This window comes from Heterocephalus glaber, unplaced genomic scaffold, assembly GCF_053883595.1.
Source record: "Heterocephalus glaber isolate CG9 unplaced genomic scaffold, H.glaber_assembly_v1.0 deba00000474, whole genome shotgun sequence".
Classification (NCBI taxonomy): Eukaryota; Metazoa; Chordata; class Mammalia; order Rodentia; family Bathyergidae; genus Heterocephalus; species Heterocephalus glaber.
The window spans coordinates 1,503,051-1,575,139 of record NW_028258146.1 but is presented as its reverse complement, the minus strand read 5'-3'; positions in this window follow the sequence as shown (position 1 = coordinate 1,575,139).

Sequence of the window (72,089 nt, the reverse complement as noted above, 5' to 3'; positions counted from 1 at the left end):
TTTCAGCTCTTTCTTGTAAGTGCCTTTGCTATTGAGAAACAGTACTTAAACTCAACCAGTCAGAAACAGCCAGCAAATTTAGAGGACAGACCAAGGAAAGCCACTGAATAACTGTACCCAATCAAGCATGCCTTGGCTTTGCCTCTGGGGTGCCCTATAAGTTCCAACTTCCTCCCCAGTTTCCCTTGGTGGTACTCCTCTACTATTTCCAGTTTGAAACTGCCCCATTTATGAATTGTAATCTTCTCAAATAAAATCTTCAATATTTTTGTGCCTCACTTTACTCTCAATAACAGTTCTGCTCTCCTGGCTGTTTTCTTTGTGAAATATCTTCCCTGCCAGTGAGAAAGATGAGTTTCACGTCGAGTCTTAGTGTGAGGTGACCTTGCTTATTAGGCTATTTTTCACCAAGGGGCTTTGGCCCGAACAAGATCTTTCTGGAAATGTGAGATTTCCATGAGTCTCCTCTGGAATGTTCTTCTGCATATAACATAACCTCATCTTCCTCAATTTCTGGTTCTCTGTAGTTAGCAAGGGAATTCGTAGTTGTGCCAAGCATTAAGCTTCCTAGTTGAAATTACTGAACCCATTTTTTTTCAGATCAAATGTCTCTTTGAAAGTGAAAGTTACCTGGAGGGCTCAGGGTGTTTCTCCAGCATTATGACCATACTGCAAAAGTTTGTGACAGTAAAAACAGCTGGGAAGCTCCTACCCTCCTGCACCACCTGCCTTTCCAGCTTGGTTTCCTGGTTACTTCATGTGTGACTCCTGGTGTTTGACTTTGCTTGGCCTTGTTTGGCAGCAGCAGGCTGGCCTCTCGAGGCACACTTCAGGGTGGAGCTGATTGGAGTGGTGGTGGGAAAGCAGTGGCTTGCACATTCCCAGGGACCAGTACTCAGAAGGAGTTGGGCAGTGCTGGAGTTGTGCTCTACACAGACACAAGGATGCCATCAACACAGTTCTCTGCCCAAGAGAGGTGGTCAGGGCCTGGCGCTCCACATCCTCTCCCCATGAAAGGTGGGAGGCATCTTAGTTATTTTATCACGGGAACACAATATCCCACACTCACAACTTAAAGCACCAGAGGTTTATTTTGGCTCATAGTTTAGAAGTTTTAGTCCTTGCATGGTCAGCCAGGTCCAAGGTAGGACAGTACAGCAGAGGGCCATGGTGGAGGAGAGCAGGCAGGGGAGAGCTGCTCAGGATTGGTGGACAGGAAGCAGAGAGAGAAGGGAGGAGCCCTGGAGGGAGATAATCGCTACCAGGCTACGTGCCCAGTGACCCACCCCTTTCCACCAATCTCCATAATTCAGCTGTCAGCTCCCATAATTCAATCACCTTCCAGTTGCCCCACCTATGAGTGCAAGAGGCTCTAACAGTAACAGGAGGTGCACATTTATTCGCAATCGAATTTCTGTTAAAATTTAAAACATAAGATCTATAGGCTTATACAAGAAAACAGTCTACCTAAACTGTTGGGAATCCCCTCATAGCTGTTTTAAAATCTATATTTCATCATTAACTATAGTCTTTGTATACACAATAGAACACCAGAACTTATTCCCTCGGTCTAACTATAACTTGTACCCACTGACCAATCTCTCCATACTCTTTCCATTGTCTCCTCTGCAGTCTTTGGGAACTTCAGTTCTATTATGCTAATTACCCAGGTTGGATCATTGTGTAATATGTGGGATGTGTTTTCTCATGTATGGTGCTGCAGATAAACAGAAGTACAAAGTTCCTCAAGAAATAAGTCAGCAGGTATGCATGTACTTCTATTCTATGTGGTTAAATCTGCTTAATATAATTTTGTAAATCTTGGTGTTAGGTGGCTGTGGTAGAGCTGTTAGGATGTCTCTGGCAAGATGTTATTCAGGGTCATATGTAAGGTGATAGCGTTTGACTTTGAACACATCTTTTACTCTCTTGACTGATGTTGACTTTGTGAAGATGGCTATATTGGTTTTGGTGTAGGGAGGTCTGGGTGAATATCCCTACAGAAGAAAAAAAGTAGCTATAGGAAGAAGCCAACAGATGCAGCTCTTAATACGTTCCCAGAACATCATATACAAAAGCTTGTTCTTCTTCCCTGACGTGAGCCCAAAATTGATTCCTCTACAGGTTTGTGTGAACTGGACTACTGAACTATGGTTCAGAAAAGAAGTTCATTTATTTATAGGTTACTTTATTAGTATATATTCACTTGAGGATACTGTGTTTGGAAGATACTGTGCTTCAGGAAAGCAAAAGCATAAATTACTCCCTACATGTTAAGCAGCAGGTGTCATAAACAATACCAAAACCTTTAACTGGGTGTCTGGAGACTTGACTTTTAGCCCTGGCTCTGAAAATAACAAATGACCTTAATATCACCTGCTAGAGGATGGGTTTATGTATTGTTTTAGATTCTTTCCAGTTAAGTTGTTTTGATATTATTAATTTGTACTTATTTTCTCTTGCTTATGTGTCAGGCATGATGCTGAGTATTTTGCATAAATTATTTATTATTTTCTTGTTAACCCTAGTAGAAAGATCCTTTTGTAAGGTTTATTGAGGTATAGTTGACAAATAGAAAGTTTATACACTGAAGGTGTACAATGTTTTGATGTATGTATATACTGTGAAATGATGACCACAATCAAGCTAGTTAACACACCTATCATTTTATATAGCTACTCTTGTTTTCTGGTGTGTGATGAAAATACTTAAAACCTACTCTCTTAGCAAATTTCAAATATATAATGCAGTATTATTAACTATAGTCACCATGCTATTCCTCAGATCTCCAGAACTAATTCATTATGGAAAAGTGAAACTTTGCAGGCTTTTACCAACAACTCTCATTTGCCCCACTTCCAAGCCTCTGGAAGCCACCTTTCTCTCTACTACTTTCTACTCTGTATGTTTGCTACCTTCTACTCTGTAAGTTTGACTTTTTTAGATACCACATACAAGTGCAATCATGTGGTATTTTTCTGTCTGTGTCTGATTTATTTCACTTAGCATAATATATTCCAGGTTCCTCCATGTGGCACCACCAAACAGCAGTCTTATTTCTACCTAAGTAATATGGAAATCCTGGGTAAAAAAAATAAAGAATATTGAAGTCATGAATATTACCCCCTCCCTAGACTCAACTTCAGGTCTTCCTGATACCAGATCTCATGAGCTAGACCCTTCACAGCTGCCATTCAAATGGCAGTTGGAGGTAGGATGTCACCCTAAAGTCTGGGTGGTGGAGGAAGGCAGGCTTGATACAGGAGGTGCAGTTAAGAGATGGGTCCTTAAAAATGGAGAGATTTAGATTAACAAATAGGAGGAGAGCCCTTGAGGTAGGGCATTGCATAAGTAAAAAGAGTGACTTCTTAGTTTGATGATCAAAGTAGCTTATATACATAAGTGAAATGCATTCCGCACACTCTCTTTACTCCTTGAACACTTGATAAATAAAGAAGCACATAAAGTAGTAGGTGGAAAGACATATAAAGGGAGGGGTACCTTAACCTTGAGCCTAGGCAGAAGCAGCCAGCACATTTGCACCACTAGATTAGACAAGTGCATCAATATATAGAAAGGAAACAGATTTTTCATGTCCAAAAATGCTTGGAGACTGTTTCCGTCATGCTACTGATTCCAACTTGTCCATCTCAGATAATGCATCAGTTCCAGTAGAGTTTAAACCTGATTCTCTCTTACATAAATGAAGCTGTCATCCTATAACATCAAATCTTTCTTCATGACAATTAAAATTCATGACAGTGTGGGCAATGGGCACAACTCCACTATGAGACAGTCCTGTCTTCCTTTCCAAGTAGCCAATTGGGATCCATCCAAGTGACTAGCCAAGTCTATGTGGTTGGTCACTAGATACCTCCCAGGGGTGCAGGTGTTTCCAAGACACTGGTGTGTGACTTTGGGGTTGGAAAGAGGGAGTTGCAAAAACATCTTTGAAATGAGCAGAATTGGAGGGAGTCCTCCTGAAAGATCACAGGCCTCAGATACGAAGGACAAGGATGTTAGCAAAACCTGTCATAGTGCCAAGTCTCTTCAGCACTAGTTCTCTCTCAGGATCTCTCATTACCTACAGGTCACATTAGCCAGCTGAATTCCAAGGGAGGGGAACATGAGCAGTGTCTTAGCCTTCCAGGTGAGTGAGTGGAGAGGTGCCCATTATATAGAACTCAAAATGTTATTGGCATGGGTTGAGAGGTTTTGAGCCATCCAGATAAGCCTGCAGAGTGATCGTGTAGCTGAAGCCGAAGCAGGTGTGTGCCATGTTGATTGTGAGTGCCAATCACACTTGGCCTGGTCAGTTGTGGTTGGTTCTTCTCCAATTTTTTAATTTAGGTTTTTACTGAAGGAAGAACAGGAGAGGGCATGAGCAGAGTTTTTGAGAGGGGCTTGACCTGTAAGTCAAGACCTATTGTTTTCAGTGCTGCATGCTAAGAGAAGAAAATATGATCCTTGACATAGCAGGCTTTTTATATCTTTTATAAATTTTTAAATCTGATGATAAAATGATAATGATAAAATTATAAAAAAATTCACTGACAAAAATTAGGAAATACATAGGTAAGTAAATAAAAGTTATCTACAATCCCACTACCAAGACCTAATAACAGTTAACATTTTAAGAGCATTTTTTCATATTCATGTATAAAAATGTACACATACTTGCACAGATTCATATGCATAAATACATTTATTCCATATTTTACAGAAGTAGGATTATATTGTTTATTTATATGGCTTTTTCCATTTATTATTGTTCTGTGATCATTTTCCCTTGTCATTAAACATTTCTTAGAATCAAGAATTTTAAAGGACTGTGATATAAATATACAATGATTTATTTAACCATTTCCATACACCTGGATATTCAGGATGTCCAGCTGATTCTGTTGTCAGTGCCAAGGCCACACTGTTCTTGCTCATTCATCTTCACATGCATATTTGGTTTCCTGAAATATTCTTGGTTCCAAGAATCTTGTATAGTGGGAAATAGTTTCAATACAGTCAAGCACAACTTGGGTCCTGGTTTTAATTAGAGGGCTTTGTGCATATGGAGATGACAGTGACATTCTGAATGAAAATATAAACCTTAGCAATGTTGGGGGTAAAGTCTGTGTTTAGACAAAGTCTTGAGCTAATCCTTCAGGCCAACGTGTCTTGTAGAAAGGGAAAGAGTCCTGCCAACTCCTGTCCTTTGGCTTTGGTCTGTCTTGCTGGAGGTCAGCAGGAGTCTACAGGGATAAGCTTGCTCAGCAGTCAACAGAAACACATTCCCACTTGTATCTTTCCTTCCTCCAACTGTACCTGCAACACCACTCCAAACTCTGGAACTTCGCCTTCTTGCAGCATTTGCATGTGTGGATAAGAATAAAGAGATTGTCATAATTAAACCTAGATGGACTGTGGTTTAGCTCATGAAAGACAACAAGCAGTTCTGTTTTCTCTCTTTGCTGACCAGTGCAAGGTCAAACATTGGGAACTTTGACTTGTTCTTCTGAAACAAAACCTCTTGGATCAGAAGACGGAAAAAAAGTGGCTGGGTACTTTCTGTCCACAACACAAAATCTCACTCATCTAATCACAATGTCAAATGATATCCCTGAGGATAGGACATTTTAGCCAGTGTCCCAACTGTGGGAACTCTTCCTATAGGAAGACCCAGTTCTCTTTTTGACTCTCTGTGATTTTCTTCTAATAGTTCTTTGGTAACACCTGCATTCAATTTTGTGCCTTCTTTTGGGTGCTAGGCCTCTTTAATTAATCCTCCTTACCTTCCCCCTCCTCTTCTTCCTTCTTTTCTTCTTTTTTCTCCTCCTCCTCCTTCCTCTCTTTCTTCTCTTTTTTCTCTATATTTTCTGTAGCTTCCTCACTTATGTGCATATACCCCTTATTGAATTTTAAATTTTACTTGTACTTCATGGAAGTTCTTTCTTGTTCTCCAGTTCTTTCATTCTTATAACAATCTACTCCTGTTTTAAGAATACAATGCTGCCTCAATATGTCTAAGCAAACTCATTAAGGATATTTTTTTAAAAAGTCTCTTCTGTTTTGAAAAGTTAGAGATGGTTTTCTGTCTGCGTATCTACCACACTCTGTCATACTGTGTGGGTCCTGTAATTGCCTGGGAGAGCTATATCTGTTTATACTTGAGAATCAAGGAAGGAAGATTTTCTGGGAGTTTCATGACTGTTGCAGGCTTACCTCATGGCCAGGCTTTTCTTTCTTGTAAGTAGGCAGAGGTTCTGTAGAGGTCAGAAAATGTTGTGCTCTGGAAGCCCAATACTCAGTTTAATTGTCCCTATTTTCACCAGGGGCTAGCTTAATGTTTAGAGAAAAATCATGAAATATTTAGCCTGGGAGTTAATGATTGAGTATTTGCTATTCTTCAGGAAAATGAAGAAGGAGGTGTATGTATGGTTGGTGTGGACCCTCATGGTAGCTCCTCGCTTAGGTCATTTATGTCTTCTTGAGCCCCGTTCCCCAAACCAGGCTGGTAGAAGGTCTCAGGTGCAGCCCCTCTGTCTGTATTGTCTGTGAAACCATCTTCTTTCATTCATCCATTGGTACACCTCCATCTGCTCTTGATTTAATTTTAATATTTTATAATTATGAATGTTTTAAATATCCAAAAATTATGAGGACATCTGGATACCCACCACACAGATTTAACATGGTAACATTTTGCCACATGTTCTTCAGATTCTGTCTACTTTCCATTATTTAGAAATTGGTTCAAATCTTTCACCTACTGATGTCCCTTATTCTGTTTCCTTCTGTTATATGGTTGTGATTGAAAGCAACAAACAATACAAAGAAAAAAATCCTTCATTTCTACTATGTTTCAAAAGGGAAGAGAAGCAAATACATGTTCTTAGTGTGCCGTCTTGAACTGGCAGTCCAGCCACATTTTTATGGTAAGAATTTAAGACCTTGCTCTAGGCTGGTATTAACAATGCACTTTCAACATGAACTTGGTGAAAGAGGAAGTCCAGTCAACCTCCCTTGTCCATAGTTTCACTTTCCACGATTTTAGTTATTCACAACCAACTTAGGTGGGAGAACATGAAATGGAAAATTCCAGAAATAAACAACTCATAAGTTTTAAATTGCATGCTATTGAGAGAAGAAAAAAAGTCTACAAAATGGGAGAATATATTTGCTGCCTATTCATCTGACAGATGCTTAATATGTAGTATATATATGAACCTAAAAAAACCCTTCAAAATCAAAAAGCAGATAATCTAATTTAAAAATGGGCAAATCATCTGAATAGACATGCTTGAAAAAAGAAATACAAATCATCAACCAATATATGAAAGAGGCCATCAGGAAAATGCAAATCAAACTACTATACAATGAGAGTCTGTCTCATTCCTGTTAGAATAGCCACCATGAAAAAAAAAAAAGAAGTGCTGGCAAGGATGTGGAGAAGAAAGGAATCCTATACACTTTTGATGGGAATGTAAATTAGTATAACCATTATGGAAAACAGTATGGAGGTACCTCAAAAAACTAAAAAAAGATCTATCATATTATCCAGCAATTCCTCATCCTCATATACCCAAAGGAAATGAAATTAGCATACAAAAGAGTTAGCTGCATGTCCATGCTTACTGCAAAGCTATTCACAATAGCTAAGATGTGGATCAGCCTATGTGCCTATCAACAGAAGAATGATATATATATATATATATATATATATATATATATATATATATGAACACAGACACACACACACACATACTTCAACCATAAAGAAGAACAAAATCCTGTCATTCACAGTAAGGTAGACAGAATTAGAGGTCATGAGATAAGCCTGACACAGAAAGAAAAGATATATATTTTCTTTCATATGTGGATCTAAAAAACATCAACCTGAAAGTAGATAATAACCCCAAGGACCTGGGAAGAGGGTGGTGGGGGAGAGACAGAGAAAGGGAGGGAGGGAGAGAGAGAGAGGGAGAGACAGAGAGATGGAGAGAGGCAGAGAGAGAAGGAAGGAGGGAGGCATGGGGAAGGAAGGAAGAGAGGTAGGGAAGGGGGGCAAGGAGGGAGGGAGAGAGAAGGAGGTATGGAAGGAGAGAGAGAGACAGAGAGGGAGGGAGAGAGAGAGGGAGGATGGTTGGGTTTTATCAGTGCATATATGGAAATATTACACTGAGCCTGATTAACATGCATCATTAGTGTATTACATAATTTTTAAAAATGAATATTCTTTCTTGCCTAGAATCACCAATGCCTCCACCAGGAAGTAGCTCCACACTGCAACCTCACATCTGGATTTCTGCCTTCCCTTTGGATCCTGGCCAGTAAGGCTTTCCAACCTTTTCTCCAGTGGCTTCCAGAGGATCTTCTCACCTGTGTCTTCCTTTTGTAGGTGTCCCCAGGTAGAGAACTGTTGCAGATGACCTTATGCACTCTTACTGGAGTCGATGTCCTTAGTGGAGATGATGCTTACTTTCTTCTTTATTGTGCTGTATATCATCTGTATCTTTCACAATGGGAATGCATTGCTTTTTAAATTTCTTTATAATCTGAAAAGAGGCCTTGCCTTATTTTTGCAAATATTTTAGAAAAAGAGAATCCACAAAATATCCCTGAATTCTAGGACTCTATTCCATACTTACTATTCCGTGTTTTTGGTTCATAAATATTTGGGCAGTTTTCAGTGGAATTAGTTGGTGCATGTGTGGTGGAAGGGCCCTTGTGGTGCAATGTATATTTCTTATCAGTACTGGAGATTGAACCCAATTTTGGTGGCAGGAGGAACTGGAAACATCTCCAGTCCATGTTTTAAAAATTTTGAGATGAGGTCCCTGTTGGGACTAGATGCCTTTCATGATGTTAGCTGGCTGTCATCCTGAGGTCTTTCTTCTCTGTTACCCTAAATATTGCCATCTTCCCTCTTCTGAGTTTAATACTCTACTTCCTACACTCATACCTCCTTCTTTCTTATTTTGATACCTTGTTTGGATGGCATATATCCTCCAGTAGTTTCCTGAGAAACAGTACATGGGAGATATTTTTTTGGAGAACTAAAATCTATGAAAGAGCTTTATTTTAGCCTCAAACTTTATTGAGAATTTGGAAAAATAGAAGCCTATAGCTTTTATAACAATTTCTCAGACCCGCATTTCTCACCCATGTGTTATTGTTTTTTGGAGATGTTAATATGTGTCATCAATAAAAATATTTTGAATATAGGACAGTTTGATACACATTGCATCTAAGAGTTAAAATGGTATTTCTTCTAAGAGCTTCTCAAAGCTTTTGGTGACTTAAAGAATATTGCAACTCTGTGAGGGACGATGTCCTGTATGATGTTTTCAAGTTCTATTTGATCATGGAAATTTTTCTTCACTTTGCATCATAGCCAAATAATATTTTGCAGAACAAACATTTGGAAATGGTATAAAAGAATTTTGAACAGGAGTCCTCAAGTTTAGGATCCATAAAAAAACAATCCTCCTCATTCTACCCCCCCCCCCCCCCCGGCCAGCCCTTCAGTCCCTCCCCAGAAGTTAGCCTTTAAAATTCTTTGCTTTCTACTGGTAGTGACTTTTAGAATGGAGATGTATGCCAACAGGAGAGAAACAGCAAACTAAGAGAGTATGTGTCCAACAGAGGGACCAGAATGGAAGAATTTAGGGTTTACAAAATGCATAATGTAAAGTGTCTGAAAATAATAGCCACAGTCTTTTCTGCAGTTTCTGGTATGGGATTAATTCTCCAGTAAGTAATTCTTCCTTTCTGTCTTGAGAAGCAAGATGGGCACACTTAAATCCATCAAAATCCTTTGAAGGCAGTGCTTTTCCCGTTCTCAGACCATGCGGTTGGGGGAGGCTGATCCCATCTTCCCACTCCAGAATGGTGATGTGACATAGTTCTGGCTGGTTAGGAATTTGGCAAGAACTTTTGAGGATACATTAGAGTTTTGTGTTTATTGCTAGCTGTTTGGACAATGAAGACTAGCTTACCAGTGGCCTTTTCTGTCGCCTTTTTTGGAGAGATTTTCTAAAACTTTTTGTTATGAAACAGAAGGCCTTTTCTTTTTCAGTGCCAGGGATAGAACATAGGGCCTTGGGCATGCCCTGCAAGTGTTCTAATATTGGGCTAAACCCTGGGACCCCATCCCCTGACTAACAAAAAGGGAAACCGGGTCAAAAAATAGAAGTTCAAAAATTTCTAGAGTCATCCTTTTACAGCTCACATCAGCCTGTCCTGATTTATCAGTCCATTTTTAAACTTTTCAGTTTTTGAGACAATATACTCATTTAAGGTTTTAGTTAATTTAAGTTGAGATTCTATCATTTTCAATGGAAAGAATCCAGACTAATGGAGTTACGTTGCCTCCCGTAGCACCATTTATCCTAACAGCAGCTGTTAGAATAAAATGGGAGTGAAGTAGAAATGTCTATTGTATAGTTAAAACTCATCACTTCGAGGTTTCCATTTCTGCGTTGTTTTTTTTTTTCTTTTTCCTCAGAAGAGAGTTTCCTAAAACATTATAGCATATTGAGACCAATTAGCTAGAAAGCAAGAAATCAGAAATCTAGGCACCCCACATTATAGGGCTCTGTACCTTCAACATCAGGATGAAAACTCAACCTTGAGATGAAAAGTAGCTGATTGAGTGCCAGGGTGTTGGATGTGGGATCCCAGCTCCAAGAGCATACCTCCATCTGTCCTTTACTCTGTGGTAGAGAAACAGAACTGAATCTGGATTCTGGCAATCTCCTTGAAATATTGGTAACACAAAAGGCCATAGAAGCCTCCTAGGGGAGGAAGGCAGGCCTTTCCTGGGTGGTGCTCACTGGACTCTGTCCTTGTCTGTTCCTTACCTTCTCTGTGTCCTTTCTTCATCTTCTGTGGGGTGTTCAAGTGGAAGCTTCTTGGGTGTCTTCGCTTGTGCAGGAAGTCAGAGGACCTTCTTGGATCTAAGTGGGGTCTGGTTTGGCAGACAGTCTGCTGTGGAGACTTTTGGATCCATGAATGTCATCCTGTTTATTTCTTGTTGATAATTAAAGATTAGGAAAAATTGATTAGGTTGTAGATTAGGCAACAGACTGGCTACAGACTAGAAAGCTGAGAATCTTTCCCTAGTCCTCCCTCCAGCCTGGCATACAGCTCGGGAGGAACTGGTAGAGTTTTGGTTTTGTCTTGTGAAGACAAAGCCTGCCTCTCACTGGGGTAATGTCAGCTGGGTTCACTTTTGGCTCCTTACCTGGAAAGGAATCAGTTGTTTACATTGAGAAGCTAGTATGGAGGACAAGCAGAGAAGAAGAGTGTGAATTTGTGTGTGTGTGTGTGTGTGTGTGCGCGTGTGTGTGTATAGGGGAGTAAATTCCAGTTTGCCCACGGCTTTGGAGGAATTTGCAGTCTCAGCATTTGACACTGATAATCATCTTAAGCCAGTGGAGAATCGTGAGAGCTCTTGGGATGTCATGACATGGTTCCCCTGAGCAGAAAGTACATCAGAACATCCCTTTGTCTTGTGGAGCTCTTGGTTCCAGCTTTGCATTGTCCCTTTGACTGCATGCAGGCCTCAATACAAATGCCTCAGAGGCCTTAATAAAGTGGCCATCTCTTGAGTCATTCCCCAAATCTGCCTCACTATTTATCATTATCGGAAAGTATCTTGTTTGTCTGTTTAAATCCTCTTTGTCTCCCTCTACTAGAACACGATCTACTTGACATCAAGGCTCTGCCTTATTTACCCCTTTGTTTCCATTACTTTGAACAGATGGTACCATCGGTACTCAGTAAGTATGGTGTTTGTTGATTGACTGACCTACTGCAGATTATACAAGAACTGAGAAGGAGCAGTTAATCAAATTAATTCTATTTAAGGATCATAGTTGCAAGAAGAGCAAGCCCTCATTAACAATTTCAAGAAACACAGTGTACAGTCTATTACAGGTGAAATGATTATATGTGTCAGTTTGGTAAGGTTATGGTGCCCAGTTGTTTTGGCCAAATACTAGTCAAGATGTTACGGTGAAGATACTATTTAGGTTTGATTAACATTTAAGTCAGTTAACTTTGAGTTAAGCAGACTGCTCTCCACAGTGTGGATGGGCCTCATCCAATCAGCTGAAAGCCTTAAGAGCAAAGAGCTGAGGTTTCCTGAAGAAGAGATTTGCCTCAGGACTGAAACATAGAAACCCTGCCTGAATTTCCAGCCTGCTGCCCTGTGAAGTTGAGGCTAAATATGGTAGCATCAACTTTTATATCAATTTCCAGCCTGTTGGCCTCTTTCTCTTTCCATACACACACACACACACACACATACACTCGCAAGTTGCCAAATACAAAAGTAAAAGGAAACAAGAAAAATTAAACACACACAATATTTTTATGATAAGGTCATAGGTCAGAATAATAACTCCCATCATTTCCTATGCCAGGTACTATGCTTAATGCTTTCTATTATATCACATTCCTTAATCCTCATTACATCCTACAAAATAGGCATGGTTGCTATCCTCAGTTTACAATGTGGAACCTGGGTCCACGGAGATTAAATAATTTAGCCAATATCACACAGCTGGCAAATCATGAAATCTGTACCCTAAACTGAGCCCGTCTGCTGTGGGAGCACCACCATGCAACACTGAAACTGGAACATGAGTCAGAGATGGCTCCTGCCTCTAAGGGGCTTGTGGAATATTCCAGGAAGACATGAACAGAAAGAATTATAATTTACAGGGAAGGGATTGATAAGATAAAATGTAAATCTTATGGGAATTTCTGAGGTAGGAAAGATTAATGCTGGCTCCTGTGGGTCTTGTAAAGCTTAGTGAATAGCAGGTCTAGTCTGGGCTTTGAAGGATGGTTGGGATTGGACACATGGAGCTGGTAAAAGTCTTCTAGATCAGCACTGTCAAGTAGAAATATACTATGAGCTACACATGAGAGTAAGAATTTTAAAGTTTCGAAAGTTGCCAAATTCAAAAGTAAAAGGAAACAAAAAAATTAAATTTAATCATATGCTTTATTTAGCTTACTATATCTGAAATATTATCAGTTAAAAATACAACCCATACAAAATTATGAATGAGATATTTTCACATTCTTTTTGTATTATACTTTCAAAATTTTATGGTATATCTCAATTTAGCATGTAATCAATATGCAAACTTATAAATGTGATATTTTGCATTTTTTTCTAATAAATCTTTGGCAACTTGTGTGTAGTTTTCTTTGAATTACTGATATCATTTGGGACTAGTCACATTTCAAGTGCTCATTAGCTTTTGAGCAGTGCAGCCACCATCTTGGACAAATAGCTCCAGATGGAAAATGAAGCAGGGCAGAGACACAGAGGCAGGAGGCCCTGGGTTTGTGCTGGGAACTGAGAAGAATGGTCAGCCCAGAGTGGGTTGTGTTCATAGGTAGCCATGAGCCACATGGTGGAAAGGTGAGTGGGGCCAGATTGTGTAGACAAAGAGTTTATATTTTAGTAATAGGTGCCAAGGGGCCACCACAGGTTACTTGGGGAGCGAAGAGAATTTTGCCGTAGAAGTTCAGCTCCATAATGGTTGAGGGGTCATAAAATTCATCACAGAAAGGGAGACTAGCTGCAAAGAAGTGGTGGCAGTTCCACACAAAAGTAAAGAACTTGAACTGAGGCTGAGACATTGGGAATGGAGAGTGTGAATAATCTTCCTGGATAAGAGTTGGCAGTCATTGGTAAAGGAGAAGGAGCCTTGGGAGACAGAGAGAACTCTAAGCTTTCTATCCTGGGTGTCTGGGGGTGAAACAGACAGCGATAGAGCACTTTCATCAACAGATTACAAGAAATTTTTGTCTTCTTTCACTTCGGGGATTCAGAATCAATTTCCTAGAGCCTCCTTCCTCATTCTCACTGGGGAAAGGCATCTCGTTTCCTGGCCCCTTTCCAGCAAGAAAGAGGGTGGATGTACTGTGGAGCCCTTAGAACATCTCCAGGTCAGGTAGAGTTCCATCCATCCTTCATCTGTCAGAGCTCTATGGCCCAGCATCCCATCGAATGTCTCCGGTCCTGGGATCCTTGGAAGCACAACTCATCCACCCCCATGATGGCATGGTTAGGCAGCACTGGATCCTGTGGTCTTGTGTGTCTAATGATCTGTTATTATATGTCCAGTGTGTCTCTGATTGCTTTAATGAGCTGGAAGTCTGGAGGAGGAATGGCAGAGATTTACAGCTTTCACTTGGGAAACTCATCTCATGTCAAAGGAAGGATTAACTGGGCCAGGCCTGACTCTCGGCTCAGTGGCTGCTGATAACAAATATCAGGGACCATGAAAGCCTTTGGTGATTAGAACCGTGTTTTATCATGAGTGCCTTTCACACCATTGTTTATATTAGACTATGGCCATCCAGGGAGCCTGTGTGGTATGTGTCAGATACTTAATAGAGAGATAATTTAAGAATAAGAATGTGCAAGATAGTTAAGGAGTGGGTGGTGGGTAAAAGGGAGTCGAATTATTTCCATGTTTGACTGCTGCATACTTTGTTATCTAGGATGGAGCTTCTAGAGACTTCTCAGAGATACCTCAGCTTCTAGGACTCCCCTTTCCCTAATCTCACAGTTTCTTCTTTGGTTGTATTTAGAGCCCCTCTCTTGGGGTCTCAGTGTTGCCTCCTTGAATGGCTCATTTTAAACTTCAAGTTTTGATCCTTTTCTTCTCCAAGGTAAGTTATTATTTACCTCATTTCTGTTCTCCCAGTTCTTTTTTCAGCTTCTTTCTTAGAATTTTTTTTTTTTGGTACTGGGGATCAAACTTGGGACCTTGCACTTTCGAGGCAGGCAGCAGAACCACTGAGCTAGATCCCTGGCTCCCCTTTCTTGGAATTTTTATCTTACAGTCACATCTACTTGTTGAGCAGATTCTTTTCATGGGCTCTCCACAGTTTCTATTTGCCTCTCATTGTTTCTCCCGTTTTTCTTATTGTTTCTATTGGTTCATTTCCTGAAAACTTTATTAATGTCTTTTTATATTCTCTCTTTCCCATTGTTCTTTGATCACAAAAAGAAAGAAAAAAGAAATACATAAGGCTTTCCCTAGGGCAAGGGAATTTACACTATGTTATTTCCAAAAAACAAAACTGTCCTTGCCAAAGATGAAGATCTTTAATAGGATCCAAACCATAAGGCTGCAGGGGTTAGCACAATATACTGGAAAACATGACACATGGAATCAATATTTTTGTATTTGTCTCTTTAAAAAAATTAGTTAGAAATGAATCAATTCCAAAGGCTGTAAGGCTCAAAATTAAGAATGCAAGAAAAGAAGGCATATTACTGAGATTATCTTGTTGACATTAGCCCTGTCAAAATGCCAGAGAGTTTCTAGCTGTTCTCTAGGGGACTGTTTATCAAAAACACAGAACTGTCTGCACAAGGGCGCACAGAATCACTTCCTGGATCAGCTCATATCAAGCTCTGTGAGGATTAGTTTCTGAAGTTCATTCTCTCAGCATCATCCCCAAACACAAAGGGGAAAACTCTTGATGGCCAATATTCCTCCTTAATAATCCAATTTGGATCAATTGCCCATATCATCATTCAAAGCCTTCTTTAACCTATTAATTTTTGACCTGTAGGGGCTCCTAGGACAACAAGTTCCATATGGAATGAGGTGATTGAGTGCACCTTGATATTTTTAGAGGCATTCAGACTTAGGCTACTCTAGCAAGGCAGGTGCCTTTTGGCCCTAAGTTCCCCCCAGGAACAACTGCCTGGGTACCCTCTGTGCAGCATTCTTTTTCCAAAATCCTAATATTCCTTGTCCACCAAGACAAGCTGTCCTAGCCAGGCAAGAAACAGTATTCCTCTCTCAGCTGACTACAAAATGGAACTGCATCTCAGAGCTGCGCTTCCATCGCTGCTTCTGCAGTGCTCTACATGGAGGGTGCATCCATCCGCCTCTAAGGGGAGCATCACAAAATAATCCCAGGGTGTGCATCAAGGCCTCTTGCTGTCAATATCTGCTCTGCTCTGGCCAGAGGATCATAAGCAAGTTATCATGCCTTCCTAGCCTCAGTTTCTCATCTGTAAAATGAATACGTAACACTTGCCCAAATCACTCTTCAGTTGTTTGTAAGGAGTCACTGAAATAGAACAGGGCACTTTGGAAATGGTAATGAGTGATGTAAAAGCACTGTGATTACTGTTATCATCATCCTTTGATGGAGGAAAATGTTTGGAACCTCTTTCTGCCAGAGCCTGAAGGGTGGAAAGGCTGAGACCCTTCATTTTCATGCTTGCTTTGACACTGGTTCTCAGGGATGTGGCATCTCTTGTTTCTTTCTTCTTGGCCACTTATTGGCCTCCTGTAGGCCTCTTCACTTTTGGGCTGCAGTAGTACATCAATGCTGTATTTCAGTGCAGAGTGGGGACATTTGCAATTGTGCCTTACGTACCCTGGGACAGAGACAGAACCTGCAGACTGGAAGGTTTAACCCATGAGAAGGTGGGATTCATTTTCACAGGGAGATTCTCAGTGGAGCCTGGAAATAAGGGCTGATAGGGACATCTGCTTGAGCTGAGATGGGGATGACTGTGCGAGAAAATTAGGCACATTGTACCACTCTTGATTCTGGTGGCTGTTGAAGCCATGATACATGGTTCTTTTTTGATGAAATGACATTTTTAAAGTTATGCTTTTTTATGTTATGTGGTTTATGTACATTAGCTCTTAGTTCTGACTACAACCTTATGAGGCTAGTATTACGATGTCTCCAATTTTACAGATGAAGAAACTGAGGTGCTGGAAGGTGAGGGAACTTCCCAGGGTTACCTGGTGGGGGAGATTAGACTCCAACATGTTTTTGTCTAACTCCATAGTGTGTATAATTAACTAAAGAGAAAGGGGAGATCAGTCATGAGACTTCCAGACCTTAGTAGTGATACTAATGTATGCTTCACTCATAGCTTTTAAATTGTAAAAGAAATAACCCAAAGAATACTACTACAATGGAGATTTAAAAAAAACCCACACATGTAGAAAGCTAGAGAACTAGTCATCCTCATGCTTAAACACTGAAGAATTTCTCCACACAGGATTTGACAAATTTGGAAAATCCCTGAGAAAGTGGAAAAAGGTCACCACACCCTCATTAATACCCTGGAGGTGGCAGCCAGGTGGGGGTTAAGTCAATAGGCCAAATAGAAATCCACCATGTCAGGAGGGCCTATGGAACTGGGTGAGGCTCTCTGACGGTGCTCTTCTTTTTTTTCAAGTGATATGAAGGTGCTAAAGAAGGTGACAGATCTACCCTTTTTCCTTGTACTTCATTCAATGGAAATCTCTTGAGTATCATACATGGACACAGCCAACATTCCAATGCTTGTTCCCAGGAAGCTATCTTAAGATGTGGCTTTTTGTTCACTATCCTCCATTCCTGGTAAGCTTTTAAAATATTCTCATTGCCTTTTTCTCTGAGTTTGCTGCTTTCTTCATTCATGGTGCTGGCTGCTTGGTGGATCCTTCTTGATCTGAGAACTTGTGTCCTATAGTTTCAGAAATTTTCTGTATTTTTTGGACCTTGTATTCTGATTGCTTCTTATATTCATTTTTTATTGAGTTCTATTTGAAGATGTTGACTCCTTGTATTGAACCTCTAATTTATATTTTAAACATTTATTTCTTATGTTTCATTTAAAGTTTTTGTCTTATGTTTTAAACTTTTATACTTCCTTATCCTCTAGTTATTTGTTTTATTCCTACTTTTATTTTTGTTTAATGGAGGCAATTTTATTTCTGTGAGAGTTTTGTCATGGTTTTTTTGTGGTAAGTTTTTTTTTTTTTTTTGGTACCGGGGATCGAACTCGGGTCCTTCTGCTTGCGCAGCAGGCGGCGAAACCACTGAGCTAAATCCCCGGCCCCTGTGGTAAGTTTTCTTTTGATTCCTATATGCTCTTTTGCTTCCTGTATTGTTTTAGAAAACATTGTTTTTTAATTTCTAAAAAGTATTTCTTGTTTTGTCCTTTATCTTTGATATGAAGCTTTCCTGAACCTAAAATGATCCTAATGTGTCAATTTTGACCTGAGAACAAGGCAGTAAAATACTCACTAGGTGCTCTTTGTTGATTTAACTAGTGGGTTCACAGGGTGTTATAGGCTGCTGTCTATTCTTTGGTTAGCCAGCTGGAGCTTTGTTGTTGTTATTTGTTTGAAACTGACCAGGTTCTCCAGACAAGAATCCCATGGTCTCCTTTCTGGTGGTACAAGGCTTAGCTTTATTCTTTCTGTAAATAGGAAGTTGAAGGCCTCACTTCACAAGTTTAACTCAACCTCATTGTTCTAGACATGCACCTCATCTCTGCCCTCTGTCATATCTGGAGAATGCATCAGTAATGGCTGTGGTACAGTTTCTCTAAGAAAAGGCCCTTGACCTCCCACATTTTGGTGTGTATGTCTTTGCTGGGCTGCACAGAGTTGGGGAGGGGACTCAAAGTCTAGTGACTTCATATACAGATTTAGTCATGGTCAAAATTTCTAGCCCACCCTTCTCCAATAATGTGGCAACTGATGTCCACTGATTCTCTGAAGGCAATAGAATGAAGTTTTCTTTGACCTCTTAACATAATTACCTGTCTTCTGGTTTCTATCTTTTTTCTTCCAAAACTTAGAGATTGTTTTTTTCATGCTTATGTTGTCCTTCCAGCTTATTTTATTTTTGTTGGTTTGTACCTTTGTTAAAGATCCTGTTTCTTCCATTAAATGGAGTTTCCAGAAAGAGTGGGAATAAACATGAGTTCAATCTGCCACACATAGCAGGAAGCCACTGTAGACCTATGAACAGACTGTGGGATGATAAAAGTCGGAAACGAGTTAGGAAGACTGACCCACAAGTGGCTTGTTAGAAGTGTTCATGAGGTGGCAGCAGGCAGAAGGCTGGCTGGAAGTTCCTGTGGGTGTTTAATGACAGGAGAAAGGTATATAAATTGGGTGGGTACACACTGTGACTGCCAGTTGAACAACAAAAGGAGTGCATCTGATTTGAAAAGGTAGCTGATGTCCCACTTGGTAGATGAATACTACGTTTTTTTTCTCCTCCTACATGTTCTTTAATACACACTTTATGGGTTTACGTTGCCCATCATTTCTTCCTTTCCTTACCTTTTATTTTGCTAGAGACCTGGGGCTAATATTTGTTTTTATTTAGCTATGCTCTAGACCAGTGTTTTGTAAACTTTCATGTGCATAAATTTCTGATCTGTAGGCCTTGGTTGGGGTCTGAAATTCTGCATTTCCAACCACTGCCACATGATTGCTGCTGGTCCACCAGGTTCTAGAGAAAGCTTTGAAAAAATAGAAAGGCCAAACCATGAAGCAAATTTTATCCAGAGGCACCTTCCCTTCTGCTCTTCTGCAGACGTCTACTGATTTGGGTTTGGCTTCTCAAAGGTGTATCATTTCCTAGAATACTTCATGCTAACAGCAGGACAAGGTCCCTATGAAGTCCTACCACAGTAACATGGGTTGCCTTGGAATTTACCATTCCCTACATCCCACACATAACGGGAGTATGCACAGATTCTAGGACAGTTTGCAGCACTCATACCCCCCATTTTAATACCACATTGCAATCTCACTTTTCTAGTTTTGCTCCAACCCCATTTCCAGGAGGGAGTCAACTGGGTAAACAGGCAGAAGCAGAGCGTTCGGTGTTGACTCCGACAGTACAGTGGCCTAAGTCACAATCTCCAAAGCATACGTGAACTACCTCCAGGTTTCTTCGCACACAGTAAACTAGTAGCAATGAACTAGAGAATAGAGAAAACAAAAAAAGCATTTTGTTTGCTTTATTTACATAATGAGACAGAAAAAAATCAAGTCAAAGTGACCTAATGTGAATTTTCAGAGTTAGCATTTGCTGTTTTCATTTGCCTAATGTAATTCCACTTCTGCTTGTTCAGTGGGGATTTCACGTGTCTGATGTGGTTTAATAAAAAGTAAGAAGAGTGGTTTAAGGGGCAGAGTGAAAAAAGAAATTTTTTCATATCTTTTTTAAACATTTGTTGTTATGAAGATAATTAGGGATCTTAAAATGTATTTTTTTTTCTCAAAAGGCTGAGATAAAATGTGAGAATTTTGACATTATCTAGCTATAAATTCTTTGTGGATGGTGTAGTCAGTCAGGGCATAACTAGCTTGTTCTTTTGGGGAGTTTGGATGCTTGGAACATCCTGGATCTTTGCCTTCATGTTATCGATGGGTCACAGCATACACCTCCAAGGATAATGTCCTATTAAGACAAGTACAGTAATAAGATCTCAGTTTGGTTTTTATATCATGTTCAATCTCCTGCCAAAATTCAAACAGACATGACCTAAAAGGGATATATAATTGCATCAACAAAAGCAGCATGTGTATATTTTAAAGAGTTCACCATCAGGGAATCTAAATGAATCTCTAGGTTATATGACTCCCCCTAATTACTGATTCCATGGAGATTAAGGAAGAGAGACCCAGAGTGAGGAAACGGATGTATAAAAACTGGCTTGCAGGTTTGCTTTCTGTCACTTGGTACCATATTAACATCCCCTTATGTTTCGTGAGGATTTGCCTGCCTGTGTGTTCTCAGCAGGGTAGAAGGAAAGTCTGATGGATCTTGCAGTGCCTGGCTGGACTTAGAGTTGCAAGCAGCTATAAATGGGGACATTTGTTTGGCTCACTGGCTAATAAGTGAAGGATCGCCAAGTGTAATAATGCTGTAGTGGAATTTTCTTAATGATTGGCATAGTTCATTAAGAGAAGAAGCAAAACTATAGAGATACCCTTGGGGAGAGGCTGGGGATGGGAGGGTCTGATCATGGAGGTGGGGGCTGAGGTTCCAAGGAATGTGGCTTTCACACAATTAGGTGTTTGAGGGAAGACAGAGCCTCGACACAGCTGAATAATTTTGGCTAATTGAGATTTGTATGGGTCAAAGACCAGAGGTCTTGCTGCTGTTCAAACAGGAATGACATCCGTTATGGGATCCATGGATGAACAGTGGCCCGTGTGTGCCTCAGGACAATGGAAATTGGCGCCTTCTGACAAAGAACTGCTTTCATGGGAGATGCCCTTCCAACCTAATCCCAGCTGCAGGTTCTCAGGGGTGGATCTGATGGCCTCAGGTTTACCCAGGTGTACTAATGTATAATCTGTCTCTCTTGCTGACCTTCTCTAAGAGTGAGAACTAATGATACATCAATAAGCCCATTTCAAAAGTTTTTCTGCAAAGAGAATGAATTTTTTGCCCATGGATACTGGTTTATATTCGATATTCCATTTCTTCTTTTCTCTTTATGCTACCTGTGTCTGCAAACCCCCTACACTACTATAGTGATCAGAAATTTACTCATAGTCATTAGAGATGTTCTGTCTCCAGGGATGAGAAAAAGTCCATAGATGCGCAGGGCCTGCAAGGCCATTCCTGGTCCATGTGGCACATCTGCTTTCTTGGGCTGAGGTACCCTCCTTGCTGGTGGCTGCTCACCCGCACCACAGTCTAGGTTGTATTTCAGCTACTGTGTGCACTGTGCTAGACACCCTTTGGCGGAGCACTATCTACACAGCAGTGCACAATAGCCCTCTTTCTAGATCTGAAATGGCAAGAGACTGTAGAGAACCCCCTTAGACTCAGCAATTATCAATCCCACTCAAGTGGCCATGATCCTAGTCACACAGTTCCTTCTAGGTCTTGGGGCACAGACACCTCTGACATGGCTCGGGTCCCTCTGTACCACCCATGTGTGCCCTCTCAGCTCTGACCTCCTCTAGACTCAGCTTCAGGACCCTGGAGGAGCCCCTCATTTCTTTCTCTCCAAGAAGGGACCCAAACACCTGTTTCTCCAGACTAGCTGTAATCAAGGGACCCTCTTTTCTCCCCACTCTTCCTTAACATTTAACATAATGCCGGCAATACATCTAGTCCTACAAAACACAAGAAGAATTGCAGCTCTAGACTTTCTACCTTTCCCAAATTCCCAAGGCAAGGAAAGACCATGTTGATTGCCAGTGAGAAACTGAAGAACAGAAATATAGAGAAGGCAAATGCAAATTAATATTTCAATGCATTTTCCTGCTCCATTTATACCCAAATCTAAACTTCCTTGAAGGTACAATACCAGGTTACCGTGTACTCCTTTGAGACGTATGAGCAGACTGTGACCACCTATGTTGCTGTGACTTTTCATGAAATCTGAAGAGTTATCTCTAGTTCGTGCCACCTCTAGGAGGGTGGGGATATCAAGTCTTTGGTGTGATTTCTGACCTTTGATAAACTTACTAGCAATAGAGGCCATTTTTTTCACCTCTTAAGAAGGGGCAGGATAATTGTGTGATTGTCTGAAGAAGCATGTGGAGTTCCTTCCACAATTCAACAAGATGTGAGTGTGCATTAGGGTGTGTGGACAGAGGGAGGAAAGGCAACCACATCTCAGACCTGAAACTGAGTAGCTATGTGACCTTGGGCAGACTCCTCTGTGAAAAACAGGTGAGGCCAGAATTGGATGATTTCTTAGTATGCTTAACCACTGCTGGCCATAAAAATGCTGCTATATGGAAGGCAGTGTGGTACAAAAAAGATTGGGAGAAGCTGAAGAGGTAGACAGTGAGATCTTTGCTTTTTTCCCTCTCTCCTTTTTCTTTATTCCCTATTCAGTTCCTTATGTTAGTTTGTTTGATTCTATTGTTCTCACTCTCTCCTTCCCTTTGGCTTTATTGTTGCTCTTTCTTCCTTTGTCTCTTCGTGTTTTAAACAAATTTAAATTATAATTACTGAATGAAATTTTATAAATTCTAATCTTAAATTTAGCCATGCTAGATTATTTACATATCTGTCTCAATACACAACATTCAAAACAAAATTTGAACTTGTTTTAAAATAAGTACATAATCCTCAAATATGGTTTTCTCAGAGGACTTCATGAGCAAAACGTGTTTCCTCTTTGCACTAAAAGTAGCCAATCCAGGAAAGAACCTTGCAGCATTGCTAACCTCTGAAATGGATGTTAAGCAGGAAATGTTAGGTTGAAGAAGGGAGGACAAGTCTACTTTGTAGGAAATACCTCATTCCCTTTGTCTTGGCTGTGGGACAGAGTAAAATGGATGTATGATAAAAATAATACTGGATTGAACTGTCACTATGATTACACAGATGTTCATAGGTAGATTAGAGTCAATTTATGGTCATTAAAACATTAAACTGCTTTGGAAAGTTAGCTCAGCCTCCTCAGAATTTCAGGTCCAGCAGGTTTACTTTCTGTAGGTCAAAGCACATGTTCGGATTGGCACAGAGCCTCCTCGACTCTCACGCAGAGACTTGGTGACTTTGATACTTAGGGGAAAATGCACATCTGGAATGAAACTAGACCTCACCCTTTTCAAGCTTCTGCTGCTTGGTATTTAATTATTATGATTTGGATATGACTCAGGCAAAAAGCTTTATTTTTAGCAAAGATCAGAATTGCACTGGATGGGTAAATTAGGAATTCTTTTCATTTTTTAATTAGAACATGTGACTAAATTTATTTTTCAAATCTTGAATAAACAAATCTGACACTTTAGAACACATTAAGATATTTTGAGCCTTGTATGCATAAATAGAAGTTTTGCAGATGGCTTTCTGCAAGTTACCAGGTTTGTCTTCTGATAGTCTGCTGAATATGGTATTATTTATGTCTTGGATGGGAGCTGGAATTCTGAATTATAGGGATTAGATGGTACCTCAGGCATCACCTGATTCAGTCTTTGTACAGAGGACAGGGTTGAGGTCCATAGGGGTGAGTCACTCACTACAGATTGTCCAAACTGGTTCCATGACACCATCTTTTGGCTTTTCCCACATTGGCATCTCACAAATATGGGACTCATACAATTGGTGGTCCCTGAAATAATTTTACTTGATGCAAGATATGGCATTAAACAGCTGGAACATATAGAGAGATATCCCTTTCCAATTTTCTTTTTCCTTTCCTGATTACATTAAGGGGAACAAATCTGTGTTTGGAATTAATATTTGACCCATAATACTTATTACTGTCTCCCTTTAACTGACACCCAACAGATTTTAGGCTTAAACTCTTCACCAGGGAGCCATCCATAAGTAGAATTTCATAGCATTAGTTTGTTTTAATTTTCCATTTATAGCAAGTGTATTAGTTATTTATAGTTATATAATAAAATACCCCAAAACTTATCTTACAGTTTCTGTGGGTCAGGAATTCAAGTGTCTTAGGTGGACATTTTTGAAAAAAGATTGGTCATGAGTCACAAAGCTAGGGAGGGCTGGAGTCATCCGAGGGCCTCCCTGGGCCTGGAAGATCCTCTTCCAAAATGGTGCACTCACATGGTTGTTAGTAGATGGTCTCAGTTGCTCCTTACATTGACTTCTTCATATGCCAGCTTAAACAGTCAGTCTTAGGTCACATCAGCTGGCTTCCCCATGGTGAACAATATAAAAATGACCTAGGTAGGGAACCACAATGTTTTTGATGATCTGACCTTAATGGCACACTTCACTTCTTCCACAATACCTTCTTGGTTACACAGGTCGGCCCTCCTCAGGGAAGGGACAACACAGGAGTGTGAACATAAAGGGGCAGGAAGGTGTGAGGTCTATTTTGGGGCTGGCTACCACAGACCATGCTACTGGTTTTCCTTTGATGGTCATGCTATACCTTTAGATACTTATATTTAACTATGAAATCTTTATCTGATTGAAACAAACACACAAACAAAAGTAGTAGCTTTTAATACTGAAAATATCTAGTTATCACACAAGTTGTGTAGGTGACATGCATAGGACCTTAATTAGGAAATATTTCATCTCTCAGTGGCCCTTGAAACCCAGTACAGAGGAAAGTAGTCACTTTGCCAGTGTTGGTGAACCCTCTGATCACAGGAATGCTCAAAGCAGCTCTCTCCACCACACAAAGAAGGCGCATAACTGCAGAGGTTCATGTTGGAAGAGGCCCTTGTTAAAAGCAGTGAGCCCTTCACCCTTCCTCTGAAGGCAGCTGCTTGGCTAAGATATGCTCTGTGCTGCACCTTGTACATTCCAGGTGGGCCTTGGTTAGGATTGAGACCAGTTTTTATTCCTTGGTTCTTTGCTTATTGCCCCTGCTTCTCTGCTTTGGTGAACAATCTTTCTGAAGTAAAAAATGACTTTACCACAGTGTGATATTTCCAAGGGAACAAAGTCTAAAGAGGCCATTAGAGACTCCGGACTTGTTCCTGTGTGGGAAATAACTCCAACCCATGGACTTTCCTACCTTATGCATTTGTAATGTTTATTTGGTTGATTTTAACTGTTTGTACTTCAGATGGAAAAATTAGAACAGGAAAAACCTTTCTACAGATTATGTACCCAAGTTCAGGCCAGGTAGATCTCAAGGCACATTTTGAATTTAAGGTTGTTGGTGCTTCCCTGGTCACTCACACTCAAAAACCTCACTCGTCTGGTTTTCTTTCTATTTATTTCTCATTTCCCCCACATCTTCCAAAGGCATCTCAGAAAAATTTCCACCAGGTCAATTACAGAAGGAATTTATTTGTTCCAAATTTTTCTTATAGATAGCCTGCCTGCAACTCTCTGAGCTGCACAGCTGTCATCATGGGACTTTGCTGTAAATACTGGAATTCCCTTTGCCTTTTTTCTAGGTTGAATTCCCTGTTCCTTGGAAGCTGTGGTTCAAAATTCCTTATTTTAGTGAAGCACTCTCTCTAGTAATTATTCAAGCTGAGATGGTAGCAGCAGGGTGCTTGCAATGATAGCCTTCCATGTGCCTATCTCTGAAGTCAGCCCCACTGTGGACTAGCTATCACCATGATCCAGGGGCTTACCATCTTTTTTATCTTCTACTGAATTTCCTACCAATTTTTATATTCTGATTTTCCTTTTTTATATGTCCTTATTCTGTTTTAAAAACAGTTGGTGATGCAGCAAGCTTTCTGGGCCACTGTACCACTGCCTCCAGTGCCAAGGAGCAGAGCTGACCCCAGCAATGAGGAGAAGGTGAGCTTTCTGGGCCTCCATACCACTGCCCCCAGTGCCAAGGAGCAGAGCTGCCCCTAGCTCCAAGGAGGTGAGCCACATGAGAGCCAGCAGCACATCTCCCCCGATTTGAAATGAGAAGAGACACAAACAAATCTCAAATCCAGACTTCCAGATCACCTAAAGCAACCCCAAAGGGAAACAAGATGGAACAATCTGATACTCAACCACCTGGACTCCCTGAGCTAGCAACAAAAGAGGATCTGGAAAAAATGAAATGAGTAATAATTTCTCACATAAGAGCAGAGATTGTGCCCATAGTGCAATTTATGATTAATAAATATAGGGTGGACACAGATAAAAAAATAGAGGAGCTGAGGAACATGGTGGAATCCCAACATAGGAAACAAATGGAATCCATAAAACAGATGCAAACAGATTTCCAGGAGATTAAAAACTCCATTGAAAGCTTATGCAACAGAATGAGCCAGTATGAGGACAGAATTTCAAATATAGAAGATAAGATTGCTATTAGTGACCAGGGAAAGAAAAATTTCTTTAAAATAGTAAGGGATGACAAGACATCAATTCAGGGGCTGGCAGACAATGAAAAGAAGAATGACATAAGACTGATCGGAGTCAATGAAGAAACAGGAGAGAGTGCAGATGACATAAAATAACTGTTCACAGAAGTGATGGCAGAAAACTTCCCAAGCAGGGGAAAAGAGCTTGACATACAGATAAGTGAGACATAGAGGACTCTAACTAGCTTTGATCAAAAAACAATCTACACATAGGCATATAGGTGTTAAGATTCCAGAAACCCAACAGAAGAAAAAAATTCTACAAGCAGTGAGAGAAAAGAAAGAAATCACATACAAAGGAAAGCTCATCAGAATCACAGCAGACTTCTCAATGCAAACCCTCAAGGCAAGAAGAGCTTGGAGTGACATATTTCAAGCCCTAAAGGAAAATAACCTCCAACCCAGATTGATGTACCCTGCAAAACTATCTTTCAAAATTCATGAAGAAATAAGATACTTTCATGACAAAGAGCACCTTAGGAAATTCGTGAATACCAAACCAGCACTCAAAAAAATTTTAGACCAAATCCTATGAAAAGACAATGAGGATCACAACCCCAGGAAGCCCAGCAAAATGAATCCACAGGGCATGACAAGAAATTAAGAGCAAAGAGGGAGGATCAAACAAAAAGGAAAAGTTATGGCAATGATAACTCAATACATATCAGCTATAACCATCAATGTTGATGATCTCAGTTCACCAATCAAAAGAAATAGACTGGCAGAATAGGTCAAGAAGCAAGATCCAACAATATGTTGCATACAAGAAACACACTTAATTCAAAAAGAAACTCATAGACTGAAAGTTAAATGATGGAAAACAATACTCCATGTGACAGGAACATGAAAAAAAGCAAGAGTAGCTATCCTTTTTGCATATCAAGTGGATTTCAAATCAACACTGATTAAGAGAGACAAAGAAGGACACTAAATTCCTGTTAAGGGAACAATCCAAGAGGAAGAGATGACAATCATAAACATATATGCACCAAACATTAATGCACCTAACTATATAAAACAAATACTAACAGACATGAAAAATCAAATAAGCACTAACACAATAGTAAGGGGAACTCAATGCTCCACTGTCACAAATAGATAGATCAACTGGACAAAAAATAAGCAACGAAATACTTGAACTCAATCAAACTCTTGAACAAATGAACATAACAGATGTTTACAGAGTGTTCCACCCCACAAAATCAGAATACACATTCTCTTCAGCTGGACATGGGCCATTCTCCAAAATAGACCACATACTCACTCATAGAACATGTTTAAGTAGGTACAAAGGAATTGAAGTTATCCCCTGTATATTATGAGACCATAGTGTGATGAAATTGGAGCTCAATAGCAAAAGAAACCACAAGAATTTCATAAACACATGGAAATTGAACAACACACTTCTGAATAACTAGTGGGTCAGAGAGGAAATTGAAGAAGAAATCAGGCAATTTCTTCAATTAAATGACAATGACAATGTTATTTAATATATGGGACATAATGAAAGCAGTCTTATGGGGGAAATTCATAGCAGTGAATACTCATATTAGGCAAACAGAGTGAGCCCAATTAAACAACCTGACACTGAACCTCAATATTCTAGAAAAGGAAGAGCAGGATAAACCCAAAGCTCATAAAAGGGAGGAAATTACAAAGATCAGAGCAGAAATCAATGCAATGGAGTCTAAGAGAATGATACAAATAAATCAAAGAAGCAAAGAGTTGGTTCTTCGAAAGAATAAACATAATTGACAAACTCTTAGCCAACATTATTAGAAAAAGGAAAGAAAAGGCCCAAATCCATGCAATTAGGAATGAAAAGGGTGAAATTACAACAGACCCAGCAGAAATCAAGAGCATCATCAATACCTACTTCAAGGACCTATATGCCAATAAGATGAAAAACACAGAAGAAATGGACAGATTCTGAGATACATATGAATTGCCAGTTTGAACGAAGAAGACCTAAAATTTCTAAACAACCCAATATCAACCAATGAAATTGAAAATGTAATTAAAAGGTTATCACCTAAGAAAAGCCCAGGCCCTGATGGCTTCACTGCTGAATTCTACAAGACATTTAGAGAGGAACTACTGCCACTACTGTTTAAACTCTTCAATGAAATTGAAAGGGAAGCAATACTCCCAAATTCATTCCTGGAAGCAAGCATCACCTTGATCCCCAAAGTAGAGAAAGACCTAACTGAAAAAGAGAACTATAGGCCAATCTCACTAATGAACATAGATGCAAAAATCCTTTATAAGGTACCGCCAAATAGAATGCAGAAAATCACCATGAAGATCATACACCCTGACCAAGTGGGATTCATCCCAGGGATGCAAGGATGGTTCAACATACACAAATCAATCAATGTAACACACTATATCAATACAGTCAATGACCAAAACCATATGATCAACTCAATAGATGCAGAAAAAGCATTTGACAAAATCCAACATTCATTTATGATAAAAACCCTACAAAAAATTGGAAGAGATGGTCTCTACCTCAATCTGATAAATGCCATCTATGAAAAACCAACAGCCAATATCACACTAAATGGTCAAAAACTGAAATCCTTCACACTAAAATCAGGAACAAGACAAGGATGTCCACTATCACCACTCCTGTTCAATATAGTTTTGGAAACATTAGCTATGGCAATTAGACAAGAGAAAGAAAAGAATTAAAGATAGAAAATGAAGTCAAATTGTCATTATTTGCAGATGACATGATACTCTCTATAGAAGACCCCAAGAACTCCACCAAAAGTCTTCTAGACTTAATAACCAAATTCAGTCAAGTAGCTGGATACAAGGTCAACACACAAAAATCAATAGCTTTTCTCTACATGAACAACAGACTGACTCAGAGAGAAACAGGGCAGGGAATTACTTTCACAATAGCATCCAAAAAACTGAAATACCTAGGAATCAACCTAACAAAAGAAATCAAAGGCCTCTTCTCTGAAGACTATAGCACTGTGAAAAAAGAGATTGAAGAAGGTATCAGAAAATGGAAAGACATCCCTTGTTCCTGGCTAGGAAGGATCAACATAGTGAAAATGGCCCTATATCCAAAACTGCGATATGGATTCAATGCAAACCCAATTGAATTTCCAGCAGCATACTTCATGGAACTTGAGAAAACAATCCAAAAATTCATTTGGAACAAGAAGAGACCTAGAATAGCAAAAGCAATTCTAGGCAACAGAGACATGGCAGGGGTATCACAACCCTCAACTTGAAATTATGCTACAAAGCTACTGTGATAAAAACAGCATGGTACTGGCAAAGAAACAGACCTGAGGACCAGTGGAACAGATTAGAAGATGCAGAAACAACTCCAGACACACTCAGCTACCTCATCTTTGACAAAGGAGCCAAACACCCTCACTGGAGGAAAGATAGCCTCTTTAATACATGCTGGAAAAATTGAGTTTCAACTTGCCAAAGATTGAAACTAGACCTGTACCTCTCACCATGTACCAAACTAAAATCAAAATGGATTAAAGATCTAAATATTAAAACAGAAATGCTGAACCGGGTGGAACAGAGGTTAGGTAGAACTCTTGAAGACATTGGTGTAGGAAAAGATTTTATGAATAAAACCTCAGTTGCCTGTTAACTAGCACCAACAATCAACAAGTGGGATCTCTTCTTATTAAAAAGCTTCTGCACAGTAAGAGAAACCACAAACAGTATGAAGAGACAACCCACAATGTGGGAAAAAATGTTCACCTGCTGTCCCTCAGACAAAGGTCTACTATCGAGAATCTATAAAGAATTTAAAAATATCAGACCTCCCAAATGTAAAGACCCAATCCAAAAATGGGCATCTGAAATGAACAGACATTTCTCAGACAAAGAATTAGAAATAGCAAAGAAACATATGAAAAAATGTTCAACATCACTGGTCATTTGAAAGTTGCAAATGAAAATGCTGAGATTCCCCCTTACTCCAGAAAGTATGGCTGCTATCATGAAATCAACGAATGACAAATGCTGGTGTTAGGGTGGGGAAAGAGGAACCCTGCTCCACTGCTGGTGGGAGTGTCAACTGGTACAACCACTGTGGAAGTTCGTATGGAGATATCTCAAAGAAGTTGGATTGAAATTCCCATTTGACCCAGCTATTCCCCTGCTGGGTATCTTCCCCAAATAATTAAAAGAATCATACCACAGTGATATATGTACATCCATGTTCATAGCAGGACAATTCTTAATAGCTAAAACTTGGAAGCAGCCCACTTGCCTCTCAACTAGAGACTGGATAAATAAAATGTGTTTATAAAATGGAGTACTATTCAGCCATCAAAAATGAGAAATTAGAGAAATTTATAGCTAAATGGATGCACATTGAGGCGGTACTCTTAAGTGAAATAAATAGGATACACATGTGTAAATACCAAATAGTTTCTCTAGTGTGAGAAAATGAAAGTGTAAATAAGGACTAAAAAGTATAATAGATAATGTGAAATAGGAAGAAAAGGGGCAAAGGGGAAAGGGAAGGGGGAGGGATAATGGAACTGATTGAAGAGAATGCAATTAATAATAGAAAATGAAAAAATGGAAGCAAAGTCCTTGCAAATAGGGAGGGATGGAGGGGTTGAAGGTAGGGCAGCGGAATGGGGGAAAAATAAGAACCAAGAGAGTATGTAAAGGTACAAATTTCCAATGATGAATGTCATTATATTGTATACCTAAAATGTACCAATAAAATCCACTAAAAAAAAAAGAATATAAAGGGACAGAAAGAAGACAGAGTGTTGCTCTGCTGCTGCTGTTGCTCACTGCTTTGGCTGCTTGCTACCTTCTTGCCTGCCATGGCATGGACTGTTTCTCCTCTGCTGTGCCCCTCTGGCATGCTCCCCTGTTTTGCAACCAGCCGGCTATGGACTGAAACCTCTACAAACTGTGGGCTGCAGTAAACCTTTCCTATTTTCACTTTGAGTGTCACGTATTTTGTCTCAGGAAGGAGAAAATAACTAAGACAGAAGGAAAAAAAAAACAGTTGATGATTATGATTGCAGGCAATGCTTTTGGACCATTTCTACTAAAAAATTCCTATATTATACCTTCTCTTGTTGATGACTTTGCCATATACAGATTGCTAAGTCGGAATCATCTCCCTCTGCAATGTTGCGAATGTTGCTCCATTGTCTTTTCCTCAGTTGCTGAAAAATTTGAAGTCATTCTTAATCCTAATTCTTATCTCTCTGGAAGCTTGCAGTATCTTGCCTTTTGTCATTTACTCCTTGAAATTTGACCTTGATCTACCTACATGAAAGTCTAATGTGTTCAAATGTATCTTTTCCATTTGGACATATATTTTTCAGTTCAGGTTTACATGATTTTGTTTGTTGTTGGTGTTGCTTTTTAACTTCTCTTTTCTCTACTCTGTCTGCCTAAAACTCCAACTAGTTGGACATTTGATCTCCCTGAATATTCTGTTTCCTGTTTCCTCTTTCTTTGTCTGTTTTTTGGGAAAAGTCTACAATTTTATTTTTCAACATTTCTATCAAGCTTAGAATTTCTAATATCATGTTTTTAATTCCTGAAATATTCTTTTGTCCCTTGAATGTTCTTTTATTTAAATATAGGATCTTAGCCTTGTTCATGGCTCATAGAAGTAATACATATTTAATATCGTTCTCTGAGGATGTTAATAGTATATTTTTTAAAGTTGTTTTTTCCTGTAGTTTCTTGCACACTGTTTTTAGTTGCTTGTTTTAGTCTTACACATTTGCTTTATATCTCCTCACTGTTAAGAAGGAGGGACTAAAGAAGCCAATTTGAAACTCTGAGTAGTCTTTTAAAAGATACTTGAGATAAATGAAAAGGATTTACAGCGCAATACAGTCATTGTTGTGACCACAGGTCATACAGGGAGTAACGGAGAGAACATGGGTAGGAATCTGACTGAGGCGGAGGGTGGAGGGAAACTTGGCTTTCTGACTTGGAGTAGGAATTAGCCAGCCAAAGCAGGTGGAATGGGAGAAGCATCCTAAGTTTAGGGAACAATATTTATTTATTCACTTACTAAATATCTTTATGTAGCAGGCATTGCATTGGAGGCACAATGATAAGACAGATGATGTTTCTACTCTCTTATCGTCAAGAGATATAAATAACAAAGTGACTAAAACATAATTTGAGACAGCAATCAGGAAAGAGCTAGGTTACATACATGGAATTAGAAGTTTGAATGTAATCTCCCTTCAGAGATTCTGTCTGAGAGGTAAATGGCATTTTAGGCATCTTGTGGCTGAAATAGGATTTTATAGACAAACCTGAGAAGACTCCCTAGCACTATAATTTTCAAAAACCCACCATGTACTAAATGTTCTGTAGGCATTAAAATTGCACTTAAAAATGCACCAGTTTTTTGAAATGAGCACTTTAAATTTTTGGCACTGCCTACAATTTTATGAATGGCAAAATGCATAGTTAAATTAGTACCAGATTTTCTTATGTTGGGTATTCTCTTTCCCTTGAAAATCTTTGACCCTTTCTTCATTGATGCTGAGCTCAGTATTTTTAACACCACATCTCTGGATGTGGGTATATTTGTGTGTGCATATTTCTCTTTTTAAAGTGTGAAATGAGTGGGATAGTTCTTTCCCAGTCATCTGGAATAGCAATGTACCTGCCACATCTGGAATATGATCAGAAACACCTTAGTTATTCTCTCTCCTAGAGAACCCCAAAGGGCTATGAATTATTGCAGGAGAAAATTAATGAAGTAAGAGTTGAGAAATGGTTTTTCATTCTAGCTTTTCTCCAATTAGGTGAGTGCCCTTTTCACTTTCTCTGCTGGTGGTTTTTCTCATTTGTAAAGGGGGTCGGTCATTCGTGACCCCTTTACTTCTCCCATTCACCAAGAGGATCAAAAGGAGGCAATAAATGGAGAGTGGAAAGGTTAGATCAAATTTGAGACATTTTCAGGTGATGACCGCATTAGACAAGTAGAGATTCTACAGCCACGTGCACTGAGTTGTCTCCCGAAACTCTGGGTTAGGAGAGTTGAACCAAGTTGACAAAGCAGGCTTAGAGAGACTCCAGGGGTTCAGAGTATGTTCCTGCACCTTGTTCTCACCACTCTGTCCCTAACCTATCTGGGGGCCAGGACTCAGCACAAGCTGTCGTCAGAGATGCCCCAGGATTCCCATCTGACCAGCCACTCTTCTACTACTGGTGGAGTGGATTGCTAATAACATCCAGAGAGAATCTAGAGGTTCTTAAAGTGCGGTCACTGATCAGCAGCACCAGGTTCCTGATCAGCTGGTGACCTAGTGCATAATTGGTGCTGTAATACAATAACTTAGAATGAGTAATTTATAGGCAAGAGAAATATATTTCTCACAGTTTTGGGGGCTGAGTAGACCAAGGATAGAGTAGCAAAAGATACAGTGTTTGAGGGGGACCTGTTCCTCATACATGATGCCTTCTATGTTTTTAATGTCAGAAGGGCCAGGCAGCATCCCTTCTTTAAGGTGCTAATCCTATCTATGAACATGAAGCCTTCATAAAAGAATCACCTTCCAAGGGCCCCACCTCTTGCTGCCACCACCTTGGCAGTTAAGATTGACCATATGAATTTTGGAAGAAATAGCCTGGAACAATTGTGTGGTTACCCACAGGCAGCTCACTTCCCCTTCCAGCTTCCAGTCTTTTTCCAGAGCTCTGTAACTGTAGGTAAGATCTTCCCTCTCATTCCTTCCAGCTCTGATACTGTAGAGTTCTAGTGTGATGAATTATTTTAGGATATGTGATACACAGGATTTTCAGAGATCTTTGAGTGCCCTTGTCAGTAACAGACAACAGGGTGGGATTGCTAAAAACAAAAACAGAATCAAAACAAAAACCTATGAGGGATCAAAAGGGCTGTCTCCTCAGGATTGTTTAGGAACAAGCAGGGGCCTGTTCTACTCAAGGCATAGCTGAGAGGTCAGGATGCAGATGGTCTGTGAAACCCATGGCATAGCATCTCCATGCTCTTATTGCATTGTTCTTACAGACCAATTTGGAAATAATTTGTTGATATGAGACTCTGTACCGTGAGACTATGAATTTCTGCCTGGTAGTTTGGTGCTTCTCAGAGACACCTTGGGATTGTTGGAAGATTCTTTAGGCCCAAAATCTGACCAACATCTTGAAATGGTCTGGATTCAAGATGGAGGGATCCCTTCCCAATCCTTCATGGCCACTTTATATATCCCTCTCCTGTTTTATTTGATAGCTCCTCGAACTTTCCAGCTTTGGGTATTTCTTCTCTGCCTTGCCTGGGCTAACTTTATTTCCAGGCTTTTTCAAAATTCTGGTGCTAATACACAAATTCCCAGGTGTATACACCAGTTGAGCTGTTGTTGTAAACCTTCCAAAACCACAAAGGGGATACTCTGCATTTCCAGGGTTAATTCTTCTTTCCTAAGGAATCATGGCTACTGTGAGGTCTTCTTCACTTCTTGGGAAACAGTCTTCAGGCTGTGCAGATGTTGGGGCTGCAGTATGACTCACAGCTGCTGTCACATTAACACAACTCATTAGTTGAGAACTTGATGAGTGCCCAACCCTCTCTTAGTGTCAATATTTGTTTAGAGGACAAGACAGGAAGGGAGAAGCAAATGGTGTCCTGAAGAAATTTTGTCTGAAAAGGAAATAGCCATGGACTCACTTCAGCCTAAGGGCTGCTTACACAGTGCATTAGTTTTTCACTATCTGAGGCCAAATTTGGCTGGCTGGATCCAGAGTAGTGGTGGCAGGAATGTTGCAGAACCAGAATTAAGGTTCTGTCTAGCTTTTCAAGGTTGCTACCATTATTACTTTTATTACACAAGTCTATATTTCATGAAGAAAAATGAACAAAGTAATTCATAATCCCTACATCTACAGATAGCAATTATTATTATCCTTGTACATAGCCTTTCAACCTTTTGCCTTTCTATAAACCCTAGAGAGAAATATTTATGCATAAATGTGCATAATCTTTATATTTTAATACAAACAAGGCCATGATGGACTAATTTTTCTATAACTTATTTTATAAAATTACCACTATATTTCATATATCTTATGTCAATACATAAATTTCAACATCACAATTTCTTATGGCTACATGGTGTTCTATTATATGAGCATACTATAGTTTTTAGTATTAGTCCTTTGTTTTTTAACATTTGGGCTGTTTGCAATTTTCTATTGGTGTCAGCTGTGTTTAATGAACATCCATGAATTTTTCCTTGGCATGAATTTCCTAGTGCTGAATGGGGGCAAAGGGTATACACATTTTTCAGGTTGTTTGAAACATCTTGCCAAACTGAATCCAGAAAAACTACAACAATTTATCCTTTCATTCACAACATATAAACATGACTGCTTATCTGTATGCTTGCCAGCCAGGGATTCTTATTCATTTTCATTTAAAAAAATCTTGTCAATTTGTTAGAAAAATGATATTTTATTTGAATTTCTTTGGTTACAAATAAGGTTGAAAACTTTTCAATACTCACTCTTTGGCCATTTGAATTTTTCCTATTGTAAATTACATATTCAAATCTTTTACTCATCCCTTTTTCTTGTTTGTTTTAAAGAAATAGGCTTTACTTTCAGAGCAGTCTTAAGCTCAGTTCAAAGTTCTGTGGATAGTGTAGCATTCTCAAATTACAGTCTCTCCACATGGTCTTCCTTACCTTCAACAACCTACACTGCAGGGATATGTTTGTTATGATCAATTAGCCTCCACTGACACATTATTACCCAAAGTTCATCATTTACGTTAGGGCTCACTCTTGGTATCATATACTGTATAGGTTTGGAGAAATGTCTAATGACATGTATCTACCATTATAATATCACACAAAATACTTTTATTGCCTAAAATTCCTCTGTGCTCTGCCTGTTCATCCCTTCCTCTCTTTAGCCCCTAGCAACAACTATATTTTACTCTTTTCATAGGATGCCTTTTCCTAAACATGATGTAGCTGGAATCATACAGTTTATAACCTTTTAAGATTGACACTTATACCTATTAACATTCATTTAATTTTCCCACCTGTCTTCTGACTTGCTAACTCATTTCTTTTTAGCACTATAAAATATTCCATTTCCTTGTGTAACAGACTATCCATTCCCTTACAGAAACATGTCCAGGTTAGCTTCCAAGTTTTGGCAATTATGAACAAAGTAGCTATGAACATTAGTGTACATGTTTTTGTATGAATATATATTTTCAAATCATTTGGGTAAATACCAAGTGAGTGCCATTGCTGGATCATAGGATGCTCATTTCTATTTCATACATGGTAATGTCTTAGTTTGGCTGCTGTAACAAATTAACATAGGCTGGGTAGCTTTTTCTTTCTTTTTTTGTTGTTTATACAGAGTAATGGGTTTCATTTTGGAAGATTTGTACATGCACATAAAGTACTTTGATCATCTTCACTACTTTTCACCTTCTTGCCTTGCCTTCTTATTGTTGGCTTACTTCACTCAATATGATGGTCTACACATCTACTTATTTTCTTGCAAATGACAATATTTTGTTCTTTATGGTTTATTAATACTCCATTGTATATTTGATTTTTAGGTGTTAAGGCCTCTGTATTTTTTACATATTCTAGAAATTCTCTGTCAGAAGTGTAGCTGGAAAAAATTCTCTCCCATTCTGTAGGCTGTCTTCAGTCTGTTAGTTGTTTTGCTTGCTTTGCAGAAACTTCTTAATTTGATGTAGTTTTATTTGTTGATTTTTGCTATTATTTCTTGTTTCAGTGGAGTTACATTGAGGAAGTCTTTGCCTGTGCCTATGGCCTCAAGAATTTCCCCTATGTTTTGTTTTAGCAGTTTCAAAGTTTTTGGTCTTCTACCTAGGTTTTTGGTCCATTTTGAATAGATTTTTGTACAGGGTGAATGGTAAGGTCTAGTTCTAACCTTCTACAACTGGCGATTCAGTTGTCACAGCACCATTTGTCACCGAGGCCATCTTTTCTGCCACATATATATTTGGGTCCCTTTGTCTAAAATCAGATGGATGTAGTTGAATGGGTTTGTTTCTATGTCCTGTATTGTGTTTCATTGGTTTATGTATCTGTTTTTGTGAGCCGAGTTTAGTTTTCACACTTCTGAAGGCTGGGAAGTCTGAGATCAAGGTGCCAGCATGGTCAAATCTTGATGAGGGCTCTCTTTAGGCTGCAGATAGACAATTTCTTTTTTTCCATTAAGTTTATTGGTACATTTTCAGTATAAAATACATTTACATTCATCATTGGAATCTTGTACCTTTACATGATGTATCTTCGTTCTAATTTTTTCCCCATTCCCCTGCCCTCCCTTCACCCCCTCCACCCTTCCTTATTTACAACTAATTTGTTTCCATTTTTTTCCTTTCCTCATATTTTTCTTTTCCTTTCTTTCCTTTCCTCTACCCCTCCCACTTCCCCTACTCCTTTAGACCTTTTCTTCCTATTGCACAATATCAATTATACATTTTTTAAAAAATTACAATATCAGGATTTAGAGGACATTACCACAGATTTTACAGAATTTAAAAGGATATAGAAAGCATATTTCAAAAATCTGTTTTGAAAAAATTTGACAACTTCAATGAAGTATCTTGGAAGACAAATTAATGAAACTGACTCTGGAGGAAATATAAAATTTGAATAGCACCTATTAAAGAAAGTATATTCCTAGCTTGAAAACCTACCTGTATAACAACAACAGGCTCATATACATTTTAACTGATAAATTACATCGAACATTTAAAGCAGAAAAAAGAAGGAACACTTCTCCCCTCATTTTAGGAAATCAACATTGTGTTAATACTAAAACTAGATAAAGATAATAGAAGAGAAAACTATGAACATGAATAAAAGTTTGTTTAACAAAAAAACTATTAGAAGTCAGATCTGGCAGTATGTAGAAAGTGGTTTTATTATAGGAATGGCAGTGTTGGTTCAGCATTGGAAGATCCACACCCAAAAGTCATCATTTTAACAGAGGATAGAAAAAAGCCATATGATCCTATCAGGAGTTTCAGAAAAAGTACTAGACTAAATTCTACAGCTGTTCATGGTAAAAGCTCTCAGGAGACTAGAAATAGAATAGAACCTTCTCAATAGATCAAAGACGTATACTCCATACTTCCAGCAGAAACACCTTATATGAAAGGAAAAGATACAATGTTTTCTCCCTAAGGTGAGGAACAAGGGCAGATATGCCTACTCTTCATTTGTCCATTAAACTTTGAAACATAGGCCCAAACCAAAATAGTTTAGCAATAAAAATAAACAAATAGCATAGGATTGGCAAGGTAGAAGTAAAATCTTTATATGTAGATGAAATGACCATCTACAGAGAAATACTAATAAATCTCTAGGAGCCCCTAGAACTTGTATTTGAATTTATCAGGATTAGAAAACACAAGGTATATATAAAAATTCAGGTCTATATATACTTGCTATAAATGAAGAATTGGATACTGAAATTTAAAAGTTACGTAGGAGTACAAAGGACCTGGAAAAATAAAACAAGAAACAAACGGTGTTGGAAGAAATTTATTACCTAGTTTAAAGACTTCCGCTTAAGCTACAGTGATCAAGGCAATGTTGGCATAAGAAAAGACATATAGATCATTGGAATAAAACAGAGAATCTAGAAATAGAACCACACATATATGGTCCACCGATTTTTGAAAGATTATTTAACATTAACATTTTATAGAACATAAACTGAACTCAAGAGCAGAGGAAAAGATAATGTTTTCAACAAATGGTACTAGAACACCTGGTATCTGTATGTAAAAAATTAACCTCAACCCTTTATTTCCATACATAAAAATAACTTGAAAGGATCTATGAACCTAAATATGAAAGAGTAAAACAATAAATCTTTAAAAAAGACTTATAAGGGAAAATGTTCATGAATTCAGGGTAGGCAAGAATTTCCTAGGATACAAAAAACATGATGTATAAAAGAAAAAAATTGAAAAATGAGATTCCATCAAAATTTAGAACTTTAAAAGACATTGTTAAGAAAATGAAAAGTAGTCCTTAACCAGAGCATATAACCTATGACAAGACTATTTAAAGAACACTTACAGCTCATTAATAGAAAACCCAATGAAAAAGTAGACACAAGAAGATGATAAATAGCCAGCACAGCACAAGGAAAGATGTGTAACATTAGAATCAGAAAAATACTAATCAGTGCAATAACTGGATCATATTATACAGTCATTAGGAAGATTAAATTAAAAGTTTTAGAAGAACAAATGTCAGCTTAGGTGTGAACCAGTTAGAACTTACTAATACTGCTAATGTGAATGTAAAATGATAAAACCATTTTGGAAAACAATATAGAAATTTCTTATGTTACTGTTAAGAACCATCAGTCCTGTTCTTAAGTTTTTACTTAAGAGAAATGAAAACACATGTTCATGATAGATTTATATATACAGATTGACTGTCCCTTATCTGAAATTCTTGGGACTAGAAGTGTTTCAGATTTTGGTTTCAAATCCACTTGATCTGCAAAGAGGATAACTACTTCTTTTTTGGGGGGTGGGGGGTTCCTGACAAATGGAGTATTGGTTTCCACCCTTTAACTTTCAGTCTATGAGTTTCTTTTTGAATTAAATGTGTTTCTTGTATGCAGCGTACTGTTGGATCTTGCTTCTTGACTCATTCTGAAATACTATTTCTTTTGATTGGTGAATTGAGACCATTAACATCAGTGGTTATAACTGATACATATTGACTTATCTTTGTCATGAATTTTTCTTTTTGTTGTATTCTCCCCCTTTGCTTTAATTTCTTTTTGGTGGGACGGATTCATTCTGCAGGGCTTCCTTGGATTGTAATCCTCATTGTCTTTTCCTAGGATATTTATTTAGATATCCTAGGATATCTAAAATTCTTTGAAGTACTAGTTTGGTATTCATGAAATTCCTAAGGTGCTCTTTGTCGTGAAAGTATCTTATTTCTCCATCAATTTTGAAAGGTAGCTTTGCAGGGTACATCAGTCTGGGTTGGAGGCTGTTTTCCTTTAGGGCTTGAAATATGTCACTCCAAGTTATTCTTGGCTTGAGGGCATGCATTGAGAAGTCTACTGTGATTCTGATGGGCTTTCCTTTGTATGTGATTTGTTTCTTTTCTCAACCTGCTTATAGAATTTTGTTCTTCTGTTGGGTTTTTGGAATCTTAACAATTATATGCCTATGTGTAGATTTTTTTGGATCAAGGTCAGTTAAAGTCCCATATCTCTCACTTATATGTATGTGAAGTTTTCTGCCATCACTTCTGTGAACAGTTTTTTTTTATGTCATCTGCACACACTCCTGTTTCTTCATTGACTCTGATCAGTCTTATGTTATTCTGCTTTGCATTGTCTACCAGCTACTGGATTGATGTCTCATCATCCTTTACTCTTTTAAAGCAATTATTCTTTTTCTTGTCACTAATAGCAATCTTATCTTCTATATCTGAAATTCTGTCCTCATATTGGTTCATTCTGCTGCATAAGCTTTCAATGGAGTTTTTAATATCCTGGAAATCTGTTTGCATTTGTTTTATGTATTCCATTTGTTTCCTATTTTGGGATTCCATCGTGTTCCTCATCTCCTCTATTTTTTTTTTTAATCTGTGTGCACTCTAGATTTATTTTTTTTGTTAAATTCTTTTATTGGTACATTTTAGGTATACAACACAATTAAATTTCTCATTGGGAATTGTACCTTTACATAATGCATCTTGGTTCTTATTTTTTCCCCATTCCTAGCCCTCCCTTCACCCCCTCCACCCTTCCCTATTTACAAAGACTTTATTTCCATTTTTTCCATTTCTCAGCATTTTTCCTCTCCCTTCTTTCCTTTTCCCTGCCCCTCCCACTACCCCTAACCCTTTGGACCTTTTCTTCCTATTTTGCATTATCAATTATTCATTCTAATCATTGGTACATTTTAGGTGTACAACATAATGATATTCATCATTAGAAATTTGCAGCTTTACATAATCTCTCTTGGTTCTTATTTTTCACCCTTGCCCAGCCTTCCCTTCAACCCCTCCATTCCTCCCTATTTACAAAGATTTTGTTCCTATTTTTCTATTTTCTCATATTTATCCCATTCCCTTCTATCTTTTCTTCTAGCCCTCAAACTTCTTTCCCCTTTGCCCCTTTTCTTTCTATTTCACATTACCTATTATACATTTTAGTCCTTATTTACACTTTCAGTTTCTCATACCAGAGAAACTATTTGGTATTTATACATGTGTGTACTATTTATTCCACTTAAGAGTATTGCCTCAATGTGCATCCACTTAGCTATGAATATCTCTAATTTCTCATTTTTTATGGCTGAGTAGTACTCCATTTTATAAAAAACCCACATTTTCTTTATCCAATCTCCAGTTGATGGGCATTTGGGCTGTTTCCAAGTTTTAGCTATCACAAACTGTGCTGCTGTGAACATAGGTGCACATATATCACTGTGGTATGATTCTTTTAATTCTTTGGGGAAGATCCCCAGCAGTGGAATAGTGGGGTCAAATGGGACTTCCAGTTCTAGTTCTTTGAGGTATCTCCATACTGATTTCCACAGTGGTTGCACCAGTCAGCACTCCCACCATCAGTGGAGCAGGGTTCCTCTTTCCCCACAGCCCTGCCAGCATTTGTTATTGGTTGATTTCATGATAGCAGCCATTCTTTCTGGAGTGAAGTGGAATCTCAGTGTTGTTTTCATTTGCGTCTCTCAAATGACCAGTGATGTTGAACATGTATTTCATGTATTTATTTGCTATTTCTACTTCTTTGTGTGAGAAATTTCTGTTCATTTCAGATGCCCATTTTCAGATTGGGTCTTTAAATTTGAGAGGTCTGATCTTTTTAAGTTCTTTGTAGATTCGAGATAGTAGACCTTTGTCTGAGGAAAAGCAGGTGAAGATTTTTTCCCACATTGTGGGTTGCCTCTTCACACTGTTTGTGGCTTCTCTTGCTGTGCAAAAGCTTCTTAATAAGAAGAGATCCCACTTGTTGATTGTTTGTGCTAGTTCACGGGCAACTGAGGTTTTGTTCATAAAATCTTTTCCTACACTGATGTCTTCAAGGGTTCTACCTAACCTCTGTTCCAACTGGTTCAGAGTTTCTATTTTAATATTTAGATCTTCAATCCATTTTGATTTTAGTTTAGTGCATGGTGAGAGATACAGGTCTAGTTTTAATCTTTGTCAAGTTGAAACCCAATTTTTCCAGCACCATTTATTAGGGAGGCTATCTTTCCTTCAGTGAGGGTATTTGGCTCCTTTGTCAAAGATGAGATGGCTGAGTGTGTCTGGCGTTGTTTCTGCATCTTCTAATCTCTTTCACTGGTCCTCAGTTCTGTTTCTTTGCAAGTACCATGCTGTTTTTATCACAGTAGCTTTGTAGTATAGTTTCAAGTTGGGGATTGTGATACCCCCTGCCATGTCTCTGTTACCTAGAATTGCTTGTGCCATTCTGGGTCTCTTCTGGTTCCAAATGAATTTTTGGATTGCTTTCTCAAGGTCCATAAAGTATGCTGCTGGGATCGCAATTGGAATTGCATTAAATCTATATAGCAGTTTTGGAAGTATGGCCATTTTCACTATATTAATCCTTCCTACCCAGGAGAAGGGGATGTTTGTCCATTTTCTGATATCATCTTCAATCTCTCTTTTCAGAGTGCTATAGTTTTCAGAGAAGAGGTCTTTGATTTCTTTCATTAGGTTGATTCCTAGGTATTTCAGTTTGTTGGATGCTATTGTGAAAGGAATTATTTGTCCTATTTCTCTCTCAGTGAGTCTGTCATTTGTGTAGAGGAAAGCTATTGATTTTTGTGTGTTAACCTTGTAACCAGCTACTTGACTGAATTTGGTTATTAAATCTAGAAGACTTTTGGTGGAGTTCTTTGGGTCTTCTATATAGAGTATCATGTCATCTGCAAATAATGACAGTTTGACTTCTTTATTTCCTATCTTTATTCCTTTTATTTCTTTCTCTTGTCTAATTACTGTGGCTAATGTTTCCAGAACTGTATTGAACAAGAGTAGTGATAGTGGACATCCTTGTCTTCTTCCTGATTTTAGTGTGAAAGATTTCAGTTTTTGACCATTTAGTATGATATTGGCTGTTGGTTTTTCATAGATAGCTTTCCTCAGTTGAGGTAGAGACATCTATTCCAACTTTTTGTAGGGTTTTTATCATAAATGCATGTTGGATTTTGTCAAATGCTTTTTCTGCATCTATGGAGATAATCATATGGTTTTTGTCCTTGGCTCTATTGATATAGTGTATTACATTGATTGATTTGCATATGTTGAACCATCCCTGCATCCCTGGGATGAATCCCACTTGATCAGGGTGTATGATCTTCTTGATGATCTTCTGCATTCTGTTCGCCATTATCTTATTAAGGATTTTTGCATCTATGTTCATTAGTGAGATTAGCCTATAGTTCTCTTTTTCGGTTGGGTCTCTCTCTGCTTTGGGGATCAAGGTGATGCTTGCTTCCAGGAATGAATTTGGGAGTATTGCTTCCCTTTCTATTTCATTGAAGAGTTTAAACAGTAGTGGCAGCAGTTCCTCTCTAAATGTCTTGTAGAATTCAGCAGTGAAGCCATCAGGGCTCAGGGTTTCCTTAGTTGATAAGCTTTTAATTACATTTTCAATTTCATTGGTTGATATTGGGTTGTTCAGAATTTTGAGGTCTTCTTCGTTCAACTCTGGTAATTCATATGTATCTAGGAATCTGTCCATTTCTTCTGTGTTGTCCATCTTATTGGCATATAGGTCTGGAAGTAGGTATTGATGATCCTCTGGATTTCTGCTGGGTCTGTTGTAATTTCACCCTTTTCATTCCTAATTGCATGGATTTGGGCCTTTTCTTTCCTTTTTCTGACAAGGTTGGCTAAGGGTTTGTCAATTTTGTTGATTCTTTTGAAGAACCAACTCTTGGCTTCATTGATTTTTTTGTATCGTTCTCTTAGTCTCCATTGCATTGATTTCTGCCCTAATCTTTATAATTTCCTCCCTTATATGAAGTTTGGGGTTGTCCTGCTCTTCTTTTTCTAGAAACTTGAGGTTCAGCATCAGGTTGTTTAATTGGGCTCGTTCTGTTTTCCTAATATGTGTATTCACTGCTATGAATTTCCCTCATAAGACTGCTTTCATTGTGTCCCATAGATTCTGATATGTTGTATTGTCATTGTCATTTAATTGAAGGAACTGTCTGATTTCTTCTTTAATTTCCTCTGTGACCCATTGGTTATTCAGAAGTGTGTTGTTCAATTTCTACGTGTTTGCGAAATGTTTTGAGTTTCTTTTGCTATGGATCTCCAATTTCATCGCACTATGGTGTGATAATATACAGGGGATAACTTCAATTCCTTTGCACTTACTTAAACATGTTCTATGTGTGAGTATGTGGTCTATTTTGCAGAATGACCCATGTGCAGCTGAGAAGAGTGTGTATTCTGATTTTGTGGGGTGGAAGACTCTGTAAACATCTGTTAAGTTCATTTGTTCAAGAGTTTGATTGAGTTCTAGTATTTCATTACTTATTTTTAGCCTAGTTGATCTATCTATTTGTGACAGTGGGGTGTTAACGTCCCCCACTACAATTTTATTATGGATATATGACTTTTCATGTCCATTAGTATTTGTTTTATATAGTTGGGTGCACTAGTGTTTGATGCATAGATATTTATGATTGTCATCTCTTCCTGTTGGATTGTTCCCTTTACAAGGATGTAGTCTCCTTCTCCATCTCTCTTAATGTGTTGGTTTGAAATCTACTTGATCTGCCAAGTGGATAGCTACTCCTGCTTTTTTTTGGGTTCCCATCTCATGGAGTATTGTTTTCCACCCTTTAACTTTCAGTCTATGAGTTTCCTTTTGAATTAAGTGTGTTTCTTGTATGCAGCATATTGTTGGATTTTGTTTCTTGACTCATTCTGCCAGTCTATTTCTTTTGATTGGTGAATTGAGACCATTAACATTGATGGTTATAACTGAAACATATTGACTTGTCATTGCCATGACTTTTTATTTTGTTGGGTTTTCCCCCTTTACATTTAATTTCTTATCATGCCAGATGGGTTCATTTTGCTTTGCTTCCTGGGGTTGTGATCCACAATGTCTGTTCCTAGGATATTGTATAAAATTCTTTGGAGTGCTGGTTTAGTATTCACGAAGTTCCTAAGGTGCTCTTTGTCATGAAAGTATCTTATTTCTCCATCCATTTTGAAAGATAGTTTTGCAGGGTACATCAATCTGGGTTGGAAGCGGTTCTTTTAGGGCTTGGAATATGTCACTCCAATCTCTTCTTGCCTTGATGGTTTGTGTTGAGAAGTCTGCTGTGATTCTGATTGGCTTTCCTTTGTATGTGATTTGTTTCTTTTCTCTGACTGCTTGGAGAACTTTGCTCTTCTGTTGAGTTTCTGGAATCTTAACAATTATATGCCTATGTGTAGATTTTTTTTTCATCAAGGCTATTTGGAGTCCTATATGCCTCACTTATCTGTATGTGAAGTTCTTTTCCCCTGCTTGGGAAGTTTTCTGCCATTATTTCTGTAAAGAGATTTTTTATGTCATCTCCACTCTCTCCTGTTTCTTCATTGACTCCAATCAGTCTTACGTTATTCTTCTTTGCATCATCTAGCAACTGCTAGATTGATTTCTCATGTTCCCTTATAATTTTGAAGCAATTTTTCTTTTCTTGGTCACTAATTGCAATCTTATCTTCTATATCTGAAATTCTGTCCTCACATTGGCTCATTCTGCTGTGTAGACTTTCAGTGGAGTTTTTCAAGTCCTGGAAATCCATTTGCATCTGTTTTATGGATTCCGTTTGTTTCCTATGTTGGAATTTCATCATGTTCCTGAGCTCCTCTCTAGATTTATTAATCATGTCTTGCACTAGGAGCACAATTTCTCCTGTTATGTGAGAAATTATTTCTGATTTCATTTTTTCCAGATCCCCTTTTGTTGCTAGTTCAGTGGGTCCAGGTGGTTGAGTATCAGAGTGTTCCATCTCATTTCCCTTTGGGGTTGCTGTAGGTGATATGGAAGTCTGATTTTGAAACTTCTTTGCATGTTTTCTCATTTTGACTGGGTGTGGTGCTGTTGGTCCCCACATGGATTACCTCCTCTGGCCTGGGAGAACTGGGACAGGGGCTGGGAGCAGCAGTAGGGATTGTGGCCCAAAAGCCCTTTCCTCTGGGCTGTGAGCAGTGGGAGGGATGTTGGCTGGAAAGCCCCTTCCTCTGGACCCGGAGCAGTGCGACGGTGGCTCAGAAGCCCCTACCTCTGGGCCCGGAGTGGTGGGAAGGATGGTGACCCAGAAGCCCCTTCCTCTGGGATGGGAGCGGCAGGACAGAAGGTGGCCCAAAAGCCCTTTCCTCTGGTCTGGGAGCAGTGGGAGGGATGGTGGCTTTGAAGCCCCTTACCCTGGGCCAGGAGCAGTGGGACAGTGGTGCAGAAGCCACTACCTCTGGGCCGGGGATGGTGGGACTCAGTACCGTGGTCTGGTGATCCGGTGTCCTCTGTGTCTTTGTAGTGTGGAACCAAGTGGCTGTACAGAGGAGTGGGGGTGGGGGTGTCCAGTGGATTGCTGCAGGGGCGCGGGCTGATTCTCTGTGTTCCGTGCGACTTGGGACCTCAGTAGGGCATTCACTCTAGATTTATTAATCATGTCTTGCACTATGTGCACAATCTCTGCTGTTATGTGAGAAATTATTTCTGATTTCATTCTTTCCAGATCATCTTTTGTTGCCAGTTCAGAGCATTAAGGTGTTTGAGTATCAGATTGTTCCATCTTGTTTCCCTTTGGGGTTGCTTTAGGTGATCTGCAAGTCTGGTTTTGAGACTTGTTTATATGTCTTCTCATTTCAACATTTGCAGCATGCTGTGTCTTTGTTGAGGCAACTTTTTGCTCACCCAATGGTCTTCAATTCTCAGCAAGCCACAGAGCTGCCTTTTCTCTGCTGTTCCCTAGTTCATTAACTCCTGAGTTAAGAAAGGTGGCCTTCTAGATCCCTGAGCTGACCTATATTCTGGGTGCACTTCTGGCTGGGGCCTGTGCACACTTGGGATGGTATCTAGGCATGCCACTGGCTAGGGCCCCTTTGTAGCTGTCATCTGGAGGACCTTTGGCTGGGGACTATGCACCCCAGTTCCTGTTGTTTGAGCAGGCTTCTGGCTAGGGTCTCATGCACTTGCCGATGGTATTGGTGCAAACCTCTGGCTGTTGCTTGTGTGCTTGTGTAGCTCTTTTCCAGGTTGGACCTTGCCTTGGATCTGTGTGCCCCTGCCTCTGGGGTCAGGGAAGAACCCTGGCTGGAATCTGCTTGCAGCTGTGCTGCTCTTGTCTACACCACTGCTCCAGCAACTAAGGTGGTCTGGTGTGCCTTTGTTGCAGAGATCTTCTTCACTTTTCCAGTGGGCTTTAATTTTCATGAAGGGGCCTCAAAGAGGTCCTCTTTCTGTTTTTCACTTCTACTCTATCTTCTCAAGCTTAGAACAATGTTCTTTATGACCCCTGAAACTCTGTAATGTGGATCCAGGTAATGGCTCAGCACAGCCAGGGGGTTGGGGTATGCTGGTGCCTGCATGGCTCACCTCCTCAGCCCTCTGGGGCAGTGGTACAGTGGCCCAGACAGACAACTTCTTGCACCCTCATGTATGAGAAAGAGGATGAGAGAGCTTTCTGTGATCTGTTTTATAAGATCACTAATCCAATTCATGAGGGCTCTACTCGGGTGATCCAATTATCTCCTGAAGGTTACACATCCTAATACATCAGAGTTTAGAATTTTGGTAATAATGTTGGTGGACACATTTAGTCCATTGCAACATCTTCTCTTTTTTTAGTGCCGTAAGGATGTTATTAAATTTTGCTCATAAAACAGATTGTGAATATTCTTCCCAGTTCAGTACCTGCTTTTCAATATAACTATAGGCATTTTGTGATGAGCAATAATTTAAAATTATATGCAGGCAAATACATCAGTCTACCTATGAGGCATCTCTTATGTAGGTTTGCTTCTGTGGTATTTAAGGCATGGATGCTGGGCCAGCTTCACATGGCATTGTTGAAAGTCAAAATTTAGAGTTAGACCTTAACTGGCTGTGTTTTACTCTGAACGGAAGAAAAACATTTCTCTGCTTAGAATTCTTAGCAGTTGTAGCCATTTTTGTTTGTTTGTTTTTAGGTGGAAATGGTTGTGTCAGATACTTCCAAAACCAAAGTTCCCAAAGTTGTTTGTCTTGAAGTTTTCTTTTTAATTTTAATTTTCTTAAGGTTCAGAATGGATAGGACACTTCAGTGGGTGTCCAAATTAATAGGGTTTAATGACAGTGGTCTCACAGCACACAAGGCAAGAAAGCTCTTTCCTACTCAGAGGATCCACTATGGCATCATTTCCTTTCTGAGATGCATTCAAGCCTGAGAGGCACTGAGAGAGCAACCAAAAATATAATAACCTGATGGAGGTTTCTCTTTGGGAGACAAAAATATTCTGGAACTAAAAGTGATGGTTGTGCAATATTGTGAATGCCCTAAATTCCACTGAGCTATTCACTCAAAAATAGTTAATTTTATTTCAGGTAAAGTCTATTTCAACAAAAGCAAAAATGGAGGGGACCCTTTCCTATAGCCACATGTAACTACAGGGAAAGATGTCAGAGACCCAGGACCACAGGCATTTGGGACCTTTCTTTTCTCAATGTCCAGTCACAGTGGTGGGACAAAGTATTCAACACTCACAAATTAAAGGAAGAGAGTTTTATTTTGGCTCACAATTACAGTGAGCTCATTGCATTGTCAACTGGCTCTAAGGCAGAAACTGCATGGTGGAAGAGTCTAGTGGAAGAAGCTGCTTACCTTATGGCAGCCAGGAAGTGGAGAGAGAAGGAAGGAACCAGGGTGGGAGATAGACCTTTCCTGGACATGTCCAAGTGATCCACCTCTTTCAACCAGGCCTTACCTCCTAATAGCACATTTAGCTCTGCTGTACATTCAATATGGCACCCTCATGATTCAGTCATCTTCCAAAAGCTTCCACTCGCAAAATTTGAGGTTGGGGCAGGGGAAAATTTTAGACCTAAATCATAACATGGTTAAACATTGGCATTAATTGCATCAGGATGCCTCATTTCACCTAAATATAATTTTCATACATTTGGGAATTCCCTTTCAGTGTTAATTGCTGTTCTCTTTTTTTCAGGGAGAACAAGTTGCTATAGTTTGGATATAGTTTAAATTTATCTCCCAAGATTCATGTGTTAGGAAATTGTTCTCCGGTGTTGCAATGTGAAAAGGTAATGGGACCTTTATGATGTAGTGCCTAGTGAAATGTCACTAGCCTCTGGATGTGTTGCCCTCAGAAGGATTAACATAGTTCTTATGGGACCCTAGATTCTCTGTGGCTCTCCAGACACATGATCTCTTTTCTCTTGCTAGCATTCCTATCATAATGATGCCATCTTCCTTAACAGAGCTCATCAGAAGCTAGCACCATCCCCTTCAATCTTCAGAAATGTGAACTAAAAATATTTCTTTTATAATGTATCCAACCTCAGGTATTTCATTATAGCAACACAAAACAGATGAAGACACAGGTAATATATAACTTTGTTCCTTGCTGTATGTGGCCTTGGGTTTCCAGCTACAGGGCCACATATTGGCACTTAAGACTCATAATAACTACAAGAAGAAGCCCTTTCTGCTCTGGTCTTATTCTAAAAGGCCACTGTACCTTCATTTTGTTAGGTTCTCCTTTCCTCACACACAGCTCCCTGCCTCCCTTCCTTCTAGAGTTAGGTAGTGTTTCAAAAGATGCAAATATTGGAATGATTAATCAAGTTATATGGAGAAGGAGCTCCTGAGAGTCTGGAAAAACATGAGAAATGCTGCTTTCCACTCTATTCAAGTGCAGATATGCAAACCACAGACTCCTTTCTTAGGAAATTTGAAATGGTATGATTTTAGGAAGTCCAAAAAAAAAGTTCTATCTATCTTTCTTTTGTCTTTCCTGGCTAAAATTAGCTTGAGTGCAATTTAGCTTGGTGCATTTTTTTTAACAGTCAAAGATAAAATGTTGTTAATGAATATAAAACTCATGAGCCCTTTATAAGAAGATGGAAGGGAAAAAAAGAAAGCTGTATATGTTCAAACTTAACATTTTTACTTCCAGAATTTCCCTTAAGATTATCCAAGAAACATTTGCTGAGAACCTATTGTGTACCAGAGGTGTGATACATGATAGGCATTTTACAATTCATGGATAAGGTACTGTTTCTGCTCTCAAAGAGCAAGGTTTTTTCTTTTTTTCTCAGAAAATATAATCATTTAGCTTTGACAACTTTGGAAGTCAAGGGTTTAAATGATTTCATTTTTCTCTTTGATAATAAAGTGCCTCACCCTCCCTCATTATTTATTTTCAATGCACATTTATTTCCTTCCATCAGGTTCTCAACCTTTGGCAGCAGCTGAAAAATTTCTGGGGAAAGGCCGGGGATTTAGCTCAGTGGTTTCGCCACCTGCTGCACAAGTGCAAGGGCCCGAGTTCAATCCCCGGCACACACACACACACAAAAAAATTCTGGGGAAAAAAGCATGATAAATGGAAAGAACTGGAGTGTAGCACCAGTAACATTGACCACTGATTGAGGCAGGCACCTTTAGGGGCCATCTGCTACACTTAGAGGAGAGAAAGCTGCTACCACTTTTAAAGGCTGTTATCACATTTTCAAAGTTGTTTTTTTGTTTCAGCTAAAACTCTTTGGAGAAACTTATGAGGAACCAGCAAAGTTTACCAAGTCTCATTCACACATTCGTTTAGGCATCATAGAGTAAACTTGGCTCATTATAATATGGAACTGAGCATGCCCAGAAGCTTTCATGTCAGCCATCTTTCCTTTTTGAACACGTGACCTGTGTCCTTAAACTGAGCATGCTCATAAATGTGCACGTGCCTCTTTCATGTGCTTTCCTTTATGAATATGTAGAGGCTCCCTGAATCAAATTTCTATGCTTCTATTGTTTGGGGAGAACATTGCTTTATAAATAACCTCAGAACTCTCCTTATCTGCTGCAGGTAATATCTTTTTCCACTCTTATCTCCTGGTTGTGCTTTTAGGTTTTGCACTCACTAAGAGGTGACTCCATTGCATTTGGTTACAGACTGGCCTTTTGAGATCCAAAATCCTTGAGGGACCCATGTGTGAGCAGTAGGTGGTGTTCCAGGTGGAATATGCAGCCTCACATTACAATAGACAATCTCAGATTATATTGGGCTCTAGCGAGATAGTCTGTGTCCTTGAGAGGGAGTTCTTGTGAAGTTAGGACCAAAAGCTGTTGTGCATATGGCTTTGAAAATCTTCCAAGATCACAGTCTGCTTATTTGCACAGTACATTGAGGCCATGTTTATTTAATAACCTCAAAGCAACCAAAGCTCAGGAAAAGTGGCTCCATCATTCTGGAAATGCCTGTCCTAAAACCTCAGAGACCTTATGTGGAGTAAGAAGAGTACCAAGTTAACATATCATTAGGTGTGCTTCTGAGACCATGCCAGCTAAATGACCTCTGTAAGCCTTGTGCTGCATATGTGATTGTCAAACTGGGCTCTCTGTGTTCTTTTTTTTAAAACATCCATTTATTGGTACATTTTAGGTGTACAATATAATGATATTCATCACTGAAGATATGCACCTTTACATACTCTCTTGGTTCTTATTTTTTCCCCCTTCCCGTGCCCTCCATTCAACCCCTCCATCCCTCCCTATTTACAAAGACTTTGTTTCCATTTTTTCATTTTCTCATATTAATTCCATTCCCTTCTTTCCTTTACCCTACTCCTCCCACTTCCCCCTCCCCTTTGCCCCTTTTCTTCCTATTTCACATTATCTATTATACCTTTTAGTCCTTATTTGCACTTTCAGTTTCTCACACTAGAATAAACTGTTCAGTATTTACACATGTGTCCTATTTATTTCACTTAAGAGTATCACCTCAATGTGCATCCATTTAGCAATAAATGTCTTTAATTTCTCATTTTTTATGGCTGAGTAGTACTCCACTTTATAAAAACAAACCACATTTTCTTGATCCAGTCTCCAGTTGATGGGCATTTGGGCTTTTCCCAAGTTTTAGCTATTACAAACTATGCTGCTATGAACATGGGTCACACATATTACTGTGGTATGATTCTTTTAATTCTTTTGGGAAGATATCCAGCAGGGAAATAGCTAGGTCAAATGGGACTTCCAGTCGTAGATCTTTGAGGTATCTCCATACTGATTTCCACAGTGGTTGCACCAATCTACACTTCCATCAGCAGTGGAGCAGGGCTCCTCTTTATCCACAGCCCCACCAGCATTTGTTGTTGGTTGATTTCATGATAGCAGCCATTCTTCCTGGAGTAAGGTGGAATCTCAGTGTTGTTTTCATTTGCATCTCTTGAATGACCAGTGATGTTGAACATTTTTTCATATGTTTCTTTGCCGTGTCTACTTCTCTGTGTGAGAAATGTCTGTTCATTTCAGATGCCCATTTTTGGATTGGGTCTTTAAATTTGGGAGGTCTGAGTTTTTTAAGCTCTTTATAGATTCGAGATAGTAGACTTTTGTCTGAGGGACCGCTGGTGAAAATTTTCTCCCACATTGTGGGTTGTCTCTTCACACTGCTGGTGTTTGTCTTGCTGTGCATAAGCTTTTTAGTGCAAAGAGATCCCACTTGTTGATTGTTTGTGCTACTACATGGGCAACTGAGGTTTTGTTCATAAAGTCTTTTCCTTCCCCGATGTATTCAAGAGTTCTACTTAACCTCTGTTCCAGTCCGTTCAGTGTTTCTGTTTTTATATTTAGATCTTTAATCCATTTCGATTTTAGTTTAGTGCATGGTGAGAGATATAGGTCTAGCTTTAGTCTTTGGCAAGTTGAAAGCCAATTTATCCAGCACCATTGATTAAAGAGACTATCTTTCATCCAGCAAGGGTGTTTAGCTGCTTTGTCAAAGATGAGATGGCTGAGTGTGTCTGGTGTTGTTTCTGCATCTTCTAATCTGTTCCACTGGTCCTCAGGTCTATTTCTTTGCCAGTACCATGCTGTTTTTATCACGCTTTGTAGTATAGTTTCAAGTTGGGGGTTGTAATACCCCCTGCCATGTCTCTGTTACCTAGAATTGCTTTTGTTTTTCTGGGTCTCTTCTTTTTCCAAATGAATTTTTGGATTGTTTTCTCAAGGTCCATGAAGTATGCTCCTGGGATTTCAATTGGGATTGCATTGAATCTATATAGCAATTTTGGAAGTATGGCCATTTTCACTATGTTGAGCCTTCCTAGCCAGGACCAAGGGATGTCTTTCCATTTTCTGATATCCCCTTCAATATCTTTTTTCAAAGTGCTATAATTTTCAGAGAAGAGGTCTTTGATTTCTTTCATTAGGTGATTCCTAGGCATTTCAGTTTTTTCGATGCTATTGTGAAAGGAATTATCTGCCCTATTTCTGTCTCAGTGAGTCTGTTGTTCGTGTAGAGGAAAGCTGTTGATTTTTGTGTGTTGACCTTGTATCTAGCTACTTGACTGAATTTGGTTATTAAGTCTAGAAGACTTTTGGTGGAGTTCTGTGGGTCTTCTACGTAGGGTATCATATCATCTGCAAATAATGACAATTTGACTTCTTCATTTCCTATCTTTATTCCTTTTATTTCTTTCTCTTGTCTAATTGCTGTGGCTAATGTTTCCAGAACTATATTGAACAAGAGAGGTGATAGTGGACATCCTTTTCTTGCTCCTGATTTTAGTGTGAATGATTTCAGTTTTTGACCATTTAGTATGATATTGGCTGTTGGTTTTTCCTAGATGGCTTTTATCAGATTGAGGTAGAGACCGTCTAATCCAAGTTTTTGTAGGGTTTTTATCATAAATGCATGTTGGATTTTGTTGAATGATTTTCTGCATCTATTGAGATAATCATATGGTTTTTGTCCTTGGCTCTATTGATATAGTGTATTACATTGATTGATTTGCATATGTTGAACCATCCTTGCATCCCTGGGATGAATCTCACTTGATCAGGGTGTAGGATCTTCTTGATGATCTTCTGTATTCTGTTTGTCATTATCTTATTAAGGATTTTTGCATCTATGTTCATTAGTGAGATTGGCCTATAGTTCTCTTTTTCCATTGGGTCTCTCTCTGCTTTGGGGATCAAGGTGATGCTTGCTTCCAGGAATGAATTTGGGAATATTGCTTCCCTTTCTATTTCATTGAAGAGTTTAAACAGTAGTGGCAGCAGTTCCTCTCTAAATGTCTTGTAGAATTCAGCAGTGAAGCCATCAGGGCTCAGGGTTTCCTTAGTTGATAAGTTTTTAATTACATTTTCAATTTCATTGGTTGATATTGGGTTGTTCAGAATTTTTAGGTCTTCTTCGTTCAACTTTGGTAATTCATATGTATCTAGGAATCTGTCCATTTCTTCTGTGTTGTCCATCTTATTGGCATATAGGTCTGGAAGTAGGTATTGATGATCCTCTGGATTTCTGCTGGGTCTGTTGTAATTTCACCCTTTTCATTCCTAATTGCATGGATTTGGGCCTTTTCTTTCCTTTTTCTGACAAGGTTGGCTAAGGGTTTGTCAATTTTGTTGATTCTTTTGAAGAACCAACTCTTGGCTTCATTGATTTTTTTGTATTGTTTTCTTAGTCTCCATTGCATTGATTTCTGCCCTAATCTTTATAATTTCTTCCCTTGTATGAGCTTTGGGTTTGTCCTGCTCTTCTCATTCTAGAAGCTTGAAGTTCAGCATTAGGTTGTTTAATTGGGCATGCTCTGTTTTCCTAATATGATTATTCACAGCTATGAATTTCCCTCATCAGATCACTTTCATTGTGTCCCATAGATTCTTATATGTTGTATTGTCATTGTCATTTAATTGAAGGAACTCTCTGCTTTCTTCTTTAATTTCCTCTGTGATCCACTGGTTATTCAGAAGTGTGTTGTTCAATTTCCATGTGTTTATGAAATTTTTGCAGTTTCTTTTGCTGTTGATCTCCAATTTCATCACACTATGGTCTCATAATATACAGGGGATAACTTCAATTCCTTTGTACCTACTTAAACATGTTCTATGAGTGAGTATGTGGTCTATTTTGGAGAATGGCCCATGTCCAGCTGAAGAGAATGTGTATTCTGATTTTGTGGGGTGGAACACTCTGTAAACATCTGTTATGTTCATTTGTTCAAGAGTTTGATTGAGTTCAAGTATTTCGTTGCTTATTTTTTGTCCAGTTGATCTATCTATTTGTGACAGTGGAGCATTGAGTTCCCCTTACTATTGTGTTAGTGCTTATTTGATTTTTCATGTCTGTTAGTATTTGTTTTATATAGTTAGGTGCATTAATGTTCAGTGCATATATGTTTATGATTGTCATCTCTTCCTCTTGGATTGTTCCCTTTACAGGAATTTAGTGTCCTTCTTTGTCTCTCTTAATCAGTGTTGATTTGAAATCCACTTGATATGCAAAAAGGATAGCTACTCTTGCTTTTTTTCATGTTCCTGTCACATGGAGTATTGTTTTCCATCATTTAACTTTCAGTCTATGAGTTTCTTTTTGAATTAAGTGTGTTTCTTGTACGCAACATATTGTTGGATCTTGCTTCTTGACCTATTCTGCCAGTCTATTTCTTTTGATTGGTGAATTGAGATCATCAACATTGATGGTTATAGCTGATATGTATTGAGTTATCATTGTCATAACTTTTCCTTTTTGTTTGATCCTCCCTCTTTGCTCTTAATTTCTTGTCGTGCCCTGTGGATTCATTCTGCTGGGCTTCCTGGGGTTGTGATCCTCATTGTCTTTTCATAGGATTTGGTCTAAAATTTTTTTGAGTGCTGGTTTGGTATTCATGAATTTCCTAAGGTGCTCTTTGTCATGAAAGTATCTTATTTCTTCATGAATTTTGAAAGATAGTTTTGCAGGGTACATCAATCTGGGTTGGAGGCTATTTTCCTTTAGGGCTTGAAATATGTCACTCTAAGCTCTTCTTGCCTTGAGGGTTTGCATTGAGAAGTCTGCTGTGATTCTGATGAGCTTTCCTTTGTATGTGATTTGTTTTTTTTCTCTCACCGCTTGTAGAATTTTTTTCTTCTGCTGGGTTTCTAGAATCTTAACACTTATATGCCTATGTGTAGAGTTTTTTGATCAAGGCTATTTGTAGTTCTATATGTCTCACTTATCTGTATGTCAAGCTCTTTTCCCCTGCTTGGGAAGTTTTCTGGCATCATTTCTGTAAACACGTTTTTTATGTCATCTGTGCTGTCTCCTGTTTCTTCATTGACTCCAGTCAGTCTTATGTTATTTTTCTTTGCATCGTCTAGCAGCTGCTGGATTGATTTCTTGTGGTCCCTTAAAATTTTAAAGAATTTTTTCTTTTCCTGGTCACTAATTGGAATCTTATCTTCTATATCTGAAATTCTGTCTTCACATTGGCTCATTCTGCTGCATAGACTTTCAATGGATTTTTATTCTCCTGGAAATCTATTTGCATCTGTTTTATGGATTCCATTTGTTTCCTATGTTGGCATTCCATCATGTTACTCAGCTCATCTATTTTTTTATCTGTATCCTCTCTAGATTTATTAATCATGTCTTGCACTATGGGCACAATCTTTTCTGTTATGTGAGAAATTATTTCTGATTTCATTTTTTCCAGATCCTCTTTGTTGCCTGTTCAGGGAGTCCAGGTAGTTGAGTATCAGAGTGTTCCATCTCGTTTCCCTTTCGGGTTGCTGTAGGTGATGTGGAAGTCTGGTTCTGTGGCTTGTTTTCCTGTCTTCTCGTTTTGATGGGTGTGGGGTGTGTGTGGGCGGTAGGGTGTGTGTGTGTGTTCTTGTTGCCCGCGTGGCTCACCTCCTCTGGGCTCGGAGCTATGGCATGCCTACCTGGAAGTTTCCTCTATGTTGGGAGTCACAGCACACCTCTCTCTGTGCTCTTGATATTACCTTGAATATGAAGAAGGGCCAGAGTTGAATGAGATCTTTACCTTGCTATTCAATAGTAGCTCCACTAAAAATAAATCTGACCTTACTTTTTCTTCATGAGAATATTATTATTACTAAATACCCTGGTTTGCCATTTTACCTGGGTCATTCTGAAGTAACTGGTATGAGCATCTATTTTTCACTCTCCAATGTGTTTTGTTTTGAACAATAAGTTATATAATCATCTTAGTAATGGTCTAGAAGAGGGGCCTGTGGGTTGACTCTGACTTGTGTGCATGATCTTAGATTAGTGTTATAAACAAAAGTGAATGTAAATGTTAGGCAGGACAGGCACCCTGATTTTTCCCACAGTTCTTGCCATTCCCTAATTTTGTTTTCTCTACATGAATGACAGAATTGGTCTTCTTTTAAATGTACAACCTTTAGTCTACAGGGAGAAGCTATGTGACTTTGTTCTTGACCTTATCTAATTGGTTTATATATCAGTAGACCTGGTTGGCTGGAAGGATAGGAAGTGTCTGGGTGGCATCCCAAACTGCAGGAATGGCTACTGTAGGGTATGACTTAATGATCATTTGGGATGTGTTAAAAAGCCTCTTTTAGTTGCAGTGTCTTGAAAACAAAGCAAATTAGACTGAGAAAAAAAATTGCGTTATGCTGTCTTTGTGTTTATGTGTATAGGTGTTATATGGTAGCTATTGAGTGTTCAGATCTACAATTTGACATCTGTCCTTCTACTTATCAAAATCTGTCCTTCTACTTTACCTTCTCGGTGAAGGTCATACAATGGAAGTCCTCTTGCCTAATTGACCTGACTTGAATCAATCATGATGATCCAGTGATACAAATTGTGCTGGAGAGTTTAGTCTAGGTCTAGGCCTGGCAAACTGCCATTTGTGCAAATAAATTTTTATTGGAACATAGACATGCTAATTTGTTTACAGATAGTCTACTGTTGTTATATGCTACAATAGCAAATGTAAATAGATGCATCAGACCTGTGTGACTTGCAAAGTCTGAAATGTTCACTGTATGGTGTTTTATAGAAAAATGTTTGCCTACAGGTCCTGGGCTATGGCATATAGTTTCTTCTTGGAGAACAGGGTTGCAGTCAACTCATCCTGGACCACATAGGCTAAGAGTGAAAAATCTTCCCTAAGAGCTTCCACCAAAGAACACTGGGTACCAGAAGAAGGTCGGGAGGGACTGCTGGGCACTTGTTAACAAGTCTTACTCTGGAATATTTTAGGTTAGTGGCTAAGACCTCAGGATTTCCTTTGAGCAGTTGTGTAGGAGCTTGTTGGATTTTCTTATTTCTGGGGTTGTTGGCACAGTTTTAAGCTTCATTGGGAAGATTTGTTTTTTAGATTACAGTAATGATATTACTATACTGTTGGGTTGTTATTTGAATGTTGTTTTAAATTTTAGTCACCAATTTTGGGGTGGTACATTGGTGAATTAATGTAAGACTAAAAATAAATGACCACAGAGGTGGTATAAAAGACAGATAAAGAAATATGGATGAATGGTATGCAAATTATTGATGATCATTGCTTTCCTAAATGACATGCCTTAACAGCTTGACATAGGGAGCATACAAGGCATGGTGTTCTCCAATATTTTAAGTATTTTGAGGTAAAAAAGAAAATACCTCCTAATTAAACCTGTTGGATACAGAAAATGTGTTGGAGTATAATATACAATTGTATAAATTTCCTGGCCAAGTGAAACAACAATTTGAAAAAAATAAGAGAACATTTCTCAAAAAATAAAGAAGAAATCCCATGTTTAGTTAAAACAAATGAACAAACAAGCACACACGAATGTAAAACACATGTACAATGCATGCAGGACTGGATGACCAGGTTTAATGAAGCCTATACAAAAAAATTGTATTATTTGATGGACTACAAATTCAATGACTCAGCAGAATGAAAATTTAAAAGTAATAGTAAGGAAAGGCACAGTACTGAACCAATGGGATAGCCATATGGAAAAAGAAAATGAACTTGGCCCCTGACTCACACCATACACAAAATATGTTCCAGATGGTTTGCATTTAAATGTGAAAGGTAAATAATAGAGCTTTTAGGAAACAACAACTCAAGGGAATATTTTCATGATCTTGGAGTAGGAAAATATTTTGTTTTACCAGAACAAAAAAAGTGCTAAGCCTAAAGGAAAAAAAAATGGAATATTTTAAAAATTAAGAACTTTTACAGCAAATACGATGAGAGAAAATTCTTCCAATCTCTCTTTCCCTCTCTCCCTCCTGCCCCTTTCTGTTCACTCAACAAAAAACTCATCCAGAAAAATAAGATGAAGTTCTACAAATCATTAAGGAAAACACAAAAACTTAATAGAAAAATGGGCAAAAATATTTCCCCAAGTAATTCATAAAAGATAACATCCAACTGGGCATGGCAGCACATGTCTTTAATTCCAGCACTCTTAGAGGCTGAGGCAGGAGGATCACAATATCCGGCCTCCTCTGGGCAGTTAGCGACTTAGCAAGATCCTGCCTCAGAAGGGCTGGGAATGTGTAGCTCAGTGTGAAGGCCCTGGCTTTAATCCACAGCAGCGGGGGAAAAAAGGTCATATACAAATTACCACTAATTATCTGAAAAGGTGCTCATATTCATTAGTCAAAAATTAAACATAACCACCCCCTGCAGTACTACTAAAGCTAAAAGAACTGACAGTACCAAGTATTTCTTAGAAAGTGAAGCAACACTGCTATGTGGAACATAACTTGATACACCATTTTGTACAATGCTTTATAGTATCAACTAAAGCTCAACATAAGTATACTGAACGGTGACAGAACATGCCATCCCAAAACATACCATTGTGGCATAAGGATCATTTTGAGCTAAATTCACTTGAGAAACAACAGGTATACATGTGTATGGGCAGCAGGGTGGGGCTGGGGTGGTGGTTTGGTCTGACCTCCCCTTTTCTTCCTCAAAGCGTGTGATAAAACTCCCTTATGAAAGATGCCCTCTCAATACCAAGGGGAAAGGAGCAGGAGTTGAAGCTTAGAATTCTGCACAAAAACATCTTGTTAAAATAATTCATCTTCTTATGTTTTCCACAATTACTTATCTTTGTTCAATTCAGTACATAAGCACTTATGTGTTTCTACTTCTTTGAATCTTCATTTTCCTATAGGGGCTCCTATGTACATATAAAAATTGTTACATTTTTCTCCCATTAATCAGTTTTATGCCAATATGTTCTTAGGCCTAGCTGGAGACTCTGAGAAGGGTAAAGTTTCGACTCCTATACACTCTTCTGTGATTCAGCAATTTGACTTCTAGGAGGATGCCCAACAAGATTATATCCATAGGTTCCCTCAAAGCTGTATCCTAGAATGTAGTCCATCCACAACCCAATTGTGCTGAGGCAGTGGACTAGGTTGCCAAGAGACAAGAAAACAACTAAAGAGAGCTTGTGAGAAACAAGGTTTACTAAGGCCTTGACAGGAAAGGATAGGGTTAACTGAGACTTTCTAGTAGAAAAGGGTAGGGTCCAGGGGCAGCAGGCTGAACAGGAAAGTTGTTTGAAGGTAGTTGCAATGTCCAGTGGCAGCACAGTGGACTAATCCACAAGGTTTGGTGGTGACAGGCTGGACAGGGTACTTGGCAGAAAGAACTTTAAGGGCCAAGTGGCAGTTGGCTGGGTTCTGGCACTCCTGTGCTTTGTCCTTCACTCAGCTATTTCATGTAAGGGGTTTTATAAGTTAGACTATAGAGCAATGATGTCATTAGCTAGCTTTGTTCCATAGTATGACCAGCATTCCAAGGAACAGCTGACTTAGCATGGGAGTAGGAAGGCAGTTTCTACAGATCATCTACCAACTTTTTCAGTGTCCTTCAGATAATACTTACCTGGATGGTCCAGTCCCTGTCCACTTATAATGTCCCCTTAACTCAGCAAGAGTTTTGAGAGCACAAAAGGGGCATTTCAAAGACATGGTGCTAAATGCCCTAGTTTTTCTCAGGGATAATACACATAGGTTTCCTAAAAGATATATACTTGAATATTTGTAGCAACACTGTAAGAGTCAAAATGTGGAAAACTCAATATCTACATATAATGGATGGATACAGAAATTGTGGGATATTCACACATTGTGAATCCACAGAGAAGTGGGATTGGGTGATGTACCACTCTGAATGTGGACCAGTCTCTCAAAAATAGTGTACACATATGTGTCAAAACATAAATCCTACATGATTTTATTTATATAAAGTACAATAAAGGCAAAAGTAATCTGGGTGAAAGAAACTCTAATAGAGGTTGTCCTTTGGGGATGGGGAATTCTGGCTGGGTGGATTCTTCAGGGGAGGATGTTGGGTTGAGGTAATTTCTGGTTTTTGATCTAGTCTGATGAGTCTAATGGATACATTCAGTTTGTGAGAACAAATTGAAGTGCATTTATGACGTATGCACAGTCTGTATGTGTATGATACATCAGTGAGTAAATCTATCATGTAATTAAATGCTGTTCCACTATATTACTGTGCCAAGTCCTCAGATCCAAGCCTTACAACAAGCCCTAGAAATAGGGATTATTCCTGTTCAGTAGCTGAGAAAACTCACTCACTTGAACAAACTTCTAGTGTCACCTAAACCCCAGTGACCTATCTCCAGGGCAGGCTTGCTTCTTCCTTCCTTCCTTCCTTCCTTCCTTCCTTCCTTCCTTCCTTCCTTCCTTCCTTTCTTTCTCTGTTTGTTGATACATTTTAGGTATATATTATGATCACATTCAGCATTGGGATTTTGTACCTGTATATGATGAATCTTGGTTTTTGCTTTTTCCCATTCCCCTCTCCTTCCATCCACCCCTTCACCCTTCCTATTTACAAAAGCTTTGTTTCTGTTTTCTCCCTTTATTTTCATTCCTTGTCCCCCATCTCCTTCCCCTTTAAACCTTTTCTTTCATATTATCTATTATACATTTTAGTCCTCATTTATACTTTCAGTTTCTCACACCAGAGAAACAATGTGTCCCCTATTTATTTCCCTTTAGAATATAGCCCCAGGGTGCATACATTTAGCTATAAATGTTTGTAGTTTATCATTCTTTATGGACAAGTAGTATTCCATTTTGTAAAAAAGCCCCACATTTTCTTTATGCAGTAACCAGCTCATGGGCATTTGGGCTATTTCCAAGATTTAACTATTACAAACTGTGCCGCTGTAAACATGGGTGCATATATATCCCTGTGGTATGATGCTTTTAATTCTTTTAGAAAGATACCCATCAGGGGAATAGCTGGATCAAATGGGACTTCTAATCCCAATTTTTTGGGGGAATCTCACACTGATTTCCTCAGTGGTTGTACCAGTCTACAGTCTCACCAACAGTGGAGAAGTGTACATTTCTCCCTACAGCCCTGCCAGCATTTGTTACTGGTTGATTTCTTGATAGCAGCCATTCTTTCTGGAGTGAAGTAGAATCTCAGCATTGTTTTCATTTCCATCTCTCGAATGACCAGAGATGCTGAACATTTTTCCATATGTTTATTTGCTATTTCTACTTCTTTGTCTGAGAAATGTCTGTTCATTTGAGATGCCCATTTTTGGATTGAGTCTTTAAATTTGGGGGATCTGATTTTTTAAAGTTCTTTATATACTCTAAATAGTAGACTTTTGTCTGAGGAACAGCTAGTAAGAGTTTTTTCCCACATTGTGGGTTGTCTCTTCACTCTGTTTGTGGTTTCTCTTGCTGTACACAAGCTTTTTTAAAAATTAATCTTATTGGAACATTTTAGGTATACAATATAATGACATTCATCATTGGAAATTTGGACCTTTACCTAATCTCTCTTGGTTCTTGTTTTTTCCCCACTCCTCTGCCCTCCCTTCAACACCTCCATCCCTTCTTATTTACAAAGACTTTGTTTCCATGTTTTCATTTTCTCATATTAATTCCATTCCCTTCTTTCCTTTCACCTACCCCTGCCACTTCCTGTTCCCCTTTGCCCCTTTTCTTCCTATTTCACATTATCTATTATGCCTTTTAGTCCTTATTTACACTCAGTTTCTCAAACTAGAGAAACTATTTGATATATACATGTGTATCCTATTTATTTCACTTAAGAGTATCGCCCCAATGTGCATCCATTTAGCTATGTCTCTAATTTCTCATTTTTTATGGCTGAGTAGTACTCTATTTTATTAAAAAACACATTTTCTTTATCCAGTCTCCAGTTAGTGGGAAATTAGGCTGCTTCCAAGTTTTAGCTGTTACAAATTGTGCTATGAACATGGGTGCACATATATCACTGTGGTATGATTCTTTTAATTCTTTGGGGAAGATACCCAGAAGGGGAATAGCTGGGTCAAATGGGACTTCCAGTCTTTGACCCACTGTTTATTCAGAAGTGTGTTACTCAATTTCCATGAGTTTATTAAATTCTTGTGGTTTGTTTTGCTATTGAGCTCCAATTTCATCTCACTATGGTCTGATAATATATAGGGGATAACTTCAATTCCTTTGCAGTTACTTAAACATGTTCTGTGAGCAAGTATGTGGTCTATTTTAGAGAACGACCCATGTCCAACTGAAAAGAATATGTATTCTGATTTTGTGGGATGGAACAGTCTGTAAATATCTGTTATGTCCATTTGTTCAGGAGTTTGATTGAGTTCAAGTATTTCATTGCTAATTTTTTTTTAGTTGATCTATTTGTGACAGTCCCCCTACTATTATATTAGTGCTTATTTGATTTTTCATGTTCGTTCATATTTGTTTTATATAGTTGGGTGCACTAGTGTTTGGTGCATATATGTTTTTGATTGTCATCTCTTCCTCTTGGATTGTTCAATTTAGAAGGATGTAGTGTCCTTCTTTGTCTCTCCTAATCAGTGTTGGTTTGAAATCCACTTGATCTGCAAAGAGGATAGCTGCTCCTGACAGGAACCCTGTCACATGAAGTATTGTTTTCCATCTTTTAACTTTCAGTCTATGAGTTTCTTATTGAATTTTGTGTGTTTCTTGTATGCAGTATATATATATTGTTAAATTCTTTTATTGGTACATTTTAGATATACAACACAATTACATTTCTCATTGGGAATTGTACCTTTACATAATGCATCTTGGTTCTTATTTTTTTCCCCATTCCTAGCCCTCCCTTCACCTGCTCCACCCTTCCCTATTTACAAAGACTTTATTTCCATTTTTTCCATTTCTCATCATTTTTCCTTTCCCTTCTTTACTTGTATGCAATATATTATTGGATCTTGCTTCTTGACACATTCTGCCTATTTCTTTTGATTGGTGAACTGAAACCATTAACATTGATGGTTATAACTGATACATATTGACTTATCATTGTCATAACATTTTCTTTATGTTGGATTCTCCCCCTTTGCTTTAATTTCTTGGATTCATTCTACTGGGCTTCCTGAGATTGTGATTCTCATTGTCTTTTCCTAGGATATTGTGTAAAATTTTTTGGAGCACTGCTTTGGTATTCATGCAGTTCCTAAGGTCCTCTTTGTCATGAAAGTATTTTACTTCTCCATCAATTTTGAAAGATAGTTTTGCAGGCTACATCAGTCTGGGTTGGAGGCTGTTTTTCTTCAGGGCTTGAAATACATCACCTCAAGCTGTTCTTGCCTTGAGGGTTTGGATTGAGAAATCTGCTGTGATTCTGATAGAGTTTCCTTTGTATGAGATTTATTTCTTTTCTCTAACTGATTGTAGAATTTTGTTCTTCTGTTGAGTTTCTGGACGCCTAACTATTATACTCCTATGTGTAGATTTTTTTTTGATCAAGGGTAGTTGGAGTCCTATATGTCTCTCTTATCTGTATGTCAAGTTCTTTTCCCCTGCTTGGGAAGCTTTCTGCCATCATTTCTCTGAACAGATTTTTTTTGTCATCTGCACTTTCTCTTATTTCTTCATTGACTCCAATCAGTCTTACATTCTTCTTCTTTGCATTGTCTAGCATCTCCTAGATTGATAACTTGTGCTCCCTTACTGTTTTAAAGAAATTTTTCTTTTCCTGGTCACTAATTGCTATCTTATCTTCTATGTCAAAATTCTCTCCTCACATTTGCTCCTTCTGCTGCATAAACTTTTTTTTGCGTAAACTTTCAATGGAGTTTTTAATCTCCTGAAAATCTGTTTGCACAGAAGCTTTTTAAGAGATGAGATACCATTTGTTGATTGTTTTTGCCAGTTTCCCCATGACTGAGGTTTTGTTCATAAAGTCTTTTCCTATGCCAAAGCCTTCAAGAGTTCTACCTAATCTATCTTCTAGCAGGCTTAGTGTTTCTGCTTTAATATTTAGATTTTTAATCTATTTAGATTTTTAGTTTAGTGCATGATGAGAGATATGGGTCTAGTTTTAATCTTTGGCAAGTTGAAACCTAATTTTTCCAGCACCATTTATTAAAGAGGCTATCTTTCCTCCAGTGAGGGTGTTTGGCTCCTTTGTCAAAGATGTGGTAACCACCACCACCCCCCAAAAAAGATGTGGTGGCTGAGTATGTCTGTACTTGTTTCTACATCTTCTAGTCTGTTCCAGTGATTTCGGGTCTGTTGGTTTGCCAGTGCCACACTGTTTTTACTATAATAGCTTTGTAGTATAGTTTCAAGTTGGGGATTGTGATATCCCCTGCCTTGTCTTTGTTGCCTAGAATTGCTTTTGCTATTCTAGGTCTCTTCCTCTTGTTATTCCTAAATAGCAGAGGGTGCACTGTCAACCCACGGATTTGACACTTTACAAAGTGCATTTTTCTCAGGATTGCCCTTGCTCAGCCCTTTATAAAAATTGGTTGCCTTGTAATTTTACAAAAAAAATCAGATTTTCATTTCTGATTGAAATACTGTACTGGAAAATTAACCAATATTTGTCATCTTTCAATGTAATAATGAGTACCTGGAGATGAATAGTAGCCACTTGCTTCCTTTGTAGCTGCTGCAAATTCTCCATAGTTCCCACTACCCCTAATTCCTCACCCCCTCCCTTTACCTGCCCAGCTCCTAGAAGCTCCCATCCGTGATTTGGAGCTGCCAAAGTTGCTTTCAGAAAGTTATCCTACTTTCTACCTTTGTGAACTGAATGCTTAATGTAATTTCCCTTCCCATCTCTGCCAATACCATGTGTTCAGATGATTTTCATTCAATGTTTCATTCAATGCACTGTTTGCTTTTACAGCTGCTAATTTTCTGCACACATCAACTTAATTACAAACATTCACACCTTATTCAGTAGTATATGCCAAACAGTGAAAGTAGCATTGGCAAAGAGCTGCCAATTTTATGTGTTCACGAGTTGGTTAGGTTGGTGCTTAAAATGATTACAGGAGGTGTCTTATTTTGTCAGTACCCTCTAAAATTCCTTCTTCTTCCTCTGTTACCAATATATTTATAAATTTAACCTATTTGTTGAATGGCAGGCACTGATCCAGGCAAAAGTTTGTAGTGGTGAACCATTAAAAGTTACTGCCCACTCAGAACTACAGTCTAGTAAGACCAAGCAGAAGACATATGCATAGGTGTGTGTGTGTGTGCAAACATACACACATACACACACACACAAAGAAAAAATCATGAGAAGAAGTTGTGATGTAGAAAAGTTGAAGAGGGTAAAGAATAGGGTGTGGAGCTGTGTGGCTGTATGAGAAAATAGGGAGGGTAGAGCTGGTGAAATGATAATTTGTCTGAGTGAGAGAAGCTGGTGAGGGAGATGTCCTGCAGAGGTGGTAGCAAGTACAAGAAGCCTGAGGCAGGGGCATAGCTAGTATGCTAGAGAAATGTCAAGGGGATCAGTGTGTCAGGGGCAGGCAGCAACAGAGAGAGTAGTAGAAAAGTGGAGGAGCAGAGTCTAATGAGATACTAGCTTTGTCACAGTAGAGCTATGGCTTTGGAATTTTTGTAAAGCAAGTCAGGATACATCTGGAAGGATTTGAATTGGAAAGTAATGCCCAGTTTTCCATTCCTCACACATTCCACTTTCCTCTTTTCCTTCTGCTATGTCTGTGCCTAGGGCCAGCCAAGAGTTATTTGGCCCCATTGAAAGATCACAAAAAATTTTTGATACCTAGAGGTACTTACAACTGAAAATGACAACTTATACTTCATGTGCCACTTGACATAAATCATTTGTAAAGTAATAGTAGTAATTTATAGACATTTTGCTCAACAAATATGTGTTGTATCATTTGTGGTATTTGTTACATATATAAAAAAATTCTGAGTTCTTTCAAGATATGTAGTGGCTTAGAATGCATCTTTCCAGGTGAGATGCCAGGAGTACTCTGAAGGAGCATCCTGTGAGTAGACATTTTCAGATACGGCTCCACTGACTCCTTAGTAGGTAAAGATTCTGCCTCATATTCTATTGCTTGTTAATTTTGGCTCTGAGTTTCCTGCTTTTTCTGTTTTAAAAGATATTTTAGTAGAAAATTGGAACCACTTTTCAACTAGAAGGCAGAAGTTTATTTCCAAAGAAATTTGTTCATGGGACATTAACTGAAGAAATTCCATTAATATTCAGAGTGAGATTGTTCATTAAAGAGTATAGAGAATGAGGTTGTCGAGAGAGGAAGTCAGCTTATGTAAACCAGGAAAAAAAAGACCATGAATTTAGAGGAAGGACCTATGCCAGCTAGAGGTTAATTTTAACAGTAATGGGCTCTCTGGAGCCTGGTTAAAGAGATGAAACTGTAACTAGGCTAAGGAGAAATAAGAATGTTACCCTGCATATTTTGACTGGGGTTGCTGAGAGAAGGTGATGAGAAAAGTGACTTTACCACTGTAGACAGCTTTAAGCTTTTGGTGTCCTAAACAGAGGATGCATGTGCTCCTGGGAGAGGAAATTGCTGTGGATGTTAAAGGAGCAGTGAGTTTCAGCGATAATGAACTCTCTGAATTTTGTCTATCCAGAAGCGGTGACCCAGGCAGGGCCAATGTTTGACCACAGATGACTTTAAACAGGAACTGATCTTCAAGTAATAGGCTGAAAATAAGTACCAGAGGAACAATTAGATAATAGTTCTGTTGTCTTATGATGGTGGGAATTTCTTTCTTTTTCTTAAAAAAAAATTCTTTGATAAATATTTATGCAATATGCCATGTAAACAAGGAGTTAAAATAATTGCAGACAAATGCAATTATGATAGTGGGCTAAACAGAATGCCGTGAAAACATTTACCACTTATTTACATTTAGGTTCTTGTGAAGGTATATTTAAAAGGTCATTTTTCAAGAAACATTAAATCCATCTTTCTCTTTAGTTCCTTATGTCCCTCTATTTCATGTAAAAAGGAAGGGCTTGGCTGGTGTAGTGGAAGTCCTTTAAGTGTCTAGTCCCCCAGTGTCTGGGGTAACAAGGCAGTGGAATGGAGAGGGGTTTCCCCAGGCATATCCAGTTATAAGGTGATTTCTCCATCCTTTTAGAGCAACACCACAACAACATCATGTGTGGTGGTGATAGAATGGACCCCTCCAACCATCTCTAAGATGACTTCATTTTCAAGTTTCAGTGGAAGCAGTGATTCCTAGAAAAATTTTCACATTGGTTTTCTTGAAAAGTTTTTAGTTCAATTTCACTTCAGCTCACATTTCTTCTTTCTAAAGATGGGGTGGTAATCTTTCTTTTAGAATTGCCCCCATTCAAGTCCTTAGTGATAAATTATGTATAAAGTATAGCTCAGCAATTAGGCAATAGGCCTCAGCACATATTCCTCAAAAGAAGACTTCAAATGGCCATCATATAGATGAAAAAGTGTTCTATATTACTAATGATATAGGAAAATGCAAATCAAAACCCCAGTGAGCTACTGCCTCACACTATTATCAAAAAGAGTAAAGATCAAAAGTACTGGCCAGGAGTGGAGAAAAAGAAATCACTGCATGCTGTGGGTGGGAGTGTAAATTAATATAATCATTATGGAAAACAGTATAGAACTTCCTAAAAAAATTAAAAATAGAACTTCTATATGGCCCAGAAACTCCACTACTGTATATATGTCTGTTATGGTTTGTATCTAGATGTTTTTCCAAAGCCTTATGTGCTCATAGGTGGGGCTTTTCAGAGGTGGCTAGATCTAGGGTGTGTGAACATAAATGAAGGGTGTGTGATAACTAAATTACTCTACTAATTGGTTTAGCACAGTTCTGCATATGGATAATGCGAAGACCCACCCTGGATGTGGGTGGCACCAACCAATAGGCTTGTATCCTGGATGGAATAAAAGGGAAAGGGAGGCTTGCTGCCTCCTACCTCCTACCTGCCATGTCATGAACTGTTTTCCTCTGCTATGTGACCTTGGGTTGGAATCAGTTGACTATGGACTGAAACTTCTACAAACTGTGAGCTAAAATAAACCTTTCCTCCTTTAACTTGTGGGTATCTGGTATTTTGTCTCAGCAGTGAGAAAAGTAACTAAGACAATATCCAAAGGAAATGAAGTCAGTATGTTGAGGAGACATCTATAATCCCATGTTTATTACTGCACTATTCACAGTAACTAAAAAATGGAAACAACTGCTGTCCATCAACTGGAATAAAGAAAATGTGGTACATATACAAAATGCCATAACTATTCAGCCATAAAAAGAATTTAACCCTGTTATTTGTGACAACATGGATAGATGGAATTGGAGATCATTATAAGTGAAGGAAACCAGGCACAGGAAGACAAGTACTGAATAATCTCACTCACATGTGAAATCTATAAAAGATGATCTTATAGTAGTTAAAGGCAGAATGGTAGTTACCAGCAGCTGGAGAAACTGGTATGTTATAATGTTGGCATCAAATAATACCAGGCAAATATTTTGGGAAAGAAGAAAAGTGGCAAAATATGACTGAATTCTCCTTCTAAAAGATCCAAACAAGATGTAGGCATTCAAGGCAAACAGCAAATTAGCATATGATGACACTCACATGAGATAGGACACGTCATCTCTATTGTTCTGTTTCATCAACTACAATAAATACCAAATTTAATTCCTATTAAAATTAAATTAACATTAGAATGCCAATTCCCACTGTCATCCAAGACTATATGTATTTAATATACAGCCTAATCAATGGATGAAGACAAGGAAAAACAGAGATCTAAATACTGAAGAAGAAAATACTGAGAAGAAATATTGTGAAGAAAACACTGTCTTGGCTATTCTTTCACTTTTCTCCTCCTAATGTACTTTAGAAATTGTTTATTATAGGTCACCATTTCACCACTCCCAAGCCAGAGGAGGTGAGCCAATCCCAGTGCCCAGGAGGAGGCTCCCCAGCTGCCATTCCACCACTCCCAGGGGAGAGGAGGTGAGCCGCACTGGTACCAGCAGCACCCCCCTGCCCCCTGTGGAAATGAGAAGACATGTAAACAAGCCTCAAAAACAGACTTCCAGATCACCTAAAGCAACCCCAAAGGGAAACGAGATGGAACACTCTGATACTCAACCACCTGGACTCCTTGAACTGGCAACAAAAGAGGATCTGGAAAAAATGAAATCAGAAATAATTTCACACATAATAGGAGAGATTGTGCCCATAGTGAAAGACATGATTAATAAATCTAGAGTGGACACAGATAAAAAACTACAGGAGATGAGGAACATGATGGAATCCCAACATAGGAAACAAATGGAATCCATAAAACAGATACAAACAGATTTCCAGGAGATGAAAAACTCCTTTGAAAGTCTATGCAGAAGAATGAACCAATGTGAGGACAGAATTTCAGATATAGAAGATAAGATTGCAATTAGTGACCAGGAAAGGGAAAATTGCTTTAAAATTGTAAGGGACCATGAGAAATCAATCTAGTAGCTGCTAGATGATGCAAAGAAGAATAACCTAAGACTGATTGGAGTCAATGAAGAAACAGGAGGGAGTGCAGATGACGTAAAAAAAAAACTGTTCAGAGAAATGATGGCAGAAAACTTCCCAAGCAGGGGAAAAGAACTTGACATACAGCTCCTCGCCTCCATTCCAGGCTCCTAGGGCAGAGAAGTTCAGCTGGTCCCACCCGGAAGGAAACTCCCCACCTCCATCCCAGGCTCCTAGGGCAGAGAAGCTCAGCCAGTCCCAGCACATGGAAGGAAGCTCCCTGCCTCCATCCCAGGCTCCTAGGGCAGAGAAGCTCAGCTGGTCCCAGCACCTGGAAGGAAGCTCCCAGCCTCCATCCCAGGCTCCTAGGGCAGAGAAGCTCAGCCGGTCCCAGCACCCGGAAGGAAGCCCTCCCGCTGCCATCCCAAGCTCCTAGGGCAGAGAAGATGAGCCACGTGGGCACCAGAAGCAGCCCCTCCCATGGAAATGAGAAGACACATAAACAAGTCTCAAAAACAGACTTCTGGATCACCTACAGCAACCCCAAAGGGAGACAAGATGGAACACTCTGATACTCAACCACCTGGACTCTCTGAACTGGCAACAAAAGAGGATCTGGGAAAAATGAAATCTGAAATAATTACTCAGATAACAGCAAAAATTTTGCTCATGGTGCAAGACATGATTAATAAA